The 59212-nt window shown below is 64.7% G+C and overlaps 3 protein-coding genes across 9 annotated transcripts in view; 1 reads left to right on the top strand and 2 right to left on the bottom strand.

Moving 5' to 3' along the window:
• Positions 1-5410: 5410 nt before the first annotated feature.
• AHNAK2 (AHNAK nucleoprotein 2) lies at positions 5411-38343 on the top strand. The gene is made up of 14 exons (XM_053928983.1): positions 5411-5594; positions 12990-13048; positions 13150-13242; positions 13638-13739; positions 14560-14701; positions 14920-15104; positions 15209-15535; positions 16399-17559; positions 18049-18489; positions 18979-25887; positions 26377-26817; positions 27286-27726; positions 28216-29586; positions 30076-38343. Exons 1-14 carry the CDS (start codon positions 5411-5413, stop codon positions 37786-37788), a joined length of 19569 nt encoding a protein of 6522 aa, XP_053784958.1. The 3' UTR covers positions 37789-38343.
• An 840-nt stretch (positions 38344-39183) lies between these two features.
• Positions 39184-46720, bottom strand: PLD4 (phospholipase D family member 4). Of its 5 annotated transcripts, none has more exons than XM_053928946.1 (11): positions 46601-46720; positions 44975-45064; positions 44498-44679; positions 43932-44115; positions 43681-43801; positions 43134-43261; positions 42433-42633; positions 41693-41832; positions 41413-41578; positions 41232-41328; positions 39184-40972 (listed from the first exon to the last, which is right to left on the bottom strand). In XM_053928946.1, exons 1-11 carry the CDS (start codon positions 46625-46627, stop codon positions 40770-40772), a joined length of 1539 nt encoding a protein of 512 aa, XP_053784921.1. In that variant the 5' UTR covers positions 46628-46720; the 3' UTR covers positions 39184-40769. The 5 variants fall into 5 exon arrangements, with proteins under 5 accessions (XP_053784921.1, XP_053784922.1, XP_053784925.1 ...); XM_053928947.1 differs by having other exon boundaries at positions 44498-44673; XM_053928950.1 differs by lacking the exon at positions 42433-42633.
• Positions 46721-51741: 5021 nt separating this feature from the next.
• Positions 51742-59212, bottom strand: part of CEP170B (centrosomal protein 170B) — a 22502-nt gene continuing 15031 nt past the window's right edge. For 2 of the 3 annotated variants that reach the window (XM_053928033.2, XM_053928032.2), the window contains exons 12-19: positions 57950-59212; positions 56612-56855; positions 54778-54928; positions 54377-54520; positions 54161-54249; positions 53647-53764; positions 53453-53504; positions 51742-53344 (exon numbers count right to left, since the gene is read on the bottom strand). The exon at positions 57950-59212 is cut by the window's right edge and continues 402 nt beyond it. In XM_053928033.2, coding sequence (XP_053784008.1) covers positions 53109-53344; positions 53453-53504; positions 53647-53764; positions 54161-54249; positions 54377-54520; positions 54778-54928; positions 56612-56855; positions 57950-59212 — 2297 coding nt within the window. In that variant the 3' untranslated portion in view covers positions 51742-53108. The remainder of the gene's footprint in view (positions 53345-53452; positions 53505-53646; positions 53765-54160; positions 54250-54376; positions 54521-54777; positions 54929-56611; positions 56856-57949) is intronic. The other variant, XM_053928031.2, reaches the window with a different exon arrangement.

The following is a 59212-nucleotide window of genomic DNA, read 5'->3' as shown; positions in this document are numbered from 1 at the left end:
GGGAGCACTGAGGCTCAGCTGGCCTTCTATTTGGGTCTCCCTCACCCCGTTGGGAGCCAAGGCTCCCTGGCTTTCCCTGGACAGCTGGATCAGGAATGATGGCTACTGTGGGTTGGTGACCCCCGGCTCCATTCTCTGACGGAGGCTGGTCCTGGCCCACATCGAGGGCTCCATCACATGGCAGGGAGAGGGGAGGGGGCCTGAGACTCTCCCAGGCTGCAGGCTCTAAGGTCCATCTCACCCACTGTCTGGCCTCACCTTCTCTGTCTCAGGGGCCTGTGCTGGGTCCCCATCCAAGTGTGAGGCCCTTGTTCTCTGCTTGGCTTTGGCGGTTCCCTGGCCTCCATGTGTTCAGTCTGCAAGACCATCTGCCCTTAGGGACTGAGGTCAGTGACTCCCATGGGGCGGTGGTAGGACACCTGCTGCCTCAGAGCAGGAGGCTTGTCCAGCATACATATTCCTGACCCCTTCACAGAAGGCGGAACATACATTCCCAATAAGGGCCCTGGGGGTTCGGTCCCGGCCTCTCCAGCCGAAATTCCTTTCTAGAAGGCCTGGAGGGGCCGCATGCCCTTGTCTTTCCACCCAATCCAAGCCTGCCCTCCTGAGCCAGCCGTGCACATCCTCCCAGACCCCTGGAAAGCCGGTCTGCACCCTTGCCCAAGGCCCTGGGGAGGCACCGCTGTCCTGTCCAGCCTGCGTGCAGAGACTGCCCCCTGGTGGCCGTGCAGGGATCCACCCAGCCTCACTATCCAGGCCAGCTCCACACCCCTCCCTCCCCCACAGCCTGTCCCCCCAGGTGACCCTCCCCCAGTGTAGGAAGGGAGCTCCACCTGGGCGCACCACCCCCATGCTGGGCACCAGCCACTTCACCCAGTGATGGGCTCCAGCTGTCACATCCCTTCCTATCCCAGGGGCCACTGGTCCCTTCCAGAGGCACAACTGGGGCCTATACAGCTAGGCTGACCGGGAGCCCCCTGACCTCCCGCCAGGCCCCTGCCTTATACTTGAGAGGCCTTGGCTTGGCCTGAGTCTGCTGGCCACACTGAGAAATGCCCACCAGGGTCAGGGAGGCTCCAGGTGTGGCACAGGGGCACCAGAAGGGGTCTGGGTGGCTATGGGAGTACCACCGCCCCTCCGGAGGGCACTGAGATGCTCCACCCTCTAAATCAGTCAGGCAGCCTTTGCACAGCCCTGCGCCCGATCTGGGCTGCAAGCGGACATGGACGGGAGCTCACGTCTGTGAACAGGAGTGGCCACTGCTGCCTGCTGTGGAGGTGGGGCAGGGAGGCAGAGCTCTGCAGCTGGGCTCAGGCTTGGTGCCAGCCACACCAGCACACCACGGCTGTGTCCCCACTTTGTAGACAGGGCCACTGTGCATAGGAGCAGTGAGGCAGAGTCCTAAGGTGTCCCTGGCCAGGGTGGGCACGGAGGGGGAGGCAGCAGAGGTCATCCTGGCCCAGGTACCAGCCCTTCCCACACATTAATGAGGTTGGTTCTCAAAGCCACTGCTGGTGAGGGCAGCTGTGTTCCTGGCTTTTCCTGGTCTTTTCCTGGTGGGGAACCTGAGGTGGGACAGCCTGGATCCTGCCCCGAGGGCTGGGGTGGGCCCAGGAGCGGATAGGTGGGCCCAGTGCCCAAAGTCCCCATGCACAGAGGCAGTGTGTGCCCACTGCCCCCGGGCCCACTGTGGGTGGGCCTTGGGCAGGAATGCCCTGGCAGCCTTGTCTCCCGCAGCCCAAGCTCTTCGGTCCTGGGCCCAGCAAGGAGCTGCCTCTTCCAGGAAGGCCCCTGGTGGCTGGGCCCACCCCAGCCCTTCCTCAGGCTCCGACCTTCTCTGTCTCCTCCCAGCTCTGTGTTTTAGGTTCAGCCCTGGGGTGGGGAAGTGCCAGGAGGAGGCCCTCAGGCAGGTGGGGTGAGACACTGGCTGTCTGGGGGCCCTACCTTCACTTCAGGGGTGAAAAACCCAGATCTCCCCAGATCAAACCCAGGTCTGCCCAGGAGGAGGCTGACCTTGTGCTCTGAGCTAATGTGGGGCAGGCCGTACCCTCCCATCCATCTGTCTGACCTCCAAGGGGCCTGGGACTTGAAAGGTCACGCCCCAGGGAGCAGGGGTTCCCACTGTCAGCTTCAATCAGCTTTGGCCGCCAGTGCAGGCTCAGGCCTGTGGAGGAGTCAGGGAGTGCTCCCTGGAGGAAGGGCTGTCTGATGGGGATGGCTGCACTTACAAGAGGCCAGGGGAGGGTGTCAGCTGGGGTACAGCAAGCAGGCTAACCAGGTGGGTTGGGGGTGGGGGTGGGGGTTGAGAGTGCAAGGTACAGGCTGTCAGGAGGGAGGGCTGTTTTGGGGACACGAGGAAGTTCCAAAAGGTGTCAGGGAGGGTCCTGTGGGAAGGCCTGAGGCTGGGCGAGAAGATGGAATGCTGAGGGCTGAGGGCAGGGAGCGGGGATGCACCCAGCGGAGCTGGGTGTGGACGTGGTGAGAAAGGCTGCCTCCCTGAGCCCCACTCCCCACTCCAAGGCAGCTGCGAGTTTTGGCCAAGGGTCAGGTCAGAGCCTTGGGGTGCCCCTGCGCGCCCCTCCAGGCTTCCCTTTGTTTTTCTTTTTTTGGAAGCCACAGAGGCTGGGAGCCAAAGGCCTGCTTCGCTGGGATGCATATTTAATAGAAGCATTTTTGAAAATGGAAAAATGGACCTAGGCCCAGGAGCTGGGAGGTGGGGCGGGTTGGAGGTGGCACCTCCCCAGTGCCCGCCTCTCCACTGCCCTGGGGGGAGCCAGAGGAGACCCTGCTGACACCACGTGTCTGTGAGGAGTGGCCTTGGACAGGCACATTGCCTGGGGTGGTGATGGGCCTGTGGCAGAGCTGCTGAGTCCTGGGAAGGGTCTGCCAGCCGTGCTCCTGCCTGGACATGGTACCAGATGTTGGCGTCCACAGCCGAGCTCAGAAAGGAGTGGGCTGGGGACAGGACCCTGGTGGGGCCCTTACCTGGGCCTCGCCTCCCTGTGGGCACCCTGGGTGGACAGGCTGGCTCAGGCCCAGTGTCTGCTGTCTAATGGTGCGGTTGGGTCCAGACCCTGGGCTCCGGGTGCTCTGCCCCACCCCCTCATGGCCCCTCGGCCCCGCCTTTGAGGGTGGGAGAAGGACGGCAACCCCCAGTAGGCGCCTGGCTATGGGACCCTCCAGGGCAGCCCCCTTCCCAGCAGGCCTTGCTCTTGGGTCTCGCCAGCACTCGAGGGCTCCTTGTGACACATCCCCTGAGAATGCCATGCTCAGGCCTAGCCCTCTTGCCAGCTGATTCACTATCAGCTGCCCCGGCCCTGCCCTCCCCTGCCCACAGCAGAGCTCCCGTGACTCCACTCGGGAGTCCGGGGGCTGGGCAGCTCTGAGCTGCAGCTGCCTGGGCAGTGGGCACAGTGGGCACGGGCGGGATCTCAGGACCTGCCCGCCTCCCAGGCCAGGCCATGTGGAGCCAGGTGGAGGCAGGTGGAGTCCCTGGGAGTGGAGCAGGTGGGTGGGCCTTGCTCAGAGCCAGGTGGGTGCCTGCAGGACTGGAACCAGCTCAGGAGCCTGATGTGAGGGGCACCCCCAACCCCCCTGCTGGTGCCCCTTCAGGGTCCCAGTGGTCCTGACCCTGGGCCCTGTGCTTCCAGCCTGACCCTCCCTTCCTACCCAGTGTCCCGGACAGTCTGTGCATCCCCACCCCGTCCGTCAGCCCTGGAGCCTCGGGTGCACAGTGCCAGCCCAAGGCTGCTGGTGCTGGCCACTGGGGCCCCGGGAGTGTCCAGGGCTGGAGCTGGGAGGGTGCGCTGGGCAGAGCAAGCGCGCGTGCGCGTGCCCGAGTCAGGAGCGGCCCATCGTGGGGCGAAGGGAGCACTAGGCCCCAGGCGGGAAGTGTGCTTCCCTCTGGCCTCCTGTGGTGGGGGCCCTGCCAAGACTGTCCCAGGGGAGCAGTGCCCGCGGTCATGGAGGTACTGGGGTTCAGGAGAGATGGGGGCAGCTTAGATGGGCACGGGGTACCTGGGCCCAGGAGGAGGCTTGGTGACACCGCTCCCGCCTCCTCGCTGAGTCAGCCCTGGGGTGGGGCTGATCCTGTGGGGTGCCAGGGTGTAAACAAGGCTCCAGGTGGGGGCTGTCTGGGTCGTGGGAGTGGGTGAGGTCACAGACCAGCAGGCTTGTCAGGCTTTCCTCCCTCACTGTGAATAAAGTTGGTGGTGACTGTTAGGTTTTTAGGGGTGGGGGCTGCCAGGAGGGGCCTGGGTTGGCTCTTCTTCCAGGACTTCTGCCCACCGGTGCCCCTGCCCCTGGCTGGAGCTTTAGCTAGGAGCCCTCTGAGTGACCAGGGGCCCTTCCCTGCTGCTTACCCACCCCCTCTGCACCTGGCTTCTTGTGTCCGTCTGGGGGCCCAGTTCCAGCAGTTCCCTTTGGTGCCTGCTGACCCTCGCTGCCCCGAAGCCACCCCCTCCCCCCGGCCTGCAGCCGCCATCACTGACCCTGGCCTAGTGCACAGGCAGAGGTGCAGCCCAGGCCTTTCCCTCGCTGCCCTCCAGCACTGGCTGGGCCCCTCAGCTGTGCGGACTTGCCCCACAACCTGCTCGTGGGGTGCAGGTGTCCCCGCCAGCAGGGCCCCACCCACAGGGCTTCGGGGCGCAGGGCGGGGCAGCCTGGGATCCTGCAGATGTGCACAGAACGCAGCCTGTCCCTCTTGCCCAGGCCTGCCGGGCCATGCCAGCGCTCCCAGACCTGGGAGGGGCCTGCGTGCCTGGGGTGGGGGTTGAGTCTTGGAGGACGGCAGGGGGAGGTGATAGGAAGTAGCAGGCCAGGCGGGCTGAACCCTGGGGAGTTCAGGACTTGGGGTCTTCAGACTCAGGGGTGTGTTCCTCCACCACCCCTTACATGCAGATGGCTGGATCACAGGCGCTTTGAGTGGGAGGGGCTGCTGAGTTGGGGCTGAGAGAGCTGCAGAGGTCAGGCAGGAAGGTGGTGGCCAAGGCCACTCCCCTGTGGTCACGTGCATGGGCTCAGTCCAGACCTGCTCAGCCATGGTGGGCCCAGGCAGGGGTCTCAGAAGAGCCTGAGGGGCCCTCTCGCCCTGCGGTCCCAGGTGGAGCGGGGTTCTGTGCCTGTTTGAGGTCCCTGCAGGAAGGGCACCCACAGGGAAACTGAGGCAGGGGGCTTGTGTGCAGCCTGCCTGGAGGGTCCTGTCTGACCTCTGAGTCTGTACACACAGCAGGACTGGACTGGACTGGACCGGACCACACCACACTGGGCAGGACTGGACTGGGCGGGGCCCAATGGGTGGCGGTGACTCAGACAGGCCCCGTGCTGGGCGGCGTTTCCTTCCCCCAGTCAGCTGCTCAGGCTGGGGGGAGGGGGCTGACTTTAGGGGAGGGGTGGGCCCAGGCTCACAGAAATGGTGGGGGAGGGGCCTGTATCCGTTCGACTGGGAGGGGGCAGCCCACTCCCTGCAGTGGGCCAGGCCAGCCTGGGAGGAGGCCTTAGGGCGGGGCAGCAGAGGGAGGGACCCAGGAGGGCATCTGGTGAGCCAGGAGCTCGGGACCTTCACTTTTGGGCAAGTTGGGAGTTCTCTGGCCTCGGTAAGTGGCTGCAGTTGTCCTCTGGGCCCACCCCTGCACCCTGCCCAGCACCCTTCCCGGGCTCAGCCCTGGGCCCCTGCAGGCCTGAGGGGGCCTTGGGGCCGGGAGGCATAGCCGGGCTGGGCATCCCCCTGCCCGTCTGCCCTGCCCCAGCCCCAGCCCCCTGCTGAGGTTGGAGGGGCAGATGTGTAGGTCAGCAACCCAGGATGAGCATCCCCAAGGCTGGACCACGTGACCTGGAGGGGGCTCCTCAGAGGATGGTCCTTGTTTGGTACGCTGGGCACCCTGGGTGTGTGTAGGGCCGTTCAAGCAAGGCCAGCCCTGCTTACCTGCTGGTGCTGGGTGGGATGTGGGGCCTGCAGTGGCCAGCCAGCCCCTCAGGGGTCACACTGGTCCCATCTGGTTGGACAGGAGTGTGGGGCCGCTCCTTTTGGCCACTGGGCCCCTTGGAGTTGGTGGGCTGGTGTACCCCATGCCTCAGCTTCTCCAGGTGCTGCCGGAGGGGCACTGGGCCCGCCTGCTGCGCCCATCAGCACTCAGGACTTGGCCACGCCTTCAGGCCGGGCAGACTCCCTCATTCCAGGAGATCTGCCCCACTCCTTTCCTTCCTCTGCACATCTGCTCCCTACACTAGCATCTATTATGCACCTGCTGTGTGCTGAGGTCTGAGTGCTGGGTGGGCACCATGTTCCGGGGACCAGGGAGAAGGCAGTGGCCACAGTGATGGCAGGGTGGCCAGGTGGGTCTGTGAGTTGGCAGAGGGAACGGCGAGTGAGAGGTGCAGAGTTGACGGGGGCCGGGCCTGGGGCTGTAGTTAGTGGTGAGGGCTGCCGAGGTTGCTGGGCCAGGCTTGGGGAGGCCCCGAAACACACAGACCTCTGGGCAGTAGCAGGGGGTTTTGCAGGGGCTCTGCGGAGAGGGTGGCATGGGAGGGCTGCGGGTGGGTGCGGAGCCCTTGGCCCAGATCTGGGGGACCCAGGCTGGTCCCTGGCCCTCCTGGAGCCCTGGAGGCTCAGCAGGAGCCTGGCAGCCTCCCACCAGCTATCTTGAGAAACAACAGCAACATCGGGAGGGGTGGGCGGGTCCTGGGCTGGCTGCTGGCTGCTGCCACTTCTGAAAGTTGGAAGGTCTCCTGACAGTCAGCCCAGCCCTTTCCCTGTCAAGTTCCAGGAGGAGGTGAGGCCGCAGTCCCGGGGCTTGGGAGCTGTGTCTCCAAGGGCGAGCCTGCCCCAGGGCTCCACTCTCCCCGCTGCCTGGCCCACTGGGCGCTGGGTGCCAGGCCCAGCCACACTTGTCTCTGCACACCCCGCGCACCTCTCAGGCCGCCCCTGGGCCCCCCCAGGCAGCTCTCCTCCGGGCCAGTCTCTGCCCCAGTGACATGCAAATGCATCCAACCTCATCCTGCTCCCCACACCTGGACCCACTTGCAGGTGGGAGCTGGACCCCAGGGGTGGCTGTTCAGATGCAAAGTTGAGTTTTGTTTAAGCAAAATGCCCCCCCACCCCTCCACCCCCCACCACAGAACTCCCACGTGGCTGGTGCTGATGCTGGTAAGGGTCTCCAGCTGGGTCTGGAGTCCTATGGGCAAGTCATCCTGTGTCCCCTTCACCTGGTCCCCATGTCCCCTGCCTCCCCTTCTGGTCTCCACACGCCTTGGCTCTGCCCCCTCGCCCCCAGAAGACTCCCGTTGCTGGGAGTGCAACTTTCTGGCCGAAATAGTGCCCCCCTCCCATTTGCCCCAGTCACGAGGTCCTCCCCCTCGGAGGGTCTGCGGCCTGGCCAGCCGCTGTGTGAGGCCGCAGAGGATTGGGGTTGGGGCTGGGCCCTGAGCCAGGCTGGGGGGAAGAGGGGAACGGCCTTTGGAACCTGGCTCAGCGTGTCCCCTCTCTGTCCTCCCCTGAAATGTGGGGCTTTGGCGACCTTACTATTATTCCTCATTGTCTGAAGTGACTGCTGGGCCGGGCTGTCTACGGAGCCTGTGGGGCCATGGGCCGTGGGACTGGGCCAGGCCAGGTGGGCTGACGGGATGCCTCCTCCCCTGCCCTGGGGACTGAGGGGACTGAGGGGACTGAGGGGTGGTCCCCTCATGAGAGGGGACTGGCAGCATGATGCTCTGAGGGTCCTGGGTGCCTCCTTGCCCCCTGCCCCTGGGGGCCGGGTTGGAGCTGGCACAGCAGCCTTGTCCTGGTAGGCAGGGTTTCCTCCTTCCTGTTTGTGAGCCCCTGCCAGACCGGGGCTCTCCTGGAGGGGCACGGGCGGACCCGGAGCCTAAAACGACAGCCAGGCGACTCCCCAGCACCGTGACCTCCCCAGCCTGCTCTTCCTCCCCTTGGTGGCAGGCTCCGCCAGCCGCGGGGGTGGCTGGGGCAGTAGACCAGCCTGCGTGGGGCAGCTGAGCTTCCCCTACCGCAGGTCCCCAGCCCGGGGAACGCCCCACCTCTCTCACCCACCCGTGTTGCCCACGAGACTCCCTGGAGCAGGCTGGGGGTAGAGCTTCTCAGGGATTGCGGTCCCTGCCCGGCTCTGGGGCCCGTCCACCACGTTGCCCCCCGGAAACGCCCCCTGCCCAGCACCCGGCTTGAAATCCTGCTTGCTGGCCTGGCCTTTCCCTGCCCGGGGTCCCAGAGCCCCGCCTGGCCCTGTGCTGATGCCGCCCCCGCAGGGCCATGCCCACTTGTCCGCCTGCCCAGGAGGGCGGCCGCTAGCCCTTGTTTTGTCGTCTGACTCATAGTCTCTCTGCGGAGGCTGAGGGAGAGGAGGCTGGGTTTCTGGATGGCCAGGAGCTTCCAGAACGCCCACCCCTCTGCGGCGGCTGCCTGCACCCCAGGCGGGCCAGACCCTCCACTGCCTTGGCCCAGCCTGGCCCCGCTCCCCACTGCTGCCCAGGCCCCCCAGGCAAGCGGCTTCCCCTCTGCCAGCCTCAGTTGCCTCGTTGCCTACTCACAGTGCCCACACTTTGGGGAAGGGGTGAGGATCTGGGCAGAACAGGAAGGCAAGCCAAGGCCAAGCCCAGGGGGAGCGTGGGGCCCACTGCCAGCATGGGAGCAGACTCTGCGGGAATGGGCTCCAGCCCACCCACCCTCCCGCAAGGCCGGAATCAGGGTCCCATTCACTCTGCTGCCCTGAGCTGCCCCTCCATGGCACAGCTGCGCCACTGCTCACCTTCATGCTCCACCTGCTCCCTTGCACGGCCCCCTCAGGTGCTTCCGGGTGGGCAGAGGGGCCCTTGAACACCAACGGGGACACCAAAGCTCAAGAGAGGGGACAGGCTCAGGGTCATGGAGCAAACCGGCTGGAGGGCAGCGGCCAGACCTGGGCATCCACCAGGACTGGCTGCCCCCTGCTGCCTGGGGGTGGGGACGTGTGTGGCTCCTGTGCCCGAGCCCAGGCATCACCAGCAATGGGGGCTTCTTCCAATGTTTAGTGCCGTTTGGGGCCGGGCTGGGCACGGCGCGTGGAAGATTTCCGATAAAGCGTTTGATTGTTGGGTCACACAGAGCTATTCCAATTGTTTTTCCTGCTGGGTTGGCAGGGTGTTTCCCTAGGAATATGTCCAGTTTTTCTAAATGTTCAGATTTATTGGCACAGTGTTTATAATTTCCTCATTTCAATTTTATGTAGGATTGAATTTTTTTCCTTGAAAAAGGGTACAAACCCTAAGCGTGTAGCATTTTCCCAAAGTTTACACACCGGTGAAGCCAGCAGCCGGATTGGCAAGTAGACCCTCACCACCAGGGCCCCCCCACCCGCCTGCTTCTTTGCCCGCGCTGCCTGGGGACGAGGAGTGTTCACGTGCCCCGCCCTGTGCGTTTCCGCAGGACGAGCGCCCAGCGATGTTCTTGTTCCACCAGTGATGGACGTCTGTGCCTCTCTGGTTTCTGGGCTCTGAAATCGTGCCAGGAGGGCATTTTTGTGCCCATCTCTTGGCGATCGTACGCCTGCCTGTCTGCAAAGCCGGGTGTGGCACTGCGGGCTGCAGGCGGGCTGCGTGGAGACGCTGCCAGGCCCTTCCAGAGCGCGGGGCCGGTTCGCCCAGCCTGCAGCGCGGGGAGCAGGGTGGTGCCGCCGGTGTTGTAACTGACTGAGGGTCCGCGTGCCCCTCTGGGTCAGCTGGCCGGTTAGGGGCCTCCGTGTGAATCAGTTGCTTTTCGGAAGTTTCCTTGCCCATTTTGCTGCTGGGTTGCCCGTCTTCTGTTTTCAGTGGGCAAGATTCTTTGCGCATTCCTGTCAGAGGTCATTCGGTGTCTGTCTCGAGTCTCTTTGCCAGGCCCGGGGTGTGACTTGGTGTCCTCGATCATCACAGCCTCTGCACTTCCACGTCCACCGCTGCTCCTCTCGGTGGCCTCTCGTGTCCTGGTGAAGAATTGTTCCGTTTATCTCCTGGAAGCGTGGTTGTTATGCCATTGGCTTCGGCTCTCCAGCCCACAGGGAACGCGCCCTTTCTGTGGCTGCGGTGGGGCCGACAGGGACGATTTTAATTTGGAGACCAGGGGACCCAGCAACAGTGACCGAAAGGACCTTCATCTCCTGGAGCTGGCATCTGTCTGAGCGCGCTTCTGGGATCTTTGTTCCGTCCCCTTGGCTTTCTCCTGCGTTTCCCTTTTGCCTGGGGGTGCCGACCACCTTTTCCTGTGCTTTCCGGTCCAGCTTTGGGGACCTGTTTGTTCAAATCTTCTGCCCATTTTTGATGGAGTGTTTTGTCTTTTTCTACTGAGCTGTAGTTCTGGGTGCCCACCCTTCCGACAGACACACCGGCTACCCTTTCGTTTCCTTCAGAAGCCTTTCCAGCCCGGCCAGCGGCACAGCTGGTTGGAGCATCGTCCCAAAGCTGCAGGTCGGCCCCTGGTCAGGGCACATCCGAGCACCAGCCGATCGGTGCACAGCTAGAACAGCAAACCCGTGCTTCTCTCTTGCCCTCTCTCTAAAATCAGTCAATCAAAACCTTTTTAGAAAAGAATGCCTTTCCAGACCACAGGTATTTAATTAGGAGGAGATATAATTTATCACATTTTCTTTTGTGATTCACACCCGTTGTATCCTGCCCAAAAAAGCTTTGCGTCCTCCAAGTGGCAAGGAATTTCTCCCATGTTTTCTTCTGCTTTTAGGGTTTTAGGGTTCACATTTAGCTCTGTGATTCATTCTGAGTTAGATTTTACGTGTGGCGTGAGGTGAGGTTCCGGGTGCCCCCACCCCCACAACCCACGAAGAAATAGCCAGTCTCCCCAGCACCCCTGTGGAAAAATGGGTTGTCTTTCTTGAAATAACTCGCCTGCCGTGTCAAAGCCGAGTGAGCACGCAAAGCAGGAGCCATTCTGGGCTTTCCATCCTCACCTTCCTGTTTCTAACACGCGAGCCAGCCGCACCGGGAGTCGGAGACAACACTGAGTGTGACCTCAACTACCGTGCATTTATGGAGGCATGTGAAAGGAGCCAGCACGTGGTCTGCCTGTGGTGGCCCCAGGTGCACTTAGAAGGACCGTGGGCCCTGCTGCCCCAGGCAGTGTGGTCCGCAGCGGCTCGCTGGCTGGCGGCAGGCTGAGCATTCCCACCTGTCCTGTTCTGTGAGTCCTAGATCACCGAGTGGGGTGGCGTGCCTGCAGCTGGCACTGTGGACCTGCCGACTCGTCCCTCCGGCTTCCCTGCGGCGTATCTGGACTCTGCCAGCAGGTGGCCGCAGACGCAGGTGGATGTTGGAGAAGGTCACCAAGAGCAGGTGCCTGCTGGTCAGCCTGCCTGGTGTGCAGTGGGAGTGCAGCCTGGTGGTGGTCCCAGGCCCCCCACCCGAGGCAGCGCCTACCTAATTCTGGTAAAATACGGAAACTTGGGCCCGACACACCCATGTCCTTTCCGCTGGGCGATTCCAGCCCCTACATCCCTGCATGTTGCAATGCCAGCGCCGAGGTGTTGCGACTCCTGCCTTAAGAGGGCAGCTGGTGGGCGTCGGCCTGCGTGTGTTCTGTGGGTACTGTCGTTGGGGCGCGGCCTCGCTCCTTCACATGCGTGTTGTCCCCGGCTGCCGCCCTGCCGCGGCCGAGAGCTGTGATGGCAATCACATGCCTGCAAAGCCTGAAGTACCCGCTGCCTGGCCTTTCTTACAAGAAGTGTGCCAAACCCCCGCTGCGTAAGATCTCGTGTCTCTTAAAGAAGTTCAGAGACGGGGTGTGGAAAACGGGGTTTCTGTAGAGTCCACGTGAACTGCTCTGTCCACACCCCATTCCGGCCCGTGGGTTTGAGTCGGCGTGCGGAGCCCGTCGCTTCGCCGCGGCATTTCTGGCACGGCCGCCCCGGGGTCGCTCTGTCTACCAACGTCTCTCCTCTTCGCCTTTACTTTTGGAGGACGGTTTGCTGTGTGCAGGACTCTTCCGTGCAGCGTTTTCCGTCCGACAGTTTGAATCACTCCTTTCACTCTCTTCCGGCTCCCAGGGTGTCGGCCCGTCACGGTCTTTGTGCCGTGAATGTAGTGACCTGGCCATTTCCTTCCGGTGGCTTCCACCATTCTCTCTGTCTCGTGAGCCCCCGACTGCACTGGGCCTGGCCTGCGTGTGTCTGTGTCTGTCATCTTGCTGTTTGCTGAGTTCCGTGGGTCTGCAGGCGTGTTTAGCCACTCTGTCTTCAGACGGGCTTCTACCCCTTCTCCCTCCTTTCCTGCGGGGCCTCCACTCCACACACACAGAGCGGGCACCCCCGAAGGCGCCCCGGTCTCTTCTCTTCTGTTCTTCAAGTGGGTTCACTTTCGCTGACGGGCGAGTTTTTCTTTCTCGCAGCATCTGTGTCCGTTCTGCTGTCAAGTCCTGCAGTGAGTTTTCTACTCCTGCACCCTCACTTGTTCTCTTTTTTAAATATGTAATTTCTGTTTCCGTAGGACCGTCTTCCTTCGCTGATGCCGTGTATTTCCCAGTAATTCTTTAAACGTGGTTTCCTTTGCCTTTTGGACAAGTTTACGGTAATCGCTGTGGGGTCCCTGCTAAGCGCCACTTCTGTGGGCGTTTGGAGACAGTCCTGACTCCGCTTGGCTCCTCGGTGTGGGTCCCGCTCTCTTGTTTCTTTGCGTGTCGCGGACTTTCACCGAATGCTGGCTGTCGTGGGCTCCATGTTGCCGCTACTCTGGATTCGGAGTCCTCTTGGGCTGATCATTGCTGTGTTCGCCTGCGCATTCGGTGACTTTCTGGGACTAAATCTGCGGAGGCTGTCACTTGGTCTGAGCTCCCCTGTCCTGGCTCGCAGCCCTCTGACCTGATGTCCCAGGTCAGTGGCTGTGGGTCCACCCTGCAGCTGGCCTCAGGCTCAGCGACCAGACCAGGTGACCCCACCCCCACAGCCTCTGTGCCCCCTGGGCCTCCACCCTCAGGCCCACCTACCTGCCCTACGGCCCTGACTCCGCCTCTTTCTCCACAGTGTCGGGTCGCCAGCTGCAGCCCGGGTTGCCAGACACGGACCCCGAGGAGGAACCCCCGGTGAGTGGGGCCCAGAGGGCACGGCCTCCTCAAACCCCACCCCTTCCCCGGGCCTGGGCCAACCCTGCGCAGCTGAGGGTGACCCGATTCTCTCCTGCCAGGTGACCGAGGGGCCCGCGGACGAGATCATCCGGCCACGGCCACAGGGGTCCTCGCCCGTCTACGAATGCGTGACGGAGGGCTTCGGACGCCCGGTGAGCCTGCCAGACAGACACCCACGGGCGGAGGGCAGGCTCGGGTATGGGTCCCCAAGGGGCCACCTCTCCTGCTGCGCCGCCCTGTGCACATGTCTGTGCAGCCCCACCGGCCACAGCGGTGCCCGATGGGCCGTCCTCTGACTCCTCCCCTCCGCCCTCCCCCCTCACCTGGCACATGTGTTCATGTGCCCACCTATGGGGAGGCGGGTGTGCACGCCGTCTCCGGAGAGGGGATGCAGACAGCGTCCCCACAGCTGAGGAGCTCAGCTCAATCCGCACGCAGCCCTGCCTGGGGGATCTGGGCCTTTAAGGTGGGGTTTCCTGGCCTCCCAATGTCACTCCCGTCCCCTGGGCTGGGGCAGGTGGGTAACCCTCGATGTCTGTGGCTGCAGGAAGACACAGGCAGCAGGCGAGCCCCCTCAGGGAGACGGAGGTCCTGGTGGAAGCGGGATTCCGGGGACTCCCGGACGTTTTCCAGGATGAGTCATACAGAGGTAGGTAAGGCAGGAACAGAGGGTGGGGGGTGGACCCCTCCACAAGGGCTGCAGCAAGGCAGGAAGGAGGGGGCGGGGAGGATGGCAGCGTGCCCTGTGCCCTGTGGCTGGCCCCTGGCCCCCTCGTCAGTCCCGGGGCTCAGGGGCTCCTGGAGGCCAGTCTAGGCCTCCTCACAGCCCGGTACCCTGCGGTGAAGGGCCAGACTCCGGCCAGAGCACCTCGGTGCACAGAATGGGCTGCACGTGGGTGACCAGATGGTGCCTAAGTCTGTGGCTCCCAGCGAGGCGGGGGCATTGCCTCCTGAGGCCTGTTCTGTCATCAGCAGCCTGGGCAGGTCTCTGGCTCTGCCGGCCGCCAGGGCCCCCCACGCCCCAGGTCAGGCCGGCTGCGCCATGGGCTGCATTTCCCTCAGCGTTTGTGACCCTGCGTGGCTTCAGCACCGGCTGCCTTGTGGGCCAGTAGAGCTTAGAGCACGGCAGAACGAGCAGAGAGCGATGGAGGAAGGCTCGGACCCCCAGGGGGCAGAAGCCTCTCCCCTTTGCTGGCCAAGCCCTCCGGGTCTGGATGGCTGTGGTTGTAGACAGGCTGCCCCCAAGTCCTGGCAGGTGGGGGTGGAGACAGAAAAGGCCATTCCCACCAGAGGTGGGTGTCGCTGGCTTCCTGGCCTGCCTGGTGGGACCTTCCCCTGGCCCTCTGTTGCTGGGTGATGGGAAGGGCCTCGGGTCTCTGTCTCGGGGGAGGCAGCCCCAGCACTGAGCCCATGGTGGGACAGGCATGTACTCACCCCAGCCCTGGCATGCTTCTGCTCTGTCCGTGCAGGAGGCAACAGAGGTGACGCTGAAGACTGAGGCAGAGGCCGGTGTCAGCGGCTACAGTGTCACGGGCGGTGGGGACCAGGGCATCTTCGTGAAGCAAGTGCTGCAGGGCTCCTCGGCTGCCAGGCTCTTCAGCCTGAGAGAAGGTGCCATGGCTGCCCCACCCCCCGGGGTCCCCGGGGCCCCCGGGGTCCCTGTCCCGAGGAGTGCCCACGCTGCGGGGTGTTCTCACCTGTGACAGAGCTCCGTGGAGGGAGGGGCCGGGCAGCGAGGCTGGCTTCTCCCCGAGCTCACACCCCAGAGGGGCCCTTCTCTGTGCAAGGGGGGCCGGGGAGCTGAAGCCACGGCCACTCTGTTTGTCTAGGAGACCAGCTGCTCAGCGCCACCGTTTTCTTCGACAACATCAGCTATGAAGACGCTCTCAAAATCCTCCAGTACTCAGAGCCCTACAAGGTCCAGCTCAAGATCAAACGGCAACTTCCTGCTGGCAGGGGTGGCGAGTGGGCTCCTGGCGCCGTTCAGCGTGCCCCGAAGCACACGGAGAAGCAGGTGCGGCCGCCGCGCAGCCCCTGAGCCCAGACCAGGGTGTCCCCGAGCCCGGGCCTCAGATGCCGTGTGCTGGCCCCAATGGACACCCTTTCCCTGTGTTTCAGGACTCGGACGTGGCCTATGGCAGCACAGACACCCCTGTGAAGACGCTGGAGGCAGATGGAGACCAGGAGAGACTCATCTCCAAGCCCAGGGAGGGCCGAGGCCGGCGGCCCGGGGTGGAGAGGCTCTCCTGGCCGAAGTTCCAAGCCATAAAGACAAAGCGAGGGCCCCGGAGGTCACGCAGCTCCTCGGAGGCCTACGAGCGGGACAAGGTCCCTGACGTGTCCCCCACGAGCTCGGATGCAGAGGCCCGGATCCCGGCAGAGGAGCACGAGCAGCGAGCAGGGTCTGGCCGCCGGAGGAGGAGGCTCCTGAACCTGCGGTTCAAGGTGGGCTCGGAGATGGGGCTGTTGCGGGTGGACTTCTGACAGAGGGACCCAAGGTGGGGCTGTCCAGGCTGGGGACCTGGAGGGGGCAGGGTCCTATGATGACATCCAACAGGTCCTGAGGGCTGTTGCCCGTGGAAGGGGAGTGGCTGGGGTGGGCAGACACCCAGGAGGGCACACACCCTCCAGGCAGCCACCTGCAGAGCCTAGCAGACCCAACAAAGGGCCCTGGGGCGTGGGGCCGGCACAACTCCCAGACGCTGAAAATTGGCACAGGAGGGAAAGGTCCAGGACGAGCTTCTGCCATAGGAGAAACCCAAACAGGCACAAGACCCTGACAAGGCAGGGCGGGCCACAAGGAGGGAGGGAGCACAGGGGAGGAAAGTGGAGTTGGCAGACAGTCCTTCCAATACGCTGCAACCCCGGGCCACACACAGGACCACCCGCCCGAGATCCACATCTGAATGCCCAACATAAAAACGCCCGATTTCACCTTCTCCAAACAAACTCTACTGGGGACAGCAGGAGGAGGCCACCTATGGGGAGCCCATACAGGTCAGGGCATGACACAGAGCCCTGGAGAAGGAGAAGCAGAGCAGAACAAAACAGAGGGACAGGGTCCCTGGAGTGTGTCCAGCACCCAGCAGAAAGGAAGAGCAGAGCTGGGAAAGACACAGATGAGAGGAGGAGACAACAAAGAGGGAAAAAGGAGAGCGAGGGAAGGAGAGAAAGAGAAAAATGAGACACTTCAAAGAACTGTCATTCGGGTGGTAACCTGTGAATAAGGAAAGCCAGGTAGAAGGACACAGGGAGAGGAAACAGACACAGAAACACAGACACACTCTTTCACGATTCTTAAATTTCAGAAGGACCCAGAGGACAGCGATGCAGAAGACAGCAAACCATTCAGGCAAGGACGAAAAAAACTGACTGGAAGGGAACAAGAACGAATGCTGCAGGGGGACATAAGCCTTGGGGACAAAGAGATGATAGGCAAGGAAAGCAAGTTCAAGATGCCCAAATTCAAGATGCCGTCCTTCGGCGCGTCAGCGCCAGGCAAGGATCTGGGGACCTCGGTGGACGTGACTGTGCCCAAGGCCACAGGGGAGGTGAGCCTGCCCTCTGTGGGGCTGGAGGTGCGAGCCCCCGAGGGCGGCATCCAGGTGCCCTGTGCTGAGATCGAGATGCCTGGGGCAGAACTGGAGGTGTCCCTCCCCGAGGGAGAGGTGGCGCTGGGCGAGCTGAAGGGCAAAGCAGACGGGGCCAGGTTCAAGGGCCACATGCCCAAGGTGCAGATGCCCAGCATCAAGATGCCCAAGGTGGACATCAAGGGCCCCCAGGTGGACATCAAGGGCCCCCAGCTGGACCTCAAGGGGCCGAAACTGGACGTGAAGGGCGCCAAAGGCCAGGTGACCGGCCCCGAGGTGGACGTGTCTCTGCCCAGCGTGGAGGTGGAGGTGCAGGCGCCGGGCGCCAAGCTGGAGGGAGACCTGGGCCTGGCTGACAAGGAGGGGCCCAGCAAGTTCAAGATGCCCAAGTTCAAGATGCCGTCCTTCGGCGTGTCGGCCTCAGGCAAGCCCATCGAGGCCTCGGTGGACGTGTCCCTGCCCTCCGTGCAGGCCGAGGTCAAGACCAGTGACATCAGCGTCGAGCTGCCATCTGCCGAGGTGGACGTGAAGACAGGAGAGCTGGGTGTGAAGCTGCCTGAGGGCCACCTGCCCAAGCTGCAGATGCCCAGCATCAAGATGCCCAAAGTGGACTTCAAGGGCCCCCAGGTGGACCTCAAGGGGCCGAAACTGGACGTGAAGGGCGCCAAAGGCCAGGTGACCGGCCCCGAGGTGGACGTGTCTCTGCCCAGCGTGGAGGTGGAGGTGCAGGCGCCGGGCGCCAAGCTGGAGGGAGACCTGGGCCTGGCTGACAAGGAGGGGGCCAGCAAGTTCAAGATGCCCAAGTTCAAGATGCCGTCCTTCGGCGTGTCGGCGCCAGGCAAGGATCTGGGGACCTCGGTGGACGTGACTGTGCCCAAGGCCACAGGGGAGGTGAGCCTGCCCTCTGTGGGGCTGGAGGTGCGAGCCCCCGAGGGCGGCATCCAGGTGCCCTGTGCTGAGATCGAGATGCCTGGGGCAGAACTGGAGGTGTCCCTCCCCGAGGGAGAGGTGGCGCTGGGCGAGCTGAAGGGCAAAGCAGACGGGGCCAGGTTCAAGGGCCACATGCCCAAGGTGCAGATGCCCAGCATCAAGATGCCCAAGGTGGACATCAAGGGCCCCCAGGTGGACCTCAAGGGCCCCCAGCTGGACCTCAAGGGGCCGAAACTGGACGTGAAGGGCGCCAAAGGCCAGGTGACCGGCCCCGAGGTGGACGTGTCTCTGCCCAGCGTGGAGGTGGAGGTGCAGGCGCCGGGCGCCAAGCTGGAGGGAGACCTGGGCCTGGCTGACAAGGAGGGGCCCAGCAAGTTCAAGATGCCCAAGTTCAAGATGCCGTCCTTCGGCGTGTCGGCCTCAGGCAAGCCCATCGAGGCCTCGGTGGACGTGTCCCTGCCCTCCGTGCAGGCCGAGGTCAAGACCAGTGACATCAGCGTCGAGCTGCCATCTGCCGAGGTGGACGTGAAGACAGGAGAGCTGGGTGTGAAGCTGCCTGAGGGCCACCTGCCCAAGCTGCAGATGCCCAGCATCAAGATGCCCAAAGTGGACTTCAAGGGCCCCCAGGTGGACCTCAAGGGGCCGAAACTGGACGTGAAGGGCGCCAAAGGCCAGGTGACCGGCCCCGAGGTGGACGTGTCTCTGCCCAGCGTGGAGGTGGAGGTGCAGGCGCCGGGCGCCAAGCTGGAGGGAGACCTGGGCCTGGCTGACAAGGAGGGGGCCAGCAAGTTCAAGATGCCCAAGTTCAAGATGCCGTCCTTCGGCGTGTCGGCGCCAGGCAAGGATCTGGGGACCTCGGTGGACGTGACTGTGCCCAAGGCCACAGGGGAGGTGAGCCTGCCCTCTGTGGGGCTGGAGGTGCGAGCCCCCGAGGGCGGCATCCAGGTGCCCTGTGCTGAGATCGAGATGCCTGGGGCAGAACTGGAGGTGTCCCTCCCCGAGGGAGAGGTGGCGCTGGGCGAGCTGAAGGGCAAAGCAGACGGGGCCAGGTTCAAGGGCCACATGCCCAAGGTGCAGATGCCCAGCATCAAGATGCCCAAGGTGGACATCAAGGGCCCCCAGGTGGACCTCAAGGGCCCCCAGCTGGACCTCAAGGGGCCGAAACTGGACGTGAAGGGCGCCAAAGGCCAGGTGACCGGCCCCGAGGTGGACGTGTCTCTGCCCAGCGTGGAGGTGGAGGTGCAGGCGCCGGGCGCCAAGCTGGAGGGAGACCTGGGCCTGGCTGACAAGGAGGGGCCCAGCAAGTTCAAGATGCCCAAGTTCAAGATGCCGTCCTTCGGCGTGTCGGCCTCAGGCAAGCCCATCGAGGCCTCGGTGGACGTGTCCCTGCCCTCCGTGCAGGCCGAGGTCAAGACCAGTGACATCAGCGTCGAGCTGCCATCTGCCGAGGTGGACGTGAAGACAGGAGAGCTGGGTGTGAAGCTGCCTGAGGGCCACCTGCCCAAGCTGCAGATGCCCAGCATCAAGATGCCCAAAGTGGACTTCAAGGGCCCCCAGGTGGACCTCAAGGGGCCGAAACTGGACGTGAAGGGCGCCAAAGGCCAGGTGACCGGCCCCGAGGTGGACGTGTCTCTGCCCAGCGTGGAGGTGGAGGTGCAGGCGCCGGGCGCCAAGCTGGAGGGAGACCTGGGCCTGGCTGACAAGGAGGGGGCCAGCAAGTTCAAGATGCCCAAGTTCAAGATGCCGTCCTTCGGCGTGTCGGCGCCAGGCAAGGATCTGGGGACCTCGGTGGACGTGACTGTGCCCAAGGCCACAGGGGAGGTGAGCCTGCCCTCTGTGGGGCTGGAGGTGCGAGCCCCCGAGGGCGGCATCCAGGTGCCCTGTGCTGAGATCGAGATGCCTGGGGCAGAACTGGAGGTGTCCCTCCCCGAGGGAGAGGTGGCGCTGGGCGAGCTGAAGGGCAAAGCAGACGGGGCCAGGTTCAAGGGCCACATGCCCAAGGTGCAGATGCCCAGCATCAAGATGCCCAAGGTGGACATCAAGGGCCCCCAGGTGGACATCAAGGGCCCCCAGCTGGACCTCAAGGGGCCGAAACTGGACGTGAAGGGCGCCAAAGGCCAGGTGACCGGCCCCGAGGTGGACGTGTCTCTGCCCAGCGTGGAGGTGGAGGTGCAGGCGCCGGGCGCCAAGCTGGAGGGAGACCTGGGCCTGGCTGACAAGGAGGGGCCCAGCAAGTTCAAGATGCCCAAGTTCAAGATGCCGTCCTTCGGCGTGTCGGCCTCAGGCAAGCCCATCGAGGCCTCGGTGGACGTGTCCCTGCCCTCCGTGCAGGCCGAGGTCAAGACCAGTGACATCAGCGTCGAGCTGCCATCTGCCGAGGTGGACGTGAAGACAGGAGAGCTGGGTGTGAAGCTGCCTGAGGGCCACCTGCCCAAGCTGCAGATGCCCAGCATCAAGATGCCCAAAGTGGACTTCAAGGGCCCCCAGGTGGACCTCAAGGGGCCGAAACTGGACGTGAAGGGCGCCAAAGGCCAGGTGACCGGCCCCGAGGTGGACGTGTCTCTGCCCAGCGTGGAGGTGGAGGTGCAGGCGCCGGGCGCCAAGCTGGAGGGAGACCTGGGCCTGGCTGACAAGGAGGGGGCCAGCAAGTTCAAGATGCCCAAGTTCAAGATGCCGTCCTTCGGCGTGTCGGCGCCAGGCAAGGATCTGGGGACCTCGGTGGACGTGACTGTGCCCAAGGCCACAGGGGAGGTGAGCCTGCCCTCTGTGGGGCTGGAGGTGCGAGCCCCCGAGGGCGGCATCCAGGTGCCCTGTGCTGAGATCGAGATGCCTGGGGCAGAACTGGAGGTGTCCCTCCCCGAGGGAGAGGTGGCGCTGGGCGAGCTGAAGGGCAAAGCAGACGGGGCCAGGTTCAAGGGCCACATGCCCAAGGTGCAGATGCCCAGCATCAAGATGCCCAAGGTGGACATCAAGGGCCCCCAGGTGGACATCAAGGGCCCCCAGCTGGACCTCAAGGGGCCGAAACTGGACGTGAAGGGCGCCAAAGGCCAGGTGACCGGCCCCGAGGTGGACGTGTCTCTGCCCAGCGTGGAGGTGGAGGTGCAGGCGCCGGGCGCCAAGCTGGAGGGAGACCTGGGCCTGGCTGACAAGGAGGGGCCCAGCAAGTTCAAGATGCCCAAGTTCAAGATGCCGTCCTTCGGCGTGTCGGCCTCAGGCAAGCCCATCGAGGCCTCGGTGGACGTGTCCCTGCCCTCCGTGCAGGCCGAGGTCAAGACCAGTGACATCAGCGTCGAGCTGCCATCTGCCGAGGTGGACGTGAAGACAGGAGAGCTGGGTGTGAAGCTGCCTGAGGGCCACCTGCCCAAGCTGCAGATGCCCAGCATCAAGATGCCCAAAGTGGACTTCAAGGGCCCCCAGGTGGACCTCAAGGGGCCGAAACTGGACGTGAAGGGCGCCAAAGGCCAGGTGACCGGCCCCGAGGTGGACGTGTCTCTGCCCAGCGTGGAGGTGGAGGTGCAGGCGCCGGGCGCCAAGCTGGAGGGAGACCTGGGCCTGGCTGACAAGGAGGGGGCCAGCAAGTTCAAGATGCCCAAGTTCAAGATGCCGTCCTTCGGCGTGTCGGCGCCAGGCAAGGATCTGGGGACCTCGGTGGACGTGACTGTGCCCAAGGCCACAGGGGAGGTGAGCCTGCCCTCTGTGGGGCTGGAGGTGCGAGCCCCCGAGGGCGGCATCCAGGTGCCCTGTGCTGAGATCGAGATGCCTGGGGCAGAACTGGAGGTGTCCCTCCCCGAGGGAGAGGTGGCGCTGGGCGAGCTGAAGGGCAAAGCAGACGGGGCCAGGTTCAAGGGCCACATGCCCAAGGTGCAGATGCCCAGCATCAAGATGCCCAAGGTGGACCTCAAGGGCCCCCAGCTGGACCTCAAGGGGCCGAAACTGGACGTGAAGGGCGCCAAAGGCCAGGTGACCGGCCCCGAGGTGGACGTGTCTCTGCCCAGCGTGGAGGTGGAGGTGCAGGCGCCGGGCGCCAAGCTGGAGGGAGACCTGGGCCTGGCTGACAAGGAGGGGCCCAGCAAGTTCAAGATGCCCAAGTTCAAGATGCCGTCCTTCGGCGTGTCGGCCTCAGGCAAGCCCATCGAGGCCTCGGTGGACGTGTCCCTGCCCTCCGTGCAGGCCGAGGTCAAGACCAGTGACATCAGCGTCGAGCTGCCATCTGCCGAGGTGGACGTGAAGACAGGAGAGCTGGGTGTGAAGCTGCCTGAGGGCCACCTGCCCAAGCTGCAGATGCCCAGCATCAAGATGCCCAAAGTGGACTTCAAGGGCCCCCAGGTGGACCTCAAGGGGCCGAAACTGGACGTGAAGGGCGCCAAAGGCCAGGTGACCGGCCCCGAGGTGGACGTGTCTCTGCCCAGCGTGGAGGTGGAGGTGCAGGCGCCGGGCGCCAAGCTGGAGGGAGACCTGGGCCTGGCTGACAAGGAGGGGGCCAGCAAGTTCAAGATGCCCAAGTTCAAGATGCCGTCCTTCGGCGTGTCGGCGCCAGGCAAGGATCTGGGGACCTCGGTGGACGTGACTGTGCCCAAGGCCACAGGGGAGGTGAGCCTGCCCTCTGTGGGGCTGGAGGTGCGAGCCCCCGAGGGCGGCATCCAGGTGCCCTGTGCTGAGATCGAGATGCCTGGGGCAGAACTGGAGGTGTCCCTCCCCGAGGGAGAGGTGGCGCTGGGCGAGCTGAAGGGCAAAGCAGACGGGGCCAGGTTCAAGGGCCACATGCCCAAGGTGCAGATGCCCAGCATCAAGATGCCCAAGGTGGACATCAAGGGCCCCCAGGTGGACATCAAGGGCCCCCAGCTGGACCTCAAGGGGCCGAAACTGGACGTGAAGGGCGCCAAAGGCCAGGTGACCGGCCCCGAGGTGGACGTGTCTCTGCCCAGCGTGGAGGTGGAGGTGCAGGCGCCGGGCGCCAAGCTGGAGGGAGACCTGGGCCTGGCTGACAAGGAGGGGCCCAGCAAGTTCAAGATGCCCAAGTTCAAGATGCCGTCCTTCGGCGTGTCGGCCTCAGGCAAGCCCATCGAGGCCTCGGTGGACGTGTCCCTGCCCTCCGTGCAGGCCGAGGTCAAGACCAGTGACATCAGCGTCGAGCTGCCATCTGCCGAGGTGGACGTGAAGACAGGAGAGCTGGGTGTGAAGCTGCCTGAGGGCCACCTGCCCAAGCTGCAGATGCCCAGCATCAAGATGCCCAAAGTGGACTTCAAGGGCCCCCAGGTGGACCTCAAGGGGCCGAAACTGGACGTGAAGGGCGCCAAAGGCCAGGTGACCGGCCCCGAGGTGGACGTGTCTCTGCCCAGCGTGGAGGTGGAGGTGCAGGCGCCGGGCGCCAAGCTGGAGGGAGACCTGGGCCTGGCTGACAAGGAGGGGGCCAGCAAGTTCAAGATGCCCAAGTTCAAGATGCCGTCCTTCGGCGTGTCGGCGCCAGGCAAGGATCTGGGGACCTCGGTGGACGTGACTGTGCCCAAGGCCACAGGGGAGGTGAGCCTGCCCTCTGTGGGGCTGGAGGTGCGAGCCCCCGAGGGCGGCATCCAGGTGCCCTGTGCTGAGATCGAGATGCCTGGGGCAGAACTGGAGGTGTCCCTCCCCGAGGGAGAGGTGGCGCTGGGCGAGCTGAAGGGCAAAGCAGACGGGGCCAGGTTCAAGGGCCACATGCCCAAGGTGCAGATGCCCAGCATCAAGATGCCCAAGGTGGACATCAAGGGCCCCCAGGTGGACATCAAGGGCCCCCAGCTGGACCTCAAGGGGCCGAAACTGGACGTGAAGGGCGCCAAAGGCCAGGTGACCGGCCCCGAGGTGGACGTGTCTCTGCCCAGCGTGGAGGTGGAGGTGCAGGCGCCGGGCGCCAAGCTGGAGGGAGACCTGGGCCTGGCTGACAAGGAGGGGCCCAGCAAGTTCAAGATGCCCAAGTTCAAGATGCCGTCCTTCGGCGTGTCGGCCTCAGGCAAGCCCATCGAGGCCTCGGTGGACGTGTCCCTGCCCTCCGTGCAGGCCGAGGTCAAGACCAGTGACATCAGCGTCGAGCTGCCATCTGCCGAGGTGGACGTGAAGACAGGAGAGCTGGGTGTGAAGCTGCCTGAGGGCCACCTGCCCAAGCTGCAGATGCCCAGCATCAAGATGCCCAAAGTGGACTTCAAGGGCCCCCAGGTGGACCTCAAGGGGCCGAAACTGGACGTGAAGGGCGCCAAAGGCCAGGTGACCGGCCCCGAGGTGGACGTGTCTCTGCCCAGCGTGGAGGTGGAGGTGCAGGCGCCGGGCGCCAAGCTGGAGGGAGACCTGGGCCTGGCTGACAAGGAGGGGGCCAGCAAGTTCAAGATGCCCAAGTTCAAGATGCCGTCCTTCGGCGTGTCGGCGCCAGGCAAGGATCTGGGGACCTCGGTGGACGTGACTGTGCCCAAGGCCACAGGGGAGGTGAGCCTGCCCTCTGTGGGGCTGGAGGTGCGAGCCCCCGAGGGCGGCATCCAGGTGCCCTGTGCTGAGATCGAGATGCCTGGGGCAGAACTGGAGGTGTCCCTCCCCGAGGGAGAGGTGGCGCTGGGCGAGCTGAAGGGCAAAGCAGACGGGGCCAGGTTCAAGGGCCACATGCCCAAGGTGCAGATGCCCAGCATCAAGATGCCCAAGGTGGACCTCAAGGGCCCCCAGCTGGACCTCAAGGGGCCGAAACTGGACGTGAAGGGCGCCAAAGGCCAGGTGACCGGCCCCGAGGTGGACGTGTCTCTGCCCAGCGTGGAGGTGGAGGTGCAGGCGCCGGGCGCCAAGCTGGAGGGAGACCTGGGCCTGGCTGACAAGGAGGGGCCCAGCAAGTTCAAGATGCCCAAGTTCAAGATGCCGTCCTTCGGCGTGTCGGCCTCAGGCAAGCCCATCGAGGCCTCGGTGGACGTGTCCCTGCCCTCCGTGCAGGCCGAGGTCAAGACCAGTGACATCAGCGTCGAGCTGCCATCTGCCGAGGTGGACGTGAAGACAGGAGAGCTGGGTGTGAAGCTGCCTGAGGGCCACCTGCCCAAGCTGCAGATGCCCAGCATCAAGATGCCCAAAGTGGACTTCAAGGGCCCCCAGGTGGACCTCAAGGGGCCGAAACTGGACGTGAAGGGCGCCAAAGGCCAGGTGACCGGCCCCGAGGTGGACGTGTCTCTGCCCAGCGTGGAGGTGGAGGTGCAGGCGCCGGGCGCCAAGCTGGAGGGAGACCTGGGCCTGGCTGACAAGGAGGGGGCCAGCAAGTTCAAGATGCCCAAGTTCAAGATGCCGTCCTTCGGCGTGTCGGCGCCAGGCAAGGATCTGGGGACCTCGGTGGACGTGACTGTGCCCAAGGCCACAGGGGAGGTGAGCCTGCCCTCTGTGGGGCTGGAGGTGCGAGCCCCCGAGGGCGGCATCCAGGTGCCCTGTGCTGAGATCGAGATGCCTGGGGCAGAACTGGAGGTGTCCCTCCCCGAGGGAGAGGTGGCGCTGGGCGAGCTGAAGGGCAAAGCAGACGGGGCCAGGTTCAAGGGCCACATGCCCAAGGTGCAGATGCCCAGCATCAAGATGCCCAAGGTGGACATCAAGGGCCCCCAGGTGGACATCAAGGGCCCCCAGCTGGACCTCAAGGGGCCGAAACTGGACGTGAAGGGCGCCAAAGGCCAGGTGACCGGCCCCGAGGTGGACGTGTCTCTGCCCAGCGTGGAGGTGGAGGTGCAGGCGCCGGGCGCCAAGCTGGAGGGAGACCTGGGCCTGGCTGACAAGGAGGGGCCCAGCAAGTTCAAGATGCCCAAGTTCAAGATGCCGTCCTTCGGCGTGTCGGCCTCAGGCAAGCCCATCGAGGCCTCGGTGGACGTGTCCCTGCCCTCCGTGCAGGCCGAGGTCAAGACCAGTGACATCAGCGTCGAGCTGCCATCTGCCGAGGTGGACGTGAAGACAGGAGAGCTGGGTGTGAAGCTGCCTGAGGGCCACCTGCCCAAGCTGCAGATGCCCAGCATCAAGATGCCCAAAGTGGACTTCAAGGGCCCCCAGGTGGACCTCAAGGGGCCGAAACTGGACGTGAAGGGCGCCAAAGGCCAGGTGACCGGCCCCGAGGTGGACGTGTCTCTGCCCAGCGTGGAGGTGGAGGTGCAGGCGCCGGGCGCCAAGCTGGAGGGAGACCTGGGCCTGGCTGACAAGGAGGGGGCCAGCAAGTTCAAGATGCCCAAGTTCAAGATGCCGTCCTTCGGCGTGTCGGCGCCAGGCAAGGATCTGGGGACCTCGGTGGACGTGACTGTGCCCAAGGCCACAGGGGAGGTGAGCCTGCCCTCTGTGGGGCTGGAGGTGCGAGCCCCCGAGGGCGGCATCCAGGTGCCCTGTGCTGAGATCGAGATGCCTGGGGCAGAACTGGAGGTGTCCCTCCCCGAGGGAGAGGTGGCGCTGGGCGAGCTGAAGGGCAAAGCAGACGGGGCCAGGTTCAAGGGCCACATGCCCAAGGTGCAGATGCCCAGCATCAAGATGCCCAAGGTGGACATCAAGGGCCCCCAGGTGGACCTCAAGGGCCCCCAGCTGGACCTCAAGGGGCCGAAACTGGACGTGAAGGGCGCCAAAGGCCAGGTGACCGGCCCCGAGGTGGACGTGTCTCTGCCCAGCGTGGAGGTGGAGGTGCAGGCGCCGGGCGCCAAGCTGGAGGGAGACCTGGGCCTGGCTGACAAGGAGGGGCCCAGCAAGTTCAAGATGCCCAAGTTCAAGATGCCGTCCTTCGGCGTGTCGGCCTCAGGCAAGCCCATCGAGGCCTCGGTGGACGTGTCCCTGCCCTCCGTGCAGGCCGAGGTCAAGACCAGTGACATCAGCGTCGAGCTGCCATCTGCCGAGGTGGACGTGAAGACAGGAGAGCTGGGTGTGAAGCTGCCTGAGGGCCACCTGCCCAAGCTGCAGATGCCCAGCATCAAGATGCCCAAAGTGGACTTCAAGGGCCCCCAGGTGGACCTCAAGGGGCCGAAACTGGACGTGAAGGGCGCCAAAGGCCAGGTGACCGGCCCCGAGGTGGACGTGTCTCTGCCCAGCGTGGAGGTGGAGGTGCAGGCGCCGGGCGCCAAGCTGGAGGGAGACCTGGGCCTGGCTGACAAGGAGGGGGCCAGCAAGTTCAAGATGCCCAAGTTCAAGATGCCGTCCTTCGGCGTGTCGGCGCCAGGCAAGGATCTGGGGACCTCGGTGGACGTGACTGTGCCCAAGGCCACAGGGGAGGTGAGCCTGCCCTCTGTGGGGCTGGAGGTGCGAGCCCCCGAGGGCGGCATCCAGGTGCCCTGTGCTGAGATCGAGATGCCTGGGGCAGAACTGGAGGTGTCCCTCCCCGAGGGAGAGGTGGCGCTGGGCGAGCTGAAGGGCAAAGCAGACGGGGCCAGGTTCAAGGGCCACATGCCCAAGGTGCAGATGCCCAGCATCAAGATGCCCAAGGTGGACCTCAAGGGCCCCCAGCTGGACCTCAAGGGGCCGAAACTGGACGTGAAGGGCGCCAAAGGCCAGGTGACCGGCCCCGAGGTGGACGTGTCTCTGCCCAGCGTGGAGGTGGAGGTGCAGGCGCCGGGCGCCAAGCTGGAGGGAGACCTGGGCCTGGCTGACAAGGAGGGGCCCAGCAAGTTCAAGATGCCCAAGTTCAAGATGCCGTCCTTCGGCGTGTCGGCCTCAGGCAAGCCCATCGAGGCCTCGGTGGACGTGTCCCTGCCCTCCGTGCAGGCCGAGGTCAAGACCAGTGACATCAGCGTCGAGCTGCCATCTGCCGAGGTGGACGTGAAGACAGGAGAGCTGGGTGTGAAGCTGCCTGAGGGCCACCTGCCCAAGCTGCAGATGCCCAGCATCAAGATGCCCAAAGTGGACTTCAAGGGCCCCCAGGTGGACCTCAAGGGGCCGAAACTGGACGTGAAGGGCGCCAAAGGCCAGGTGACCGGCCCCGAGGTGGACGTGTCTCTGCCCAGCGTGGAGGTGGAGGTGCAGGCGCCGGGCGCCAAGCTGGAGGGAGACCTGGGCCTGGCTGACAAGGAGGGGGCCAGCAAGTTCAAGATGCCCAAGTTCAAGATGCCGTCCTTCGGCGTGTCGGCGCCAGGCAAGGATCTGGGGACCTCGGTGGACGTGACTGTGCCCAAGGCCACAGGGGAGGTGAGCCTGCCCTCTGTGGGGCTGGAGGTGCGAGCCCCCGAGGGCGGCATCCAGGTGCCCTGTGCTGAGATCGAGATGCCTGGGGCAGAACTGGAGGTGTCCCTCCCCGAGGGAGAGGTGGCGCTGGGCGAGCTGAAGGGCAAAGCAGACGGGGCCAGGTTCAAGGGCCACATGCCCAAGGTGCAGATGCCCAGCATCAAGATGCCCAAGGTGGACATCAAGGGCCCCCAGGTGGACCTCAAGGGCCCCCAGCTGGACCTCAAGGGGCCGAAACTGGACGTGAAGGGCGCCAAAGGCCAGGTGACCGGCCCCGAGGTGGACGTGTCTCTGCCCAGCGTGGAGGTGGAGGTGCAGGCGCCGGGCGCCAAGCTGGAGGGAGACCTGGGCCTGGCTGACAAGGAGGGGCCCAGCAAGTTCAAGATGCCCAAGTTCAAGATGCCGTCCTTCGGCGTGTCGGCCTCAGGCAAGCCCATCGAGGCCTCGGTGGACGTGTCCCTGCCCTCCGTGCAGGCCGAGGTCAAGACCAGTGACATCAGCGTCGAGCTGCCATCTGCCGAGGTGGACGTGAAGACAGGAGAGCTGGGTGTGAAGCTGCCTGAGGGCCACCTGCCCAAGCTGCAGATGCCCAGCATCAAGATGCCCAAAGTGGACTTCAAGGGCCCCCAGGTGGACCTCAAGGGGCCGAAACTGGACGTGAAGGGCGCCAAAGGCCAGGTGACCGGCCCCGAGGTGGACGTGTCTCTGCCCAGCGTGGAGGTGGAGGTGCAGGCGCCGGGCGCCAAGCTGGAGGGAGACCTGGGCCTGGCTGACAAGGAGGGGGCCAGCAAGTTCAAGATGCCCAAGTTCAAGATGCCGTCCTTCGGCGTGTCGGCGCCAGGCAAGGATCTGGGGACCTCGGTGGACGTGACTGTGCCCAAGGCCACAGGGGAGGTGAGCCTGCCCTCTGTGGGGCTGGAGGTGCGAGCCCCCGAGGGCGGCATCCAGGTGCCCTGTGCTGAGATCGAGATGCCTGGGGCAGAACTGGAGGTGTCCCTCCCCGAGGGAGAGGTGGCGCTGGGCGAGCTGAAGGGCAAAGCAGACGGGGCCAGGTTCAAGGGCCACATGCCCAAGGTGCAGATGCCCAGCATCAAGATGCCCAAGGTGGACATCAAGGGCCCCCAGGTGGACCTCAAGGGCCCCCAGCTGGACCTCAAGGGGCCGAAACTGGACGTGAAGGGCGCCAAAGGCCAGGTGACCGGCCCCGAGGTGGACGTGTCTCTGCCCAGCGTGGAGGTGGAGGTGCAGGCGCCGGGCGCCAAGCTGGAGGGAGACCTGGGCCTGGCTGACAAGGAGGGGCCCAGCAAGTTCAAGATGCCCAAGTTCAAGATGCCGTCCTTCGGCGTGTCGGCCTCAGGCAAGCCCATCGAGGCCTCGGTGGACGTGTCCCTGCCCTCCGTGCAGGCCGAGGTCAAGACCAGTGACATCAGCGTCGAGCTGCCATCTGCCGAGGTGGACGTGAAGACAGGAGAGCTGGGTGTGAAGCTGCCTGAGGGCCACCTGCCCAAGCTGCAGATGCCCAGCATCAAGATGCCCAAAGTGGACTTCAAGGGCCCCCAGGTGGACCTCAAGGGGCCGAAACTGGACGTGAAGGGCGCCAAAGGCCAGGTGACCGGCCCCGAGGTGGACGTGTCTCTGCCCAGCGTGGAGGTGGAGGTGCAGGCGCCGGGCGCCAAGCTGGAGGGAGACCTGGGCCTGGCTGACAAGGAGGGGGCCAGCAAGTTCAAGATGCCCAAGTTCAAGATGCCGTCCTTCGGCGTGTCGGCGCCAGGCAAGGATCTGGGGACCTCGGTGGACGTGACTGTGCCCAAGGCCACAGGGGAGGTGAGCCTGCCCTCTGTGGGGCTGGAGGTGCGAGCCCCCGAGGGCGGCATCCAGGTGCCCTGTGCTGAGATCGAGATGCCTGGGGCAGAACTGGAGGTGTCCCTCCCCGAGGGAGAGGTGGCGCTGGGCGAGCTGAAGGGCAAAGCAGACGGGGCCAGGTTCAAGGGCCACATGCCCAAGGTGCAGATGCCCAGCATCAAGATGCCCAAGGTGGACATCAAGGGCCCCCAGGTGGACCTCAAGGGCCCCCAGCTGGACCTCAAGGGGCCGAAACTGGACGTGAAGGGCGCCAAAGGCCAGGTGACCGGCCCCGAGGTGGACGTGTCTCTGCCCAGCGTGGAGGTGGAGGTGCAGGCGCCGGGCGCCAAGCTGGAGGGAGACCTGGGCCTGGCTGACAAGGAGGGGCCCAGCAAGTTCAAGATGCCCAAGTTCAAGATGCCGTCCTTCGGCGTGTCGGCCTCAGGCAAGCCCATCGAGGCCTCGGTGGACGTGTCCCTGCCCTCCGTGCAGGCCGAGGTCAAGACCAGTGACATCAGCGTCGAGCTGCCATCTGCCGAGGTGGACGTGAAGACAGGAGAGCTGGGTGTGAAGCTGCCTGAGGGCCACCTGCCCAAGCTGCAGATGCCCAGCATCAAGATGCCCAAAGTGGACTTCAAGGGCCCCCAGGTGGACCTCAAGGGGCCGAAACTGGACGTGAAGGGCGCCAAAGGCCAGGTGACCGGCCCCGAGGTGGACGTGTCTCTGCCCAGCGTGGAGGTGGAGGTGCAGGCGCCGGGCGCCAAGCTGGAGGGAGACCTGGGCCTGGCTGACAAGGAGGGGGCCAGCAAGTTCAAGATGCCCAAGTTCAAGATGCCGTCCTTCGGCGTGTCGGCGCCAGGCAAGGATCTGGGGACCTCGGTGGACGTGACTGTGCCCAAGGCCACAGGGGAGGTGAGCCTGCCCTCTGTGGGGCTGGAGGTGCGAGCCCCCGAGGGCGGCATCCAGGTGCCCTGTGCTGAGATCGAGATGCCTGGGGCAGAACTGGAGGTGTCCCTCCCCGAGGGAGAGGTGGCGCTGGGCGAGCTGAAGGGCAAAGCAGACGGGGCCAGGTTCAAGGGCCACATGCCCAAGGTGCAGATGCCCAGCATCAAGATGCCCAAGGTGGACCTCAAGGGCCCCCAGCTGGACCTCAAGGGGCCGAAACTGGACGTGAAGGGCGCCAAAGGCCAGGTGACCGGCCCCGAGGTGGACGTGTCTCTGCCCAGCGTGGAGGTGGAGGTGCAGGCGCCGGGCGCCAAGCTGGAGGGAGACCTGGGCCTGGCTGACAAGGAGGGGCCCAGCAAGTTCAAGATGCCCAAGTTCAAGATGCCGTCCTTCGGCGTGTCGGCCTCAGGCAAGCCCATCGAGGCCTCGGTGGACGTGTCCCTGCCCTCCGTGCAGGCCGAGGTCAAGACCAGTGACATCAGCGTCGAGCTGCCATCTGCCGAGGTGGACGTGAAGACAGGAGAGCTGGGTGTGAAGCTGCCTGAGGGCCACCTGCCCAAGCTGCAGATGCCCAGCATCAAGATGCCCAAAGTGGACTTCAAGGGCCCCCAGGTGGACCTCAAGGGGCCGAAACTGGACGTGAAGGGCGCCAAAGGCCAGGTGACCGGCCCCGAGGTGGACGTGTCTCTGCCCAGCGTGGAGGTGGAGGTGCAGGCGCCGGGCGCCAAGCTGGAGGGAGACCTGGGCCTGGCTGACAAGGAGGGGGCCAGCAAGTTCAAGATGCCCAAGTTCAAGATGCCGTCCTTCGGCGTGTCGGCGCCAGGCAAGGATCTGGGGACCTCGGTGGACGTGACTGTGCCCAAGGCCACAGGGGAGGTGAGCCTGCCCTCTGTGGGGCTGGAGGTGCGAGCCCCCGAGGGCGGCATCCAGGTGCCCTGTGCTGAGATCGAGATGCCTGGGGCAGAACTGGAGGTGTCCCTCCCCGAGGGAGAGGTGGCGCTGGGCGAGCTGAAGGGCAAAGCAGACGGGGCCAGGTTCAAGGGCCACATGCCCAAGGTGCAGATGCCCAGCATCAAGATGCCCAAGGTGGACCTCAAGGGCCCCCAGCTGGACCTCAAGGGGCCGAAACTGGACGTGAAGGGCGCCAAAGGCCAGGTGACCGGCCCCGAGGTGGACGTGTCTCTGCCCAGCGTGGAGGTGGAGGTGCAGGCGCCGGGCGCCAAGCTGGAGGGAGACCTGGGCCTGGCTGACAAGGAGGGGCCCAGCAAGTTCAAGATGCCCAAGTTCAAGATGCCGTCCTTCGGCGTGTCGGCCTCAGGCAAGCCCATCGAGGCCTCGGTGGACGTGTCCCTGCCCTCCGTGCAGGCCGAGGTCAAGACCAGTGACATCAGCGTCGAGCTGCCATCTGCCGAGGTGGACGTGAAGACAGGAGAGCTGGGTGTGAAGCTGCCTGAGGGCCACCTGCCCAAGCTGCAGATGCCCAGCATCAAGATGCCCAAAGTGGACTTCAAGGGCCCCCAGGTGGACCTCAAGGGGCCGAAACTGGACGTGAAGGGCGCCAAAGGCCAGGTGACCGGCCCCGAGGTGGACGTGTCTCTGCCCAGCGTGGAGGTGGAGGTGCAGGCGCCGGGCGCCAAGCTGGAGGGAGACCTGGGCCTGGCTGACAAGGAGGGGGCCAGCAAGTTCAAGATGCCCAAGTTCAAGATGCCGTCCTTCGGCGTGTCGGCGCCAGGCAAGGATCTGGGGACCTCGGTGGACGTGACTGTGCCCAAGGCCACAGGGGAGGTGAGCCTGCCCTCTGTGGGGCTGGAGGTGCGAGCCCCCGAGGGCGGCATCCAGGTGCCCTGTGCTGAGATCGAGATGCCTGGGGCAGAACTGGAGGTGTCCCTCCCCGAGGGAGAGGTGGCGCTGGGCGAGCTGAAGGGCAAAGCAGACGGGGCCAGGTTCAAGGGCCACATGCCCAAGGTGCAGATGCCCAGCATCAAGATGCCCAAGGTGGACATCAAGGGCCCCCAGGTGGACATCAAGGGCCCCCAGCTGGACCTCAAGGGGCCGAAACTGGACGTGAAGGGCGCCAAAGGCCAGGTGACCGGCCCCGAGGTGGACGTGTCTCTGCCCAGCGTGGAGGTGGAGGTGCAGGCGCCGGGCGCCAAGCTGGAGGGAGACCTGGGCCTGGCTGACAAGGAGGGGCCCAGCAAGTTCAAGATGCCCAAGTTCAAGATGCCGTCCTTCGGCGTGTCGGCCTCAGGCAAGCCCATCGAGGCCTCGGTGGACGTGTCCCTGCCCTCCGTGCAGGCCGAGGTCAAGACCAGTGACATCAGCGTCGAGCTGCCATCTGCCGAGGTGGACGTGAAGACAGGAGAGCTGGGTGTGAAGCTGCCTGAGGGCCACCTGCCCAAGCTGCAGATGCCCAGCATCAAGATGCCCAAAGTGGACTTCAAGGGCCCCCAGGTGGACCTCAAGGGGCCGAAACTGGACGTGAAGGGCGCCAAAGGCCAGGTGACCGGCCCCGAGGTGGACGTGTCTCTGCCCAGCGTGGAGGTGGAGGTGCAGGCGCCGGGCGCCAAGCTGGAGGGAGACCTGGGCCTGGCTGACAAGGAGGGGGCCAGCAAGTTCAAGATGCCCAAGTTCAAGATGCCGTCCTTCGGCGTGTCGGCGCCAGGCAAGGATCTGGGGACCTCGGTGGACGTGACTGTGCCCAAGGCCACAGGGGAGGTGAGCCTGCCCTCTGTGGGGCTGGAGGTGCGAGCCCCCGAGGGCGGCATCCAGGTGCCCTGTGCTGAGATCGAGATGCCTGGGGCAGAACTGGAGGTGTCCCTCCCCGAGGGAGAGGTGGCGCTGGGCGAGCTGAAGGGCAAAGCAGACGGGGCCAGGTTCAAGGGCCACATGCCCAAGGTGCAGATGCCCAGCATCAAGATGCCCAAGGTGGACATCAAGGGCCCCCAGGTGGACCTCAAGGGCCCCCAGCTGGACCTCAAGGGGCCGAAACTGGACGTGAAGGGCGCCAAAGGCCAGGTGACCGGCCCCGAGGTGGACGTGTCTCTGCCCAGCGTGGAGGTGGAGGTGCAGGCGCCGGGCGCCAAGCTGGAGGGAGACCTGGGCCTGGCTGACAAGGAGGGGCCCAGCAAGTTCAAGATGCCCAAGTTCAAGATGCCGTCCTTCGGCGTGTCGGCCTCAGGCAAGCCCATCGAGGCCTCGGTGGACGTGTCCCTGCCCTCCGTGCAGGCCGAGGTCAAGACCAGTGACATCAGCGTCGAGCTGCCATCTGCCGAGGTGGACGTGAAGACAGGAGAGCAGGGTGTGAAGCTGCCTGAGGGCCACCTGCCCAAGCTGCAGATGCCCAGCATCAAGATGCCCAAAGTGGACTTCAAGGGCCCCCAGGTGGACCTCAAGGGGCCGAAACTGGACGTGAAGGGCGCCAAAGGCCAGGTGACCGGCCCCGAGGTGGACGTGTCTCTGCCCAGCGTGGAGGTGGAGGTGCAGGCGCCGGGCGCCAAGCTGGAGGGATACCTGGGCCTGGCTGACAAGGAGGGGGCCAGCAAGTTCAAGATGCCCAAGTTCAAGATGCCGTCCTTCGGCGTGTCGGCGCCAGGCAAGGATCTGGGGACCTCGGTGGACGTGACTGTGCCCAAGGCCACAGGGGAGGTGAGCCTGCCCTCTGTGGGGCTGGAGGTGCGAGCCCCCGAGGGCGGCATCCAGGTGCCCTGTGCTGAGATCGAGATGCCTGGGGCAGAACTGGAGGTGTCCCTCCCCGAGGGAGAGGTGGCGCTGGGCGAGCTGAAGGGCAAAGCAGACGGGGCCAGGTTCAAGGGCCACATGCCCAAGATGCATTTTCCCAGCATCAAGATGCCCAAGGTGGACTTTAAGGGCCCTCAGGTGGACTTGAAGGAGTCCAAAGTGTATGCGAAGGGTTCCAAGTTGAAAGTGACCAGACCGCACATGGATGTTTCTATGCGCAGCATGGAAGTGGACATCCATTCACCTGGTGTCCAGGTCGAGGGAGATGTATCCCTGGGGGACCCTGGGGTAGCCAGCAAGTTCAAGATGCCTGATGTGAGGATGTCGTGTTTCCGACCATCATCCAGTGAGACTTTAGTTTCCTCTGACCCTCCCACCAGTGGCCGGTCTGTAGTGGAGCGCTCCACGGTGGAGGGCTCGCCAGCTGTGGATTCAGGTGGTCATTGTGTTGTGCCCATGGACCTGCATGGGCCATCCTCGGGCCCCGAATCTGGGGAAAAGATCAAAATTAAGAAACCGCATTTTAAAATCTCGAAGGTGTTCTCTGCCCCCGGAAAGTCTCCTCCACGTGTGGTCTCCATGGGGGAGGGTGTGGTGGCCCCCACGGTTGGCCATGTGGCTGTTGCCCCCAAAGTGCCTGCTGAGGGCCATTGTGTCGGGGCATCTGGGGAGCCACCGGTGCCCGGGGACCATCTGGACTGGCCTGGTGTGTCCGCAGCCAGCCACGATATCAGTGGTCACCTCGCTGAGTCCTCTGTTGTCACGTCTTGTGAACGTGTGACTCTTCCAAAGTACCAGGTGACCCTCCGCAAACCCTCTGTTTCCACGGAGCTGCCAGAGGGAACCCTCTCCGATCCCCAGGTGGAGGCTGGCCTTTTCAGCACCACACATTCTGCAGACCTCCCATCCCGGGAGCGTGTTCCTTTGTCCCCAGCTGGCAGCCGTTCTGGCCCGGTGGACGCCCTTAGTCTCACATCTGATCGCCGGGTGACTTTTCCTAAATTTCATGGACCCAAGTTCAGGTTTCCAGTCTCTGCAGCTGCAGCAGTTGACGAGGAGCCGCAACCTGGCCGGTGTGCCCTGTCCCTCCCCAGCCCTGTGGGGGGACTGGACTCTGAGGAAGCCGCTGTGGGCCTGTGTCCGGGCACCCAGCCACTGTGCGCACAGAGCTCCATGTCGCAGGGGATGCAAGGCAGTGCGGGGACATCAGCAGTGGCCTCAGGGGTGGGGCCAGCTGAAGACACTGATCGTGAGGGGAAAAGCAGCCCGCTAAAAATGCCGCGTCTCCGCCTCCCATCCTTTCGGCGGTCTCCGAAGAAGGAGGCAGCACCCAAAGCGGACCCTGGACAGAGCCTGGCTGTGGAGGCAGGCATGCCCGGTGCCCACGGGGATGGGACCCCAGAGAAGGATGGAGAGAAGGGGAAGGTGAAAACACCTGGCTTTACTGTGCCGAAACTGGCTCTTCCCAAAATGAAGTCTTCCAAGGGAGGGGACCCAGAGCCCACCCTTGCTGGTTCCACCAGTCCTGAAGCAGCAGGGGTGGCCCCCCATGCCACCCTGGGGGCCAGCAGTGAGGGCCCCCCGGGAAGCGTGGGCACGGAGGTCCCTGTGCCGCAGGTCCTCTTTCCTGGTGGGGGCTCTGCCGGGCCTGACCTCAGACCCAGCCCGGCTGCAGGTGGCCTTCCTCCCCCAGCACATGGCCCGTCTCTCCGAGAGGGCAGCGGGGGCCACAGGCTGGGGACTGCCTCAGCCAGCCTGCCTGTGGAGGACACGGCAGTCCCCACAGCGGGAAGCCCGGAGAGCGACTCGGCAGCGGGCACTTTGCCGGCCGGCTCGCAGGACAGCTGGTTCAGGATGCCCTCCCTCCGCCTGCCCAGCTTCTGGCGCTCCTCCAAGGAGCGAGGTGCGGCTGGCGAGCCAGGTGCTCAGCAGGAAGGAGAGGCACCAGCTACTGTCACAAGTCCTGGGGCCTGTGCCCCTGGGTCGGGGGTTGCGGCTCCTGTGTCCCCACCACCCCCAGAAGCAGAGGGAGAGGCTCTGAGGCGAAGTCTCGACAGCAGAGGCTTGAAGGCGCACCTGCCTCCTGCAGGGGCCTCCTCGGAAGAGCTTCCCACCACTGAAGGTGCCCGGGTGGGCCCAGGCGAAGGCTCCCGCCCCCTGCAGGCGCCCAGCGGGATACTTTCCGAAACCCAACCTCCTCCCGGGGAAGAGGGCGAGTCTCCAGCAGGGGGCGCAGGGGGAACGGAGCACCTGCCTTCCCTGCCCGAAGGCCCCGTCACACTGAAGGCTTCGAGGACCATCACACCGGCCCAGGTCTCTGTCGTCGACGTGCGGCAGCTCTGGGCAGATTCTGTGCTTACTGTCAAGTTCCCCGCATTGAAGGTGCCCAGGTTCACCTTCCCAGCCCCCGGCTCTGAGGTGGACATCTTCGTCCCGCCCCTGAGCGAGGCGCAAGAGGGGGACAGCAGCCAGGCCCTGGCCCAGCATGAGGACAGCCCAGGCGTCTGGGGCACCAGCTTCCTGAAGGCAGGCGCCCGGGTCCCTGGGCAGCAGCCTGTGGCCCTTGACCTCCCCTCGGACGCTTCCCCCATTTCTAGGGTCAGGGTGCACATTCAAGGCGCTCGGGTTGAGAGCCATGAAGTCACCATACACAGCAGGGCCACGGCAGAGCTCGCTGACCTGCCAGGCCCCGAGGCTTTTTCCACTCAGATTGTGCGGGAGGCAGAGGTCCCAGCCTCCCGGATCCAGACGCCATCCTACGGGTTCTCCCTGCTGACGGGGAAGGTCCTGGAGACACCCCTGCGGGCGCAGGTGCAGCTGGTCTCCCCGCACCCCCCGCCACCCCAGGGCTTCCCAGCGGCCGCCAAACAGGTGGCCCCGGGAGCCGACCCCGTTCCTGGAGCTCTGCAGCCCGACACCGGAGAGCCGTTTGAAATCATCTCTTCCAGCGTCCACGTGCCAGGACAGCTGACGGTGTGCGAAGCGCGCCCTGGCCCCCAGCTTGCAGACAGCTGTTCGGACGAGGAGCCTGCGGAGATCCTTGAATTCGCCCCTGATATCGGCCGAGACGATGACGATGGGGCTGCCACGGAAACAGCCGGGAGCCAGCGGCCCTCTGGCCGATTCAGGTTCTGGCTTCCAAGCATTGGGTTCTCTTCCTCTGCGGGCGACTCACACGCTGATGCCACAGAGGATGCGCCCAGCCCTGCCCCACACGCTATGGTCCAAACGCAGCCCGAGGCCCGCCCTGGGGCAGAGCCGCCCAAGAAGCCGGAGAAGGCAAGCTGGTTCCGATTTCCCAGGTTAGGGTTCTCGTCCTCTCCGGGCAGCAAGAGCGAAAGCGCTGGGGAGGGCAAGATAGGCCTGGCCGGGCCGAAGCTCCAGGAGGAAGCGGTCACCTTTTACGATGCCCGAGAAAGCTTCTCTGTGGAGGAGCCCGAGGGCGGGGAGCCTGCTGAGGCCACTGGTGCCAGGTCCACAGCCAAGTGAGGCCGCAGGTGGGTCTGTCCAGTGGAGGACCCACATACAAAGTCGGAAAGCAAGGGCGCAGCCATCACGGAGCTTCCCCAACTCGGCCCGACCCTGGCAGCCGAGGACGCCGGGACCATGCGGGGCAGCATGCTTCTGGAGGTGCTGCTGCCGATGTCTTAGCGCATAAGCTTCTAGGGACCTGCCCTCACACCCCTGAACAGGCTGCTGCGATGGCCCCTGCCCTGTGCTGCGTCCCGGCTGAGGGAGCGTCCCTGTCCAGTGCATTCCTGGGAACCCACGTCCTGCCCCTGATAGCCAGCTAGCCCCTTTGTTGACCATCCCGTCAAGCCAAGCTCGGGGGTGGGGGGGCGCTTCCTGTGACAGGCACGGGCACTGGGGGAGAGGGTGGTGGCCAGTGCTGGCTGGGGCCATGCCCCGTGGGCCTCAAGCCAGCAGGGCACGAGGAGATTCTGTCAGCATCACCACCCCTGGGCCCCCACCCCTCGAGCACATGCAGCCCTGGATGCTGCCCTTGCTGTCCCCGACAGGCAATAAAGGAGGTGACGAACTGCAGTGATGGCTACGAGGGCTTTTGTCCTGGGAAGCACATCTCTTGGCCCCCTACACAGTCCCACTCCCAGGCTCCCTGGAGAGCAGACTCAGGGCAAGTCTGGGAGCAGTTGTCCAGGGACCCACGTGTCCGGCCGGACCCCTGTGGGCCTGCACGTGGGAGACCACGAGCAGGTGTATCAGGGACACGGACACGCACATCCACCCCCAGCACAGAGAGGGCTCAGTCCTGCAGGATGGGCGGGGTCCTTGGCCGTAACGGCAGCCGCCTCCTCCAAGCAGCCCATGTGGGTGGCAAATGAGGGGCAAGGGGTTTCCTACAGTGGTCACGTCTCCACTGGGCTAGTGGACAGACGTGTTCTGAGGAGCCCAGCCCGTGGGTGCCCGGCCCACAGACTCTCCCTTGCAGGGCTGGAGAGCCGTGGGGCCTGGAGACAGCGGGAGGGCAGGCTCCACCGCGAGCCAGAGTTCAGGTCTGGAGGCAAGGCCGGGTCACTCCCTGTGCCACTGTGGGCTGCCAAGGGCATCCAAGTTAGGGGGCATGGAACCTTCTGGAAAGCGAGCTGACACCAGGTCCCTGAGTGACTCATCGTCAGTGGGGCCTTGGCCTGCTGTCCAGTCCCCAGGTTCCCTGTCCTCCTGCCTGGCCAGTGTGGGGCGCCCCCTGGGCGTGCCCCCTGGGTGCTGCCTGGCTTCAGGGGTTTTCATCCCTCTGGGAACCCTGAGTTGAGGCCCGAGATGCCAGGGCCTGGGTCTGGACGCCGCAGGGGCCAACACCCACCCCCACCCCCCTGCCCCGGCATCGGTTTTCTGCCCACGCAAGAAATCACCACAAATCAGCAGTTTAAAATGACACACATTTATCATCATCGCTTTCTGTGGGTCAGGAGTCCCAGCTCAGCTCAGCTGGCCCCCCGCAGGGTCCCACAGGCTATGACCCAGGTGACAGCAGCAGGACCGCCCACCCCTCTCCAGACTTGGCTGGGGAAGGAGCTGCTTCTGAGCTTGCAGGGTGTTTGACACCTGGTGATACAGCCCCCGAGTCCCCCCCGGGCAGCATGCAGTGCCTGTCAGCCTGCCCGCAGGGGACACGCCTGCTGTTCCCTCCTCGTGTCCCCTCCCTCCTCTGTGCACTCCGTCCGTCACAGGCAAGGGCAGCAGCACTCACAGCCCCCCGGGCGGGGCTCATGCAGGGCGGGTTCCGGGAGATGCTCACCCCAGAAGGGGCCCCACCGAGGGGCCCACAGGGCCTCTGCACCCTCATCCCTCTGGGTCTCCCGTGGAGGGGGCTCTGCCTTGGAGCAGGCCTCAAGGCTGCCACCAAGGTGTGGCCACCAGACCCCCAACACGCACAGGCTTAGCGCTGGCCGAGGGGCACAGACTGCGGGGGGAGTCCGCTCCGGGGCAGGCATGGGAGGCGCCGGCCTGGCGGGACCAGTGCACCTCACGTGCAGGCTCCCAGACGTCCCAGATGCCTTGGGGGACTGCATGGGTCCCTGGCACCACCCTCGGGCCCTCGCAAGTCAGGGTGGGGAGGCTGGCTGGCTCTGGGGAGCCTCATCCCAGACGGGGACGCTGGTCTGAGGCATCCAACACCAACCCACTGAGCCACCCCCAGGGGCAGACAGAACCAGGGTGGGGGGCCAGGAGGGGCCACCCTGGACATGGGAGAGCTGGACCCTGGCATCCACTCACTTAGCTCCCTCAATGTCCAGGGTCCCTTGGCCCCTGAGCCAGCTGTGCTCACAGCCGGAGTGCTGCCCAAGGGCTGGGACAGAACTCTGAGCTGACTCTGCAGGGCCTACGCCCAGGTGGCCCCCCGGGGAGGGTGGGCTCCCAGATGCTGCGTCCCAGCCCCATCCCAGCCCGGGTTTCCCATCCCCTGCTCAGTCCCAGGTCCTCTCCGCTCTGCCTCCCAGTCCGGGGCCCCGCTCAGTGACCCCGGCCCGCGGGTACGGGGCCAGTCCACTGCTCCGGACCCCCACCCAATGGCTCTGGCGTGCGGGCCCCCCAAGTCCCTGTGGTGGGAGTCGGGGGCTCCCATGACACGTGCACGCCCCTCGCCCGGCTGCCGTGTGGACACGGCCCCTGCAGGGTCGGGTTGGACTCCAGCCCCAGCCAGACGCACACAGAGACACAGGGAGGCAGGTGTGCTCCAAAGGCCCCTCATGCGGGCTGGCGTTGCAGCTCGGCGGGAGTCTCACAGAGGCCTCCTGGGGGCTCCTGGGGAGGGGGGGCGGTTGAGGGCTGTATCTGGAGACTAGGGGACAGCAAACGGTTTGCTCCACTGCCCTGGGCCTGGGTAGTCTTGACCCTGACCGTAGTTCATGCAGAAGGAGCTGTCTGGAGCCCAGATGGGGGGGCACGGGGGATGGACAGGGATGCCTGGTGGGCAGCAGCGCCCACCGGGGGCCGGGGGCCGCCGGGCCTCAGTCCTGCCACGCACAGTCCTGGCCCTGCGCCTGCCCGTCCAGGCCCACGGCGTAGCGGGAGCTCCAGTCTCGCTCGAAGAGCTGCCGTAGCTCCTCCTGCACGGTGCTCTGCCCAGGCTCGGTGGCGGAGGCCCTCTGGCTGACCACCAGGCCCACGCCCGAGGTGCTGCTGAAGTAGTCTTCCGACCAGTTGGAGGTGCCTGTGGCAGGGGGAGGTGCAGGAAAGAGACGCTGGGTGCCTGGCCCAGTCCTGTGGGCACCCACGGCAGCTGGTCGTGTGGGCGTTGAGACCCCATCCGTGGCCCCTCTGTCCTCTGGCCTAAGAGCGGCGCCCCCGCCGGCCCCCGGGCTGGCCATGGCCGGGGGCTGGTCCCCTCCCGTGGATCTGTGTGGCTTCTGTGCCCTCACTTCAGGCCACCCCCGACACTCAAGGGCCCATGGACCTCCACAGCCGCTCACCGATGTAGGCCGCCTTCTCTGTGACCATGAACTTGCTGTGGCTAACCCTGCTGAACGGGATGTTGGAGTGGTTCCCCACGGGCACGATGAAGACTTTCTTTGGGGACGGAGAGGAGGGGGCGTGTCACGGAGGAGAGGAGGGCGCCTCCCCTGAGTCGGGCCCCAGGGTGGGAGTGCTCACCACGTCCACGGAGATGCCAGCTGAGGGGTCGCTGAAGGCCTGCAGGGACCGCAGGTAGGGGAACATTCTGGGGTCCGTGTTCAGCCAGCAGCTGACCAGCAGGCGCACGTGCACACCCCTGTTAAAGGCCGCCTCCCGCAGCGCATTGTCCAGCACTGGCCAGTACCTGGGACAGTGAAGCAGGGTCCAGGTCCTGGGGTCACCCAGGGCCCTGCCTGCGAGGTCCTGGCAGGAGGAACAGACCAGGCACTGCCCTCCAGGGTCCTGGGTGGCCGCCTACCTGGCAGGGTGGGTGAAGCGCGTGGTGGGAAAATAGTCCATCACGGAGGCATAGATGAACTGCCGGGCCCCCCGCATCACTGCCAGCAGCGCGTCCAGGTCCCGGGTGCGGCCGTGGGGGCAGAGCTCGGGTGGTGATGCCTGAGGAGCAGAGAGGTCCCCTGCAGGCACCACCCACTGTTCTGATCCTCTTAGTTCCCTGACCCGGGAGCCCTCATGCACCGCTCCCCCCAGCCTTTGGGATCTGGGATGGAGACTGAGGTGCTGCCTGCAGAGGCAGGAGGGGGTGGAGCCGGCCCTGACCACCCCTAGAAAGGCAGGCCCTGTGCCAGGCAAGGCTGCCCATCTGCTCCGGGCGCCCTGGGCCTCATCCCTGCCCTGAAGCCAGGTTTTGGCCCTAGACCGGCCAGGTGGCGGGAGGGCTGCACCCGGAGGGAAGGGAGCCTGCCGGGGACACGGCCAGCCCTCCTGGCTCCCTTCCTCCCCTGCAGAGTGATGAGGCCTCAGGATGCGCTGGCCTCGCACGGCCTCTCTGGCCCCAGTGGAGCTCCTTGCCCTTCCCTGGCACTGCGCTTGGAGACCCCCAAGGAACCCCCTGGCCGCCCGTCTCTCCTGTGGGCGGTGAGGGCCACATCCTGCTCTGGAACTGGGCCTGCCTCTCCGCCCGACACCATGGCCAGCCAGGGTGCTGGCCCTGGGCTGTCTCCCCGAGGACCCATGGGCACTGCGGTGACTGCTCACCGAGAAGTAGGCTGTGGTGGGCACCCCGTCAAAGCGGGCGCAGAGGGGCTGGAAGCGGTTAATGTGGGATGAGAAGTTCTGAGGCCAGTGTTTGGGGAGCACAGCCTTGGGCGCCCCCAGCACCCAGTAGGTCTGGAAGGTCTTCTCCAGGTCCCGGGCCAGGCGGCTACAGTTGTAGATGACTGTGCCCAGCTCCTTCACCTGCGGGGACGGGCAGCGGCGGTGGCCGGGGCCCAGGTGGGGTGCGGCCCAGACTGGCGGCCGGTCCCCGGCGGCATCACCATAGGGATCCCTAACAGGCCGGGCGCGGGGGGCTCTGGGGCGCGGTGCCCAGAGGGTCCCGTCTGTGTTGCATGTTGCTCCCGAGGGTGCAAGCAATGCATGTCCACCACAAAACATGGTGGACGAGGGAGCAGGAGACACGGTTCTCTTCCAGGTCAGGGGCAACGCTGACTGGGCCTCTGGGAGTGGCGTGGCCAGTCTGCCTCGGCGGGGCAACCGTGCAATGCGGCTCCATGGCCTGAGCTCGGCAGCGGGTGGCGGAAGCAGCTTGCACGGGCCCCCACTGTGCTGAGACGATACTGTGGCCGTGTCACCCAGGCTTCCATCTGGTGGCTGCAGGGGACCCCAGGCGAAGCCTCGGAGTGTGGGGTGGGGGCGAGCTCCAGGAGGGGTCTCCCCTGCTGGGCTGTGGGACTCACCTGGGTCAGGGACCGCCAGTCCATGTTGGCACTGCCCACGTAGACGTGCTGCCCGTCCACGACCCAGAACTTGGAGTGCAGGACGCCGCCGGTGAGCCGCCCCATGGGCACGTGGCGCACCTGGGCACCTGGCCGGGGGTCCGGGGAGCGACAGGGTGAGCCAGCTTCCTGGGGAGCCTCAACTCTTACAGCCCTGGGTCGGCTCCTCTCTCCTCACAGCTGTCTTGCTAGGTTGGTACTGCTGTCCTCCCCACTTTCCAGGTGGGGAAACTGAGGCACGGGCTGGCTCCAAAGCCCCCTTGTAGCACCCATGCTGACTGCCTCGTGCTGCCCGGCTAGTCCCCCTATAGGCCACCCTGTAGCCCGGCCCCGTGGAGCCACCTGGAAGCAGCTCGTGGCCCTGAGCCGCCGCCCTCCTGGAGTCCCAGGGAAGCATGGGAATTTTCCCAGCTCTTGGAAGCAGCTCCAATGTCCTCGTCCCTGTCCTTGGTGCCAGCAAGTCAGCCCACATCCACCTCTGGCAAAGGAGGGGCGGGCAGGTACCCACCTCGGGCTGCCAAGGCCTGGAGGTCAGTGGAGTTCCTGGCCAGCGTCGGGTGGCTGGTGGCCACCGCCAGGGAGATGTTCCTGTCCAGGACGTGCTGCAGCTTCCGCAGAAGGGCCTCTCCCTGCGAGGCCAGACTGGCCGTGAGCGGCGGCCCCCCACTCCAAAGGACCCTCCCCGACCGCCCCCCAGCTCAGAGGCAGAATGATAGGCGGCCCTGCTTGCTGGGGGAGGGGCGGGGGCGGGGTACGCACCAGCAGGGCAGAGGTGTCGTTGACCCCGATGTCGGGCCCCGTGAGGGACCAGTAGTAGGAGGCGATGTGGACGCTCTCCTGGGCGGCGTCCAGCAGCTGCAGCCAGGCCTGGGCCAGGGGCCGGGCAGACGGGCTGCCGGCCGCAAAGGGCAGGTCCTGGGGGATGCTCTCCACGAGGACAAGCCTGTGGCAGAGCCAGCAGGGCCTGAGCCTGAGTTCAGGAGCCACCAGCCCACCTCCTACCACCTGCTCCGTCCACTTTCACGCAGCCAAACCAGAGGGCGCTGCCAAAGTGGCTGCAGGGCGGGGCCCAGGCCAGGGGTGCAGGGAGGGGCAGCCACCTGCCTGGGCAGCGCAGGCCCACACCCTGCAAGCCTATAGTTGGGCTTGGAGGGGCCTGAGCAGGGCAGATGGGGGGCCCAGGACCCAACCTCCTCCCTCCTGGGAGCCTGCATCTTCGGAGAGGAGCTGGCAGAGGGCTCCCGGGGTAGGGGGCAGGGGTGCCGGGACACTGCAGCCCAGGGCTGAGACCTGCCCCCCCCCGCAGACCTTGCAGGCTCACTCACTGACAGGAGTCCGGCCCCTGGTCCTCCTGTCCCGGGGGCTCCCAGGCCGGGCGGAAGTCGCAGGCCGGGGACCTGGTGGGCTGCCACTGGCCCCAGGTGGGCAGATGGGGCACTTGCCACAGGAGGTAGATGAGAGCCACGCCACCGAGCCACAGCATGGCCAGTGTCCCCAGGACCTGCAGCTGGAAAAGGTGTCACCAAGGGTCCCCTGCTCCCTGGGAGGGCGAGGCCTGCCACTGGGGTGGGCCACTTGGGCAGGGACAGGGAAGAGGCCACTGAGCAGGGCCCAAGCCCACTGTGTTGGTGAGGTCGGGTGGCCACACATGGTCACTGGCTGTCCTCCCAGGTCCCACATGACAGAGGCGTGTGGGCCAGTTCTGGGCAGCTCTCTGGTTGGGGTGCCCCTGAGGGTCCCTCACAGCTCTGCCCATGGGCCCTGTGCGGCCGCCCCACCCCTGCCCCCAGCCCCAGGCCTACCGTGCCCAGCTCCCTGCTCTGTGGGCTGGGGGGCAGCGTGGGGCGGGGCCATGCAGGGGCCAGCGATGCTCTCCCTGGAGGGCTCGGCACCTGCACGAGGCAGTCCCATGTCACCCGCAGCCCTGGCCACAGTGCCCAGACAGTTGGGCACTGGGGACACCCCCCGCTGTGGGCACCCTGCAGATACCTGCTCCAGCCCCTGGGGCCTTCCGCTCCTGCCCAAGGTCCCACCCTAGTGTGCGCCTCCACCCCGCTGTCCCTGCCACGGCCTCTGACCGGCGGGAGAGGACCCTGAAGTGGAGGAGCCCCTGGCTGTACACTAGTGAGTGTGTGTGTCTGTTTCTACATCTGTCCGTGTGTCCGTGCGTCTGTGTGCATGACCGCTGTGTGTCTCCCCTCTCTCCATCCCCTCCCGGCGGGCGTCCGGGTGGCAGAATCTCAGTTCCTTGTTTCCACCACAACCGCAGTGAGTGTGAGAGTCAGTTCTGCTTTCGAGTTCGGCTCTCGTTACAGGCCTATAAATAGCCGCTTTCCTTCCCCGCCGGCCCCCCCGGGCCCCCACCCTGGAGCTGCAGTGATCCCTGTACTGCTGGGAAAGCACACTGGATGGAGAAGGAGCAGTGAGGGCTGAGCCAGGGGCCCCACTGTGCTCTCGGGGGGCTGCGGGCTGAAGCAGGACCCTGAGATGCTGCCTGGGGCCTGGGACTGAGACCAGGGGTGGCCTGCTCCACCTGGGGCCTCTGAGGGGCCTTTGGGACTGCCCCCCCACGGGACACCTGCCCTGCCTTAGCACATGCTGGGGGCGGCCACAGGAGCTGGACCTGGGGTCTGTGCCTGCCCCAAGCCAGAACATTCCGGGGTAGAAACCAGGGCAAGAGAGGGGGCCCTGCTAGAGTCCCCAGGGGCTGGTACCCTCCTGCCAGGAAGTGTCCCCAGAGAGGAGTCAGGGCCTGGCAGAGCTGAGCTCGGCTGGCCAGCCCCATTCCCAGGGAGGGTGTGGGGCGCAGCAGCAGGCCGCCATGACCTTTCAGGACAGGTCTTCAGAGTGACAGGGCGGGGGTGGGGAAGAGGACGCCAGGAAGTCCTTAGGAGGCTCCTGACTCCGCACCACACCCCACATGTGCTACCGGCAGACAGGCAGGTTGGGGCCGGGCTTTCTGGGGTCTGGAGCCACCCAAGGCACTGCCCGGCCGCTCGCCTGGCCGCCCGCCCCCAGCGCATGTCTTTCCCGCTCGGGGCCACTGGGAACTCCTTGGGGACGGGGGCGCCGGCCACCAGGGTGGCTGAGGCAGCTGCAGCCCCCTGCAGCCCCCGGGACCCCGTGTGTCCTTCAGATGGGCGGCTGTTCGGAGTGGGTGACCCACTACAGCTGGTACTCGGGACTGTGATGAACTGAGAGACCCCCTCCCCGGGGACAGTCGGCCCCCAAGCCCTGTGTGCAGGGCCCAGGGCCCGCAGGCGCCAGAGGTCTCTGCTGAAGGTGCGGGGCACCCTGCCCTCAGGGTGCAGTGCCTGGCTGCAGGGCCCAGGCTAGGACAGGCCCACCACGGACCCCAGGGAGGGATGTGCAGGCCCAGCTGTGCCTCTGTGACCCTCTGGGCCCAGCCCCGGCTCCACGGCACTCACCTCTGGGGGTCCTGCTTTGACACCCATCTTGGCTCCAGCCCGACTGCAGCCCTCAGCTCTCTGGGCTGGCTCCCCAGCTGCCTCCAGCCCGCCCACCTGCCTCCCCTCTGCAGCCTGCTGCTTCCCCTTTGGTCACTTCCTCTTAGTCCTGAGAACCTCCCTCCACACTCCTGGCAGATGACCTCTGGAGCAGGGTCAGCCAGTTCGAGGATGGGACTGAAAACTTCCACGCCGGAGAAAAATTACTCTTCCATCCACATTCCAGGCATGGTGGACACATTCCAGGCATGGGCCTCTGTATCAGTAGGGTTAATGAAAACCACAGGGACCCAAAGAACTGTGGCTCCAGTAGGAGTGCTCATTTCTCTCTCACACTAACCAGGGTCAGGGGCTGGGGGTCTAGAGATGGTGTTGGCCCCACGGCCGTGGGAGCTAGGTCCCTCCAGCTCTCAGCTGCTCCTGAGGGGTTGGCCTGCAGCCTCATGACCCCATAATGGCTGCTTGAGCTCAGCCATCACCTCTGTGTTCCTAGCAGAATACAAAGGCTATCCCAGGGACTTCCTGGAACTCTCCCAGGCCACTTCTACTTATGTTTCATGATCTAAAACTTAGTCACAAAAAAATAAAACTTAGTCATATGACTACATCTAGCTGCAAGGGATGCTGGGAAATGGAAGCAGCTAGGAACTCCATCCTGGAGAGGTAGGGGGGTTGCTCGTCGACCTGACAAGGCAGGCCTGGCTGGAGGTTGCCAGCTCTTGGCCCCAGCAAGGGGTGCTGCCTCCCCCGCCCCCTCCAGGGGGGCTCCCTGAACACACGATGCGGTGGCCCTGCAGACTTCACCTTCAGAATAGCCCTCTCACTTTGAATAAGGTCAGGGCGTCTGCCCCAGCTCCCCTTGTAAGCTCCCACTCAGGGCAGGTGCTGCAGGGGCCTAGTCCAGGGTGCTAGCCTCAGGCTGGCCTCCTGCTGTTCATGTGGGTGGCAGTTCCCAAGATCAGTGTCAATAGGGAGTTCAGGGTCCAGGGTGGGTGGCATGGGAAGTGAATGGGGAATGGTGGCCCCTGAGTCCCTTCATTTGCTTCCTGGCCTTGCTGCCTGGTCTGGCCTTGGGGTCATCTCCAAGACCCAGCCTGGGGGGCTTCTGTCTCTGGCTGGGTCGCTGGATACCTGCCTCAGTTTTCTTTGTTAACGGGTGTGCCGTCCTCACCCAGGATGACACCCGTGCGTGTTCAAATGGCCCTTGAGAGTTCCGCTGCCCCACGCAAGCCTGGCACAGGGCAGCACGGGGCATCTCAAGGTCGCAGGCTGGCGGGCTGACCGTGCAGGGCGCTGAGTGTGTTCCCACACTGGCCAGTCCGGGGACTCCCTGTTATGTCTTTGGCCCATTTTTAAATCAAGTCACTGTTTTCAAAAATAGATTTGGGGGATTTACTTAATATCCCAAATCGTAAGTTTTAGGTGTAGCCGCACGTTCTCTTACTTTACTTCCTCTTTTTCCCTGATGTTCTAAAAACATTCTCAGATGTGCAGAAAGTGGGGGGACAGCACCATGAGCTACCACGTGTTCGCTGCTCAGACCCCGCCCTTGCGGACGCCCACACCTGCTTCCTTGCTGTTCTGGCCAAGATATTTTAAAGGAGGGTAACGACATCTCACCCCTAACTGCTGTAGTCTGCATTCCTAAGCACACACATCGCTTGCAAAATCACAATGCGATGGCCACTCCTGACCATGTCAGTTACTCCTGAATTTTATCAAATTCTCGCAATGCTATTATTATCCTTATTTTAAGCCCATAAGTTAGTCACCTGCCCCGGCTGGTGTAGCTCAGTGGATTGAGCCCTGGCCTGCAAATCAAAGGGTCGCTGGTTCGATTCCCAGTCAGGGCACATGTCTGGGTTGTGGGCCAGGTCCCCAGTAGGGGGCGCATGAGAGGCAACCAGAAATTGATGTTTCTCTTCTCTTCCTCCCTCCCTTCCCCTCTCTCTAAAAGTAAATAAATAAAATCTTTTAAAAAATAAGTTATGCACCTTATGATTACTTTATCTTGTCAGGATATGTTTAGAATTACCCACTTTCACCAATTTCTCTACTCACATTTTTTGTTTTACTTCAGCCCCTTCCTCTGTGGCCACTGTCCTTCCTGGAACACCTCCTTTAGAGCCAACCGGAATACTAATTTCGCTGGGTATAAAATTCTTGATTATCCATTCTTTGCCTTGAGTGGGGGTCGATGGCCAGCTTTCGGTAACATGAAAGTGTCTCTAGCTTCATCAGCGCGGGCCGTGCTTCCGAGCACAGGATTCTCGACTGGCAGAGTTCCCTCTGGGAGCCTGAGGTCTTCGGGCCAGGCTGCTGCTGTTGGAACCTGCTGTCCTTGCTTTTCAGGGGCTCTGTCCTGACTCTGTGGCTTCTGACGCCTTCTGTCTGTCTCTGCTGTCCTTCCACACTGCTTGGTGGGACTGGCTGTTGCTCCGTGTTTTAAACCCTCCCCGGTGCACGTACCTGGGGGTCAGGTACGCCCTGTTGCTCCATTGGCATGGAGCGCCAAGCACTGGGTGGCTAAAGCACAAGAATTCAGCGCCTCAGTTCTGGAGGCCAGAAGGCCCAGTCAGGGTGCCGGCCCGGCCGGCTCCCTCGGAGGACCGTGGGGGGATCTGCTCACAGCCTCCCTGCTAATCGTCGGCACCCAGGCATCTCTGAGTCTGCGTCCTTTCTGCAAGGGCACCAGGCATCCTGTATCAGCGTCCACGCTGATGACATCCTCTCAACTCGATCGCCGGTGAAGCCCTTATTTCCCAGTAAGGTCGCATGCAAAGGACGGGGCACTTGGACTTCAACACCTTTTTGGGGGTGGGGGACACAACCCAACCCAGAGCACACGTCCGTTCCAGGTCTGCCACCCAGCCCTCTGCGCCCACGGACCTGCCCTGCGTTCTATTTCCGTGTCCCTGAGTGCTGTGTTCTGGGTACCTTCCTCTCATCTTCCTTGCAGCTGGCCAGTTCTTGATCTAGCCGTGCCTAATCTTCTCTTTAACTCTCCTATTGAGACTTTTTTCAAAACTTCATTCCCAGTCATTATAGTTTTCAGTGTGATGCTTATCCAACCCTAACCGGGGGAGCTACATTTTATTTCTTTTTGATTTTTTGCCACCTTTTTGACTCTAGTTTTACTCGTGCTGTGCTGGGGTCGCCCGTGGTGTGTTTCCGGCTTTTGGGAGCTGCTGAGGACTCCGGCCCGAGAGGCCTTTCTCCGGAGGTGACGTGCATTTGCTCCTGCAGGAACCAGGGGTCGCTACCAACCTGGAGCCGCTTGGCATGAAAATACAGAGCCGAGCACGAGAGAGATGCAGGGCGTGGGGCGCAGGTCCGCGTCCACGCAGAGGGCGGCGGGAAGCAGAGCAGAGCAACATCTGAAGAGGAAGTGGAAGAGATTGTTCACAGCTGGTGAAGGGCACACCGAGCCACCGACCCAAGAAGTGCCGCAGGTTTTGACACAGATAAACTCAGAGACCCCTGTGTGCACTGCAGCTGATCAGGAATGGAAGGAGAGAGGAAGAAAGACGGCAAGAGGGAGAAACTAACTAATAAAAATAAAGTAGTAAGTAATAAACAACAGCAGAAACCAATGAAACAGAAATGTACGATACGGAAAACCCACAAAACCCGAAAAGTTCGGTCTATGGAAAGTGCAATAAAGCTGGTGACCTGGCCAGACCGGATGGGCGGGCAGTGCATCCACGCCGCCTGGCTGTTTCGAGGCCCAGGAGGTCTCCAGCATACGCAGAGCTAACGTTCGGTCTCCTTCATCGCTGTGAGACACCCGTGGGGAGGCAGAGACCTTCGAGCGTGCACCACGGCTGCTTACACATCACACACCTGTGTGAACACCACCCAGACCAAGGGGGGCACAGTCTCTCGACCACCCTCTCAGTCCCTACCTTCCCCCAGGAGGGAACCAAGATGGTCACTTCTGTCGTCACACATTGTCACAGCATGCAGACTCAGGCGCTGGTTACTAAGTCTGCTGTTCACCAGAATGTGCGGAGCCCGACGAGTTCTTTCTGATTGGTTTGTACTCACAGGGCATGGATGTGCCAAAAGGGACACCCACTCTGTGGTGGCCATGGAGGTGCTTCCGGAGGGGTGCATGGCAGGGTGCTCTGGGCCCCCTCCATGTGCCCTCGGTGGCCGAGCGCGCACCGTCCCGAGTAGGTCAGAGCGGTCCCTCGTTTGGCTCCAGCAAACGCCGCTCAACTCACCGGCTGGGTGGGCACTCAGGCTGCAGCTGCCCCGGCGGGTGCTGTGGTGCTGACGTGCCCTCAGATGACATGGTCACACCATCATGGCCACTTGGATAACCTTCAGTCACCTGCCCATTCAAGTCCTTTGACCATTTTTTTTCCATTGGGTCGTTTTTCTGGCTTGATACAAATTATTTATTGGCTCTAAGAATAGTTAACATCTTTCCTTTTCACGTCTTATAGGGGCCGAAGAGCGAGGCCCAGCAGGGAGCAGCTGTCCCCTGAAGGTATCCCCATGGGAGTAGGTGGCCCAGCCGCTCAGACCAGCGTGGGGACCAGGCCTGGTGTGGGGGACAGACCCAGCGTGGGGAATGGAACCAACACGAGGACAGGCCCGGCGTGGTGCCCTGCTGAGATGCAAGTGACCCCTGCTCTCCTGACCAAGTGACCTAGCAAGCGGGGGCTGGTGGTGGCTGGCCTTGTGCTCCCCCTATGCTGGACACTTGTCCCTCTGGCCCCCAGGTCATCCCTGTAGTGAAGGGGGGCCGTGACTGGCCTTGGGAGGGAAGACGCAGGCTGTAGGCACCAGGTGGGGAGATGTCGGCACCATGAGTGGGGAGGAACTGGCTCAGCACAGAGCCCAGGGCTCTCCAGCTTGCCTCTCAGGGGTGCTCTTGGAGGGTGCAGCCTGAACAGCTGGAATAAAATAACTTTTCCAGGAGCAAACATCTGGAAATTCCCCCCCTTTGCTTTCTCACCTAGGCCACCACCTGGTGGTGGTGTCTGTGCACTGCAGTATCCCCTGGTCTCAGAGGTCAAAACCGAGTTTCCAGGCCAGGAAAGGGGACTGACCCCTTGGATTACAACCCCCAAACATCACCAGTGAGAAACAAGGCCAAGGCACCGCCGCCAGGATGTTGCCACGTGATAGAATGATTTATTAGAACAAGTTCCATGACAAATCATATAAAATAACCATTTTCTCAAAGACACCGACAGGCCACCTGAGGACCAGCACAGAGGAGCCCCCGCGGAGCCAGACAAGTCAGTCACGACCCGGGCCTGGGGCTGCAGAGGGGCACAGGCTGATGGAGAGAACACGGTGCAGCGATCCCCTGGGGAGGCGCGGAGGGAGGAGGCTCTGCAGCCATCTGTGACTGGTGCCGGGGCAGTGGGGCGGGGCATGTGGGGCCGGGACAGGACTAGCACCGCCTCCAAGTGACTGCCACTCACACAGAAACACCTGTGGGCAGGGGCTGCGCCTGGACGCCAATGTAAACTCAGAGCCAGCCCCCCTCCCCGCGTGTAGCCCCATCGGTCCCTCCCGCAGTCGACACTCACACAGACACCAGGCAGGTACGCAGGTACGCAGCGCGGCCCACCACTCTGCTGAGGTGGACACGCCACCCCCCTCGCAGGCTCTTTGGCTTAGAGGCTCCAGAAACATGGGCCCCCCAGGAGGGGCCGCCTGGCATGTTCCCGCCGACAGAATCCTGAGAAATGACACACTGCTTCTGGGGCCTGTCCCTCCCCGAACCCATGGGATGGGGAACCTGTAGATGCCCCGTCAGTGCTCAGAGTCCAGGACAGGGCAGCGTGTTCCCTCGGGGGCGTTCAGGAGCCCGGTTGCAGCCACTTTGGTCTGGCATGCACCTCCACCTGGCCCAGAACCACCAGAAGCCAAGTGCAGGGGCCCAGTACCACCTCAGGACAGGCCTTGCACACCATGCAGATGTGCCTGAGCCGGCAGTGAGCCCCTCCCTGCAGCTGTCTGCATGCTCGGTGGGTTCGCAGGCTGTTGGCACCAAAGGCTGGAGGTGCTGGTCCCCGCCCTGCCCGCACCCTGGAGTCTGGGTGTCGAGCCTGCCCAGCTCCCCATTTGGCACTCAGTGACCCCATGGGCGGCCCCACCTCTGCCTGGCCAGCCAGCACATGGGGACGGGGCAGGCACACACCCCGGCCCACGAGGCAGGGAGGCTGCTGAAACAGAACAAACGACTCTTTCCTTGAAAGCTAAAGACGAAAGTGACAGCGATGCAGAGGGTGTGGGGACAGGCCCGTGGCTCGGCCCTTGGCAGTGGCCACAACAGAAGCTGGGCCGGGGGCCAGCAGGGCTGGGGCTGGACAATCCTGTGGGGTGTTGGCACGTGTGGGGGTCTTCGTGGTGAACCAGCTGCCACCGGGAGGGGTGGAGGCAGCGGGAGGGACGAGTGGGAAGCACCCACCGGGCACCCACACACAGGGGCCGCCCACCCTGCCCCCTAGATCAGGAACCTCTCGGCGTCAGGGAGGAAGTCAGGCAGGAAGGAGGGGTCCGGGAGGCTGGGGGACCCGCAGGTGGCCCTCTGTGGGAAGCTCCTCAGGGACAGGGCCGAGGGTGGTGCGGACGGGCTCTGGGCAGATGACTGGCCTTTCCCGGGCTGGGTACAGCCGGCAGAGCCCCTGTTTGCGGTCAGCAGGTCCAGGTTCCCGCTGGGGTCCACGATGGCGTTGATGACTACAGGAGTGGGGCAAAGGGTGAGGTGTTTCGGGGGACCCCGCCCCGCCCCCACACCCCCAGGGTCTCCCACAGGGTTCTGGGCTCCCAACCCCAGCCCCCACCCACCTTCCAGCTGCTTCTGCACGCGCCTCAGTTCCTTCAGGATGGAGCTGATCTCCTAGAAGCCAAGGGAAGGAGGCCAATGGTGCCAAAGGAGCCTGGCCACAGTGGGGCCACCTCCCCCCAGGGCTCAGGCCAGTGTCCCCACCGCTCCCTGCAGCCAAGTGGGCTGGGGGACTCCGGGCCCGGGCGGTGCCTACCTGTCCCCAGCCGGCCGGCCTCACCTTGTTGGAAGTCTTCAGGATGGGCACCTCGTTCTCGGCGTTGATTCTGGCTTCCAGGTCCTCCCATGCTCTCCCCGAATTCTGGAAGAGGATCCTGCCCAGCGGCGGGGAGGGGAGCAGGTGGAAGACGGTGATGTGGAGCCAAGTCCCCCCATCCCCAGGCCACCCCTGCCATGCCCCAGGGGAGCCCGAGGCTCTGGCAGGACCCAGGCTGGCTGGGGCCTGAGTCCGGTTCTGCCTGGCCCGGGGCAGGGCTGGGAAGGACTGAGAGGGAGGGAGTGGGGGTGGAGCGGGGGCTCTGGCTCCCCTGGGCATGCGTGTGTACACGTGTGTCCTTGGACTGTGGGCCTTGAAGGACACCAGCCCCGCCCGGTCCTGGCTCACACACAGGCACTCCTGTCTGAGGGGAGCCCCACTGGGCACCCCAGCTCCCCCGCTTCCAGCAGGGCTCCCCCAGCCGGCAGCACTTCGGGGGTGGTGGTGTACTCACTTCATCTTCTCGGCAAGGTGCTCCGTGTCCTCCCGGATGGCCTGGGACAGCCGGGACACAGGGTTCAGCATCAGGTTATCGAAGATCACCTGGGAGGGCCGGGCATCAGCACAGGGCCCAGGTGTCCCCACCTGCTCCCTCAGCACGCCTGCCCCCCACCGCCCAGGCCCAGAGGGACCCCCGTGTGTGCAGCCATGTCTGGGGAGGACTGCCTGCCTCTTCACGGTTCCGAGGCCGAGTCTTGTTGGCCAGGGGCTCTTCCCGGCGGTCGTTCATGTTCTGGTCCAAGTCCCGGGAGCTCAGGGAGCCAGGCGGTACCTTCTGGAAGTTGAGGCTGGCCTCAGGGATGCGTTGTACCAGCTGTGTTGTGGGAAGCAGCGGGGTCAGTCCAGCAGGGGGGCATCTGGCAGAAGGTGGGGACAGCAGCACCTCCCCGCTAGGACAGCAGACGGACAGAGTAGATCCCAAGCTCGTCTGCTCGGGGTTCCTCGATGCCCCAAGCCCCGACAGAGGCAGGTCCCAGACCCCGTACTCCCAGGGCAGCTGGCAGCCTCAGAGGGAAGTGAGGCCTCAGCGAGCCCACGGTCCCCATGGCCTCAGCGGAGGACCCGGCTCACCTCCTCGCGGGCAGAGATGGTGGAGGCTGGCACGTTGTTGAGGGAGGGGCTGCGGGCAGGCCCCGGGGAGACCAGCGCGTCCCCATCACCAGCCACGTCGTGGATCTCCCGGGCCAGGATGGCCACATCCTTCACCAGCGTCTGGCTCAGTCTGCAGTGGGCAGGCAGGAAGGCCAGTGCTGTGGGCACCTCCCAGCCGGGGGCAGGAGCCAGGCACATGCCCCTTGAGGGTGGGGGCCATAGGCCTTCCCAGAAGGCAGCCACTGAAAACCCCTGCTCTTCACCAGCAGGGAAACTGAGGCTGGATCGGAATCGGGCAGAGGGCAAGGCAGGACAACCCAGAAAGGCCAGGTTCCTCCCCTTGGTGTAGGGTGGCCAAGGTAGTCTCAGCCCCCAGTGCCAGCCTGGCCCCCTCCCACTCCCCAGGGGCGACACACCTTTCCTGGGCAGCCCCCAGGCCACCAGGAAGAGGGCAGAGGCCAGGCCAGGCAGTTCCCTGTGCCCCGCTGTCCGCAGCCTCCAACCTCCACCCAGCCCTCGGAGCTCCTAGGGCCACGACCAGCATGTTCCACACCCCCGGGGCTCTCAGCCCAGATGTGGGACAGAAGTCCCTTGTCACTGTCCACCACCACAACCCCGACAGTGCCCTCCAGGGATGAGGCCCCCAGGCCCACCAGGCACCAGGGCTCTGTCCTCAGCTGTCCCAGCAGGCCCTCAGGCCTGCCCACTCCTGGGGGCGCCTCCAGTCCCTGCCTGGCGTGGCTGCCCCGGCTCTGCCCCCACAGGGCTGCCCTCGCCCCTTGACATGGCTGGGGGTCCTTCACTGAGACCACCGTCCCACATTGAAGAAACACAGGTCATCCCTTCAATGCCTGGTGACCAACTGGCCCATGCCTCGTGCCTGTCCCTTTGCTGCCTCTGCCCCGGCACCTGGGGCTGCAGTGGGAGCGGGAGGTCTGGGCACAGAGGCCTCGGGAAGCCGGGGACCGCCCCCCTCACTCTCACCCAGGTGCAGGCCTCCTTCCAGGCTGAGTGCTGCTGTCTCCTGTTGCACCCAGCCCCCCACAGTTCACCTCCCACGCCCCTCGGCCATCCCGAGCGCTCTCACTGCCCACGGCCTTGGTTGTTGTCCTGGTTGTGGCGATGCCTACGGCTCCAAACCCCACTCGGGCCCTTCTCCTGGGAGCCGCCGGCCTCTGGTCACCTCCTTCTGGTCAAGGTCAGCATCCTCAATACAAACACTCACCACCCACCCAGTCCCCACGGCCTCTCCCGCACCCCCCCCACCAGCAGGGACCCCTGCTCAGGGGAGGACCCTCGCTCACCCCCCTCCCACCTCTGTACCCCGTCCCCCCAGAACCTGGACTGGAGGCAGACCCTTCTGCTCAATGACCACACCAGGGAGCGCACCTTTAATAACCGTCTACTGAACACCGGCATGCGAACCAAAGGGTCGCCGGTTCAATTCCCAGTCAGGGCACATGCCTGGGTTGCAGGCCAGGTCCCCAGTAGGGGGCACGTGAGAAGCAACCACACATTGGTTTCTCTCCCTCTCATTCTCCTTCCCTTTCCCTTTCTAAGAAGCAATTAAGTAAAATCTTAAAAAAAATTTTTTTTAAATAGCCATCTTGCTGGAGGCCTTCCAAGTACCAGAGATTCCCCACCCTCCCAGGAACATCGGCGTCCCTCCATCTCTCATTTGTCCAAAGAGCATCCTCGAAGCCCATTTGGGAAGAGCGCCCCTGGGGCCCGGCCCTGCCCTCAGGGTGCACCCGGCCCCAGGGGCGGCCCGAGCCAGGCCAGCGGACTGACCGTCCACCCAGCTGCAGCTCACCTGGCGATCTCCGCAATCTCCGCCGTCTGCATGCTGAGACCGTAGGGGTCCGGCTCCTCCTCCTCGTCATCGGTGTCCCGGAGGCCGAGGCCTCGGGGCCGGGCCCGGGCAGAGCTGCCAGCCCGAGGGGTCTGTGTGGCTGTGGAGGCGCGGGAGCGCGCGTGCCTGGGGGAGCCGTGGTGGGGGCCACACTCCTCCTCCGAGGTGGACGTGCAGTCAGAGCCCTGCTGCCTGCGGCGTGTGCCTGGGGCGGGGCGGGGGGGGGGGGGGGGGACACACAGTTCCAGAAGCGAGAACAGAGCAGAGCGGCGCTCAGCAACCCGCGGTGGCCCCGGGGCCCCTCCAGGCAGGGTCCCAGGCTGCAGGGTGGCCACACCGAAGCGGGTACCCCCGTTCCCAGGAGCTCTCGGCTGAAGCACCAGCAGCAGCTAAGCTCCAGGGTCCGCCAGGCCACCCCCAAGGCCCGAGCAGGGTTGGAAGGCCTGGTGCCTCCACAGGCCGGGGCCACGTCCATCAGGTGGGGACTAGTGTCCTGGCGGCGGGAAAGTGGTGCCCACACCCCAAAGGCGAGACCTCCCCACATGGGTGGACCTACTACCGGGTGGCTGAGTGTGGCCTGGCCTGTGGGCAGAGCCCGAGTTCACCCCTCACGGCACCTGCCTGGTCTCCACACCCGACGCCCGGCCTGGCCCTGAGCCCCCTCAGTGGCTGCGATGAGGGAGGGGCAGGGCCAGCACTCCTGATGGGCAGCTGTGGTCCTCAGACACCAACCTGCCCCTCTTCCCATGAAGCCCTGAGCTCAGCACTCGCTTCAGAACAAGGCCCTAGCTGGGAGCAGCATAGGGTGGAAGAGGGGTGAGCGTGGGTGAGTGCCTAGCGGGGTAAGCCAGTTGGATGGATACGAATGCCCGGCCAGCTACAGTGGCCACCGCCACCCGTCCCTTCCTGCTGCACGCGTGGGCTGCAGCTGACTCATGTGGGGTGGGGGGACGAACAGAGCTGGCTGGCCCCTGGCCACAGGGTGCGGGCTGGCAGGACAGAATTGCAACCCCCCAGCGGGTGGGCGGGCGGGTTCCCCAGGCCCCCAGCCCCCAGGGATGGCTCGGCCCCCATGCACATCTCACACAGCTTCCGGTCCCAGCCTCAAGTGAGATTCCAGGGAACAGGGGGCAGGCCCACCCGGGGGACAGAAGGAGCCCCTGCACTAAGAGATGATCGGGGTCTGCTGCCCTCACACTAGGCTGCGGCCTGTGCATGCCTGTGGCGTCCGGCCTGCCCATGGCCCAGCCTGCGACCCCTGAAGCAGCAGACCCACTGCCCACCCACTCCCGCACTCACTGGGTGAGGAGTACCGGGCGCTGCCTGGGCGGGCCCTGCTGAAGGGCTGGCGGGGGGCCGTGGCCGGGCTGGGGGTCTTCCGGGCGGTGGCCTGAGCCTCAGCCCTGGTGGTCTTGCGGCCGGTGCAGGACCACTCAACACTGCGGCCAGAGAAGCCGGTGCGGGCAGGCACCGCCTCAGAGTCGCTGGGTCCCGTGAAGGAGCCTGCCCGCTTCCGGGGCATGGCCAGGATGTCCAGGCGCGACAGCTTCTTGGCCTGCTCGGCAGCTGGACGCCCCACCGGCTCGGGGTTAGCCGGGGGTCCCCGTTCACTGTCCATGGCCTCTGTGTCCGAGGCATCCCCGAGCCGGGCCCGCCTCAGCCGGGAGGCCCGCGTGGGCCGTGGGGTGGACAAGCTGTTGGAGCGGGTCAGCGCCTGCTGCACCTTCTGGGCGCTGGCCGACACACGGCTCTGCTCTTCCCGGGCAGCCGGGGATGGCGGCGGGGCTGCGGGTTTTCGGCGAGACCCCAGCCGCCCTGTCCCAGTGGTCGAGTGGCTCTCCTGGTCAGAGGTGACCACGTCTGAGCCAGGTGGGTGGGCAAGACCAGAGCCTCGTTCCTCATCGGGCCAGTCCAGGGACCCCTGGCCACGCCGCACGGCCAGGCGCCGGGTGGGCTCTCCCCGGCCCACATCTGTCAGGCCCACTGGGTGGCGCTGCTTGTCAGAGAGCCGCTCCTGTGTGCTGCCCAGGGCCACACCCCCCAGGTCCTGTGCTGCCGGCAGGGAGGCCAGCTTCTCCTTCTGCAGCCCCGTGAGCTGGGGGCTCATCGGGCTGGGACCGTTCTTGCCACTGAGCAGGCTGACGGTGCTGGCGCTGTCCACATCAGAGTCCCCAGACAGGGAGTCCTCTGGGGGCCCCCGGGCCTCGGCTGCTGACGGGGAGAGCAGGCGCGCCTCCAGGGCTGCCAGAGCGGTCTCTGTCTCCTTCAGGATCAGCTGGGTGTCCTGGGGGTGCAGGGCTGCACGTGAGGCCCGGGCTGCGGCCAGGTCCCGCAGCAGGGGGTGGCTGGAGATGTTGGGGAGCTGGCCGGGTGCCGGGGGGCCACTGGCCGGCTCCTTGGTGAAGCTCTCTTGCCGGACGAAGGTGCCGGCCTCCTTGGCTTGGGTGGGGCCCTCGGGCTCCGGGGGTGGCTGTGTCTGCAGCTGGGTGACCCTCCTGCTGGTGCCGGTGGAGACGCTGTCCCTCAATGGGGGGCTGGGCTGGGCTGCGGGCCCTGGGCCCT

The sequence above is a fragment of the Desmodus rotundus genome, chromosome 7, assembly GCF_022682495.2.
Source record: "Desmodus rotundus isolate HL8 chromosome 7, HLdesRot8A.1, whole genome shotgun sequence".
NCBI classification, from domain to species: Eukaryota; Metazoa; Chordata; class Mammalia; order Chiroptera; family Phyllostomidae; genus Desmodus; species Desmodus rotundus.
Note: the sequence above shows the minus strand (reverse complement) of the source record. Positions and strands in the feature narration are given on the sequence as shown.

Excerpts from the sequence above, each read along its gene's own strand:
- AHNAK2 (XM_053928983.1), top strand. The coding sequence starts at position 5,411 with ATGGTGGGGGAGGGGCCTGTATCCGTTCGACTGGGAGGGGGCAGCCCA. Across the intron at positions 13,740-14,559 it reads CCAGGATGAGTCATACAGAG|GAGGCAACAGAGGTGACGCT; the intron begins GTAGGTAAGGCA and ends CTGTCCGTGCAG. Across the intron at positions 29,587-30,075 it reads TGGACGTGACTGTGCCCAAG|GCCTCGGTGGACGTGTCCCT; the intron begins GCCACAGGGGAG and ends AAGCCCATCGAG.
- PLD4 (XM_053928946.1), bottom strand. The coding sequence starts at position 46,627 with ATGGGTGTCAAAGCAGGACCCCCAGAG. Across the intron at positions 44,116-44,497 it reads CAGGGGCCGGACTCCTGTCA|GCTTGTCCTCGTGGAGAGCA; the intron begins GTGAGTGAGCCT and ends GCTCTGCCACAG. Across the intron at positions 42,634-43,133 it reads ACTGGCGGTCCCTGACCCAG|GTGAAGGAGCTGGGCACAGT; the intron begins GTGAGTCCCACA and ends CCGTCCCCGCAG.